This window comes from Prionailurus viverrinus, chromosome C1 (assembly GCF_022837055.1).
Source record: "Prionailurus viverrinus isolate Anna chromosome C1, UM_Priviv_1.0, whole genome shotgun sequence".
In the NCBI taxonomy this organism is placed as follows: Eukaryota; Metazoa; Chordata; class Mammalia; order Carnivora; family Felidae; genus Prionailurus; species Prionailurus viverrinus.
In genome coordinates, this window is record NC_062568.1 from 64,243,007 (window position 1) to 64,315,095 (window position 72,089).

The 72,089-nt window shown below is 37.8% G+C and overlaps 1 long non-coding RNA gene across 1 annotated transcript; it reads right to left on the reverse strand.

The window, feature by feature from the left end:
• Positions 1–19,279: 19,279 nt before the first annotated feature.
• LOC125171871 (uncharacterized) lies at positions 19,280–35,234 on the reverse strand. Its single transcript, XR_007154458.1, has 4 exons — positions 35,201–35,234; positions 24,302–24,364; positions 23,943–24,072; positions 19,280–19,306 (listed from the first exon to the last, which is right to left on the reverse strand). It is a non-coding gene; the product is annotated as an uncharacterized LOC125171871 (long non-coding RNA).
• Positions 35,235–72,089: the final 36,855 nt, after the last annotated feature.

A 72,089-nucleotide genomic window follows, 5' to 3' on the forward strand; every position in this document is an offset into this window, starting at 1 on the left:
TTGAAACACCCGGGACTGGAGAGCATTCTTTTGGGGGAAAGAGTTTTCACTGTCATTTTTTTTTTTAATTTTTCATTTGCTTAAAGGTGAGTCCAAATTAAACGAAAGAACTTGAGGTGTTGACTGTCTTACTAAAATAAAGGAACAGGCACGATTTCGCAGGCAAATCCTATTTCTGGAACCTGTGGGACATTATCCAGTTTCAGTGGAGTGCCTTCGTAGCTTTTCTAAACCTAAAGGACTTATCAGGTATGTCTCTTAAAAAAGAAAGGCGGGGTGGGGGGGCGGGGGGAAGCACAGTGATAAGAAAATCTAAAGTTATGTCAAACAAATTACGTTTTGGTTATTAGTGGCTAGTTTGTAAATATCAAAGATCCACTTATTGTAGTGCTGGGAGCTGCATTTGCATGCTGATGAAATGCAAGTGGATGGCTGTGAACTGTAGGGTTATCTCTAGTGCAGCAGTGGGGAGCTCCAGCATCAGGCAGTTGAGCATCTGACCGACTCAAGAGTCCAAGCTGCAGACCTCTTCTATTCACTTTCTTTACAACAATTAAAATATGCAAAGTGATAATTTTCCTTAAGTAGCCTTAAATGTGCGATCTATTTAAATGTGAAGAAAATTGCCTGAAGCTTCTGGTGTGAGGGACAAAAAAGAATAAATTATGCAAATAGCAGAAAAGGACTCTACCACTTGAACGCCTAATTTTCCTGTAATAAGCATACTGTTTCATTTAATTTTTTGCCTCTTATTAAAAGTGACAGTTCTTTTGCACTGTCTGATGGTTATATCTGACACAAGCTAGGGAAATGACTGCTAGACTAAATGCTAAAGCATTTTGGTAGCTTTTTTAGATGATGGTTACATTCACAAAGTAATTATGCACTGAAGAGTAGAGAAATAAGGTTTAATTACACAGTAATCGCTTCTGATGGACACGGCAGAAGTGTGAACACCGCCAGACTGCAATCCATCAATGACAAACCCCTGGCCACTTTTAATTCCTCCTCATTTGCATCATAACCTCCGCACCAAGTTGCACAAATGCTGTTAAATGTTAATAGGAGCTGTCTCTCCACTCAAAATGAATGCTTAAGCTGTTTCATTTTTTTTCTCCTCCACCTCAGACCTTCAAAACCAGCTCCTCTCTGAGAGCAGGCATTAAGCACAGAGCATGGTGCGTGGTCACTGTTGTGCTAATTGGGAGCAACACTTAAAGTTTTATCTCTCAAGCGCTAATAATGCACACTGCTGACAAACCAGTGAATAAGTAATGTACTTGGAGGAGAGTGGGGGGGGTGGGGGGGAGAAAGGCATGCCTAGAATGAAAAATGCAGTTGGGACCGTTGTTCAGTGACTAGCTATTTGATTAGGCCCTGTAGTCATATTTAATCCAGATCCTTAGGGAACATAGACAAAATTACATCTTCATCTCATCAAACATTCAGCCATATTTAAGCATTCAGCTGATCAAGCTTTTATTGTTTCTCTCGCAGCAACATGGAGACAATGTTGTCCTGCATTCTTCAGTTCCAGAAGCTGGCAGAAGAAAGGCCCTATGAGCGGTGAGCCCGCTCTTTAGCGCGCACTGGGGTGAGGGAATCCCACTAGCAAGGGAATAAAATAATTCCAGTCACTGCGCACTAACATTTGAGTTGCTAAAACCTCCAGCCTTCCATTCTAATTGTACAGTCCTTAATACTCAATCTTATTTCTCCTATTAAAAAAAAAAATGTTCTTTGCTCTACCTTGTCTTTAAACTCAGTCCATTTCCTGGGACAGGTCTACATCATTAAACCGCAGATGGTTCTGTTTCTATTAAGCAGCAGGTATCATTCTTGTCCTGACAGGAGGAGGCTCCACCTGCTGCCGGCCCACCAATACTTCCAGCTGACTGCTTTGCAGAACAGCAAAGGTAATTTGTAAGCAGTGTGCTAAGTTTAACAGTAGTCTGTAAGAAGTGACAAAATAGCCATTTTCTGCATGAAGATTGAGAATTATCAACACCTTTCGGTGCATAATAGTTAAGCCTTTATCACTTGAGGAACTGCTGATAAGGTTAAGAACACTAGACAAACAGCTCATTAGTGGAAAGGTTTGCCTTTTACATTAAAGACTGCTGGGTACTGAAGTTCCTCTAGTGAGCAATACATCCCTGGCATTTGAAAAGAATGAGCTGATCGGTGTACCTAAATGAATATGGAAAGGGAGACCTGGAATGTTCTAATGATATTAGTGAGGTTTTTCTCAAGCTTAGGGGATGATAAGCCTGTTAAGTGTGTTCAGAAGCTGTGTGATTTGGTAGGTAAGGCCCTAGATTAGAAGTCCTAAGACCTATACTCTGCTCGGTATCTTACCACTGACTAGCTGTGTGACCTTGGGTAAGTAATTTACATTTGATGAAAACGAGATTGTAGAATGACTGAAATATGGAACGTCAGGATTCATTAGGCTGCATCAAAAAATACTCTGAATCAATTGCAACCCTCTCATGAGATATATTGGTAACAAACACAGGAGAGAAAAGATTATTTAGGACACGTTCATTTTATTCTGGTAGAGTGGATTAAGAATTATAAACTGGAATTTATTTTATTCATTTTTAGACTTCCTGTGTGACCAGAGGAATGTCACTGTTATTTCTATATCCTTGCTATATACTTTTCATATAAATGAAAAAACAGTAAATGGTAACTTCCTTGGGGGCTATTTATAACATTGCACCTATAGGTTAGGTATCTCAATAATCATATAAAGTAGGTAATATTAGCTTCATTTTTTTAATCTATTCATTTTGAGAGAGACAGAGAGGGTGAGCAGGGGTGGGGCAGAGAGAGAGGGAGACTGAAAATCTCAAGCAGGCTCTGCACTGTCAGCACGGAACCCAATGTAGGGCTCAAACTCACAAAACCGTGAGATCATGACCTGAGACGAAAGCAAGAGTTGGACGTTTAACTGACTGAGCCTCCCAGGCGCCCCGATATTAGCCCTATTTTAAAGATGAAGAAACTGAAGTTCAAAGTTTAAGGAACTTGCACTAGGACTCATATGTGAGTAGCTCTACTGGGACTTGAACCCAACTCTGTGTGGTTGTAAAGTCTACATGTCTAAGCGTGTTTGGGGATTGAGTTCCATTTCTAGAAAGCATGGCGATACAAACTGAGTCTGTGTCTATTCCATCTCTCTCTGGCTGCGAGGCTTTAGTCCTATTCATCAGTCTCTCTTTATTTTGCCTACTTACCATGTTTATAAAATCCCATAAGGGAGAGCAAGGCTTAACTTCTATCACATTCGAAACTGCTCAGCCTAACAGACAACATCAGCCCAAAACTGAGGCGCTGTCCTTAAAGAGAAAAACAGCTTTCTACTTAATTTGTTGAGATTAAGCATAACATTCAAAAATCTCTGTGCCTATCGGTGAAAATCTGGATATGTCCACAGACATGTTCTTGCCCCCTCTTGATGACATATATCGTGAGCAACCCTCCTTCAAACACATGTGTGCTCATACATCACCCCAAGTGCTCTTGTGCACAATTAAGCTAAAGCATGCTGGCCTGAGGCAAACACTGTTTTGGTACCCACAACTGTATCTTTAAAAAGATTCTTTGCTCCTTCAGGGGCAATCCTTTTCCTGTGAGGGAATAAAGCCGGTCAATATTTAGGGACAAAAGGGGGACCAAGAGCTTTCAGCACGGGCTCCGCATTGCTAGATGAAGGTGCAGAAGGAACAGGTGAAGTCAAGATTTAGCGAGGAGATTCCCAGAAAGCAGTGATGAGGGAAGACAGTGTGCAAGTCTAAGGAGCAACTTTTAGGCAGGGAAAGATTCCCTTCACGTTGAAAGAAAAAGAAACACACGCAATGTGTCTTCTTTCTTGTGCTTCTTGTATTTCTTTCTTATGTATTCGTCACCTACGTTTTGATGCAAGCATCCCAGCTAGCTTCTGTACGGGCCCACCTGAAGCACTCCTGAGAGATTTCATTCGAGCTACTCCAGCCTGTCCTGTGTGAATAAGCACAGGTCCCCCACTCAGCTGGTCTCTACTCCAAGGATCGCGTTTCAAAATCTGTCGACAGGAATCAAGGAATCAAGGTATTTTCTTTTTCCCTGAATCACTGGTCAGTTCTTCTCTACTCCAGTTCTTCTCTATTAAGTGAGGACTGTGCTACCAGCCTGTGGACTCACCATTTACAGATCTTTTTTTTTTTTTTTCCACTGAGATTTTGCATGGTCATGTAATTGATGCAATTATAATTTCCCCTTTAAGGTCTGTCTCCACATCCACATTGTAAGCTCCTGTAAGCCAGTCTGTCTCGTATATCACTGTATTCCGAGTGCCCAGCACAGTACCTTGAGCCCTTCAGGACACAAAACGCGTTAATAATCTTAGGTGGGCGAGAGAGGAGCAAAGAAATAATACTAATGGATCCCTTAGTAAAATCCAATAGTAAAAAGACTGAGAGAGATGTACTGGAAAGAGGAGCTCCAATGTTTTTAGGAAGAGATCAGTGATAGAGAAAACTCTGGCTGTGGGTGACTCAGATCAGGCCCCTTGTCTCTTAACCATAGAGAATACGACTCCGAATATGTGAATATTGAGGACTGAGTAGTTGGAAGACGTAAAAAACTGGTTTCGACATTAAAAAAGATTAGCAAAGAAGATGAAAACTATAAAAATACATAAAACTTAAGTTGTTTCTTTTCTCTTTTCCATCTAAATGAGTAACCATTAATGCCTGAAAAGCAGCAACAAACCCAGTATCATGTCATTGTATGTTCGTTAATTTTGAAGTGCTCTTTTTTTGTATGCAAAACACAATTCGATATAGTCTGTTGCCCATGTTGCATAATTACCTAATCCTACCTAGGGGGAAAAGTAAAACTAGACAGAAAAACTAAAGAGGAAGTTAAGGATAAATCAGAATCCACGATTCCCAATTACAACTGAAAACTATTTGAATATAACTCAATATTATTTATTGATCTATATACTATGGGGGCGATTTCTCAAACTACATACTATTTGGTAAAAGTCTGCCAGGAGTCAATCTGTAAGTCTGTGACAGTTCTGTTCTCTACCAGCATCACAAAGAAAGGGTCCAGGGTGCTTAGAGTTCCCTGAATGAAAGGCACTGTACAAGTAGAGAGTGGTGCATGTATTATTAACCTTCCTGCGCTTGTTTCCTCATCTGTAATATGGGGTTAATGACATTTCTGTACCTCACAAGAATGTTGTGCGAATTAATGTTTGTAAAGCCCTTTAAGATCCACGGATGAAAGATGCCATAAAAGTCCAAAGGTGGTAATATTATAGTTATTGAAACTGGAAACACTAATAATGCTGGGAACTGAATATATATTTGGTTGCAAGGCACCCCGTGTATTATGAATTCACAGGCACTTACAGAACCTCACCATTTCAAAATTAATGTTTTTATACATATATATATATGATAAATCCCGAAGAGATATTACATATATGTGATAAGCCAAATGAATGTAATTTGTTCATAAGTGGCAAAAACACAGTAACGGAGTCCACGTTTCTTCCCTGTCTCTTTATAGAAGGCACTGTAGTAGATAGAATACGTTGGATCTGTACTTGAGATTATGTAATGTTAGAACGGTCTGTTTAGAAGGAGGCAGTAAATGGCATGTTACAAATGCTAACATGATTTAATGAAATCATCTGTATCTCTCAATACTGCTATATTTTTCTATACACTTTGAATCTACTTAGTTTATAAATGAAAGCAAAAAACACATAATAGCAATCTTTTTGAAAATGAAAAAGACAAATTATCATTTGTCACCTGTTTGTCTGAACTAATTCTAATGTGGGCTTTAAGAATTTTTCTAAATGTTTAAAAAGGCATTTTAGGGGCGCCTGGGTGGCTCAGTCGGTTAGGCGTCTGACTTCGGCTCAGGTCATGATCTCGCGGTCCGTGAGTTCGAGCCCCGCGTCAGGCTCTGTGCTGACAGCTCAGAGCCTGGAGCCTGTTTCAGATTCTGTGTCTCCCTCTCTCTCTGACCCTCCCCTGTTCATGCTCTGTCTCTCTCTGTCTCAAAAATAAATAAACATTAAAAAAAATTTAAAAAAAAATTAAAAAATAAAAAGGCATTTTGCTAAATCACTATAATACGAAAAAGGAGGAGAAAGTAAGTTTTCCAATACGGCAGCGGCATTTTTAAAATATTCAAATATCTCATGAAATATATACATATATATGTATATATATCCATTCACTCACTTAACACTTCACTCATTCTTAATAATTGTGTTTATTTTTGCCATACATAATATAATAATTCAAAAATACAAAGTGTAGAACACATGTGAGCGTGAATGTGAATATATGTTTACATGTAGAGAAAACAGGCTGGAAACACAACACCATTCCATTACCAAACTTCATAATAACTACCCCTAGGAAGTGGTTTGTCATTAGGGGAAGTGCAAAAGAACTTTCATGTTTTATTTTACACCATTCTATACTGATTGATTTTGTTACCAAAAGCATATATAACTTTTTAATTTTTAAAAGCCATGTACACAGAATGAAGGACTGTTTGAAAGACTAAAAAACAAAAGTGAAGATTGGTGAGATAAAACTAAAGAATTAAAGTTAGAATTTAAGTAACACACTAAATTTATTGTCAAACAGACTGAAAAAGAAGGGCAAACAGTTAAAGGGAGGATTCATTACCCTTGATCATAATTTAGGAGAATTAACAAACACATCTGTTTTTGTTTTTTCAAGACACATCTTAAAGACTTTTTAAGATTTAATTAGAAGGAATGCAATTTTGTCTTTTAATCCATTGAAGCATGATTTTCAACTAAGTAGAAAAAAGGTTAACTTCAATGATAGTGGCAAGCAGTCAAGGAAAAACAACAGAGTTCACAATTAAGTCAAGGAGTCAAACAAACGTTATATTTAGAAAGTCAAGAGCTTTGTTTTGGCTGTTTTAGAGGTTTTCTCCAATTTATGGGAGGTTCAAGGTTACCTAGCTCAACATCCAGAGCTCAAAGTCATTGCAGAGTTTATTCAATATGAGAGTTCAAAGATTTAAATGTGTATTACAATAGAAAAATGTGAAACCTGGGACTGCTGACTTTATAAGTAAATTATAGCAAACAGTCACATGGACCAGCCTATCTCTAGACAGCTAAAAAGCAGAAAAAGCTATATTTAGAAATTTAAAATCAGGGAACAATAAAACATGTTTAAGGTCTTACCAAAAATTGTAAGTTCTTATACGCATATTTATAAATAAGACACTTACTAGAAATTTGAATAACAGGTAAATAGAATTGAGAAATTATGTGACCTGAATTCCATTTCATCTGCTCTAGTAACCATTATATGATTTTTTGTTTTACCTCTACTCTTTACTTTTGGTTTCATTATATCATTTTTTTTTTAACCTACCAACTCCTTGGTTAATATCTGGCAAGACTGTGGTGCTATAGAAATGCAAGAAGCCAGTGATATTTTATTTAACTTTTTTATTTTGATTAGTTACACAGATATATTGACCTCTTGATTTCCTTGGAATCGCCTAGAATTTCTTGTAGACAGGTGAATAACATTGTATGTCACTGTCATTACTGATTTCCAGCAGAATGTATTAGACTGTAATGAAGTGATCAGTTCCTGGCAGAGTGTTTAGTAAATGATAATGGCCAACAAACACTGATGAATTAATGAATTAAGTAGATATAATGCTTATAATGAATTAATTCATTGGCTTACTTTTATGAAGCCTGTTGTAGAAAAATGTTAACTCCTCTGAGGTCTACAGGTTTCCATTCAAGTTACCTCCTTTTTCCTTTTTTTTTTTTTTCATTAACAAATTTAAGTTTTCTCATGTAGAGAAACTTTGTGATTAGTCTATCATTACTGAACTTCTCTCTCCAAGGACATGAAAAATACAGTAAATACCAAAGGACATATCTTTTTCCTTATTTTTTGGTCCTTTTTTTTTCTTAAAGTTTATTTATTTATTTTGAGAAAGAAAGAGCGCAACAGGGGGAGGGCAGAAAGAGAGGGAGAGAGGGAGAATCCCTAGCAGGGATCTGTGGGGCAGTGTGCAGAGCCCGCTGCGGGGCTCCAACGACTGAGCTGAAGTCAAGAGTCCGGAGGCTTAACCGACTGAGTCACTCAGGCGCCCTTCATTTGTCCTTTTCTATCACCTTCACTAATTCCGCTTTCTCTGTCAGTCCCTGGACTGGTTATTCCTAAGGTTCTAGCCATAATTTTCCTCTCATTCTATACTTGCTTCTGGCTTTTATGATTTCCTTCAGACTCCTCAGATGATATGTTCCATCTCAAATATTCAACTACATGAAATGTATCCTCAATCATGTTCACTTGTTCGTTCATTCGTTCATTCACTCTTTTATTCATTCACAAATTAGTTTTGACTCCAGATTTGCCCCCATTTTTTCTCAATAAAGCAGCCGCGTAATGCTGCAATTCAAATCATGTCAGTTCCCGCTCAAAACCCTCATGATATTCCATTTCACTTAGAGTCTTTAACAGTAGTCTACAAGAACCTAAGTTATCCTTCTCCCTCTTAAATCCCTGATTTCATCTAATATTACTTCTCATTCATTCTGCTCAGCCACCTTGATGTACGAACACAATGTCCAGTCCTGCAAGAACATTTACACTACAGTCTCTTTGGGGAAGTTCATCCACATGGCTTAGTCTTTACCTTCTTTAAGCTTTGGCTTAAATGATACCTTCTCAGCATGACTTCACCTGTTCATTGCATTTAAAAATAAAATTCTTCAACTTAAGTACTTCCTATCCACTTCTGTGCTTTCCTTGTCTTCTTTGCACCAGATACCCTTTAACATAAAGACTGGCCAACAGTGGCCTGTGGACCAAATCTAGTCTGCCACTTGTTTTTATAAGATTTTATTCCAACAGCCTAGCCCATTCTATTTTGTATTGTCTATGGTTTGTTTTGTGCTACGATGCTAGAGTTGAGAGTTTCCAACAAAGACCAGCTGGCTTACAAAGTTTAAATTATACACTACCTGCCTCTGTACAGAAAAAGTTTGCCAGCCTATGTTCTAATGTATCAAAGAGCAGGCAGGGACTTGTTTCTGTTTTGTTCACTGCCCCTAGAACAGTGCTCGGCACACAGCAGGCACTGGAAAAACATTTGTAAATAAATAAATGAATCTCCTAATATGTGCCAAATAATGAGCAAAAGTTTTGCTTTTCATACACTGCCCATGCAATCCTACTACATTTTCCTGTTCAATTTGTTTCTTCCGAAGTAAAATAATACAAAGTCAAAAATAATGAAAGCTAAATAGCATCTCCTCATTCCTTAAACCTCAAACATCCCTTTATTTTTTTACTTTCAACGAATGACATTGCTCCATTTTTATTTGGACAAATAGAAGCAGTGAGAAAACAACCACAACACATTCCAACAACCATCTATGCCAACCTATTTGCATGTATCCCCATGTATTTGTATCCCTCCATGTTAGGTGGATGACTAGTCTCCTATCCCTTAACAGTTAAATCTCCTTTTTTTCTATTCTCCTTAATAGCAACACTCATCATAAAATTCTTTATACTTGCTGTTGCCACTTAATCACTTCTCATTCTTAACTCACTATAAGACTTTCATCCCCACCATGTCGATGAAGGCTCACTTATCCAAGTTGTCAACAATACGTATTTTGCCAAATCCAATGAATGATCAGTTATCAGTCTTCATGTTACTTGACCTCTAAGCATCTGGCAGAATTGACCATACCTTCCTTCCTAACATACTTTCTTCTCTATCTATCTAGGACACCACATTCTTCTGGTTTTCTTCCTATTTCATGACCTATTACTACTCAGTCTCTTTTACTGTTCCTTCCTTCCTGATCTCCAAATGTTCCGAGCCTCATCCCTGTCTCTCTCTCTCTCTCTTTTTTTTTCTAATTCCTTAGACCTATCATCTATTTCTATAAAGTTTATTCTCATGCTTTTATCAATATAGACTCTAGCAGAAAAACAGAAAATAGCACACTGTATGTGGGTAATGTGAGGAGAGTCTAATTAAGGAATTATTTATTTACAAGGTGCGAACACGGCATGGAATACGTAAGGGATAAGACAGTACCATGGAATAAAGAGCAGCAGAGCTCTGTTTTGCAATGGTGTACAGGACCAACTTTAACTGGCTTATGAGAAGAGACTCCTATTAAATTTTTGGCAGTTTGCAAGTCTGTTGTCACATGCAGCCATTATTAAAAATTAAACTATATAGGGGCGCCTGGGTGGCGCAGTCGGTTAAGCGTCCGACTTCAGCCAGGTCACGATCTCGCGGTCCGTGAGTTCGAGCCCCGCGTCGGGCTCTGGGCTGACAGCTCAGAGCCTGGAGCCTGTTTCCGATTCTGTGTCTCCCTCTCTCTCTGCCCCTTCCCCGTTCATGCTCTGTCTCTCTCTGTCCCAAAAATAAATAAACGTTGAAAAAAAAAATTAAAAAAAAAATTAAACTATATAAACTTACAATTAAATAAATATTAAAAGTAAAAGTCATAAATATTAAAATCCATCATTTCTCAATTATTTTACTACAATTTTCTATTACACATGTTTCTTCAGGTTTATGTGTATTATAACTGTATGACAGAAATAATATATAATACATTACTTCACATCTCTTCTCAACTTGACATTCAATGATACCATACTGGTAGCTTAAAATGGGCCATGGATAGAGAATTTATACCACAGAAATTAGCACAGACTTGACAAAGTGATGGAGAAAATGTTAATAATACAGATTATACTTAAAACTGTTTCATGTCTATAACCATTACATTAGAAATAATAATTTAAAAACTTGGTAATATATTCTTCCAGTAGTCAAAAACTATTAACTGATTTACTTAATAAGTCATTCACACCATTTACAAATTCCAAAATATACTTTTTTGTTTCACTTTCATTGTAAGCATTAACATAAATGAAAATATCAACCAAAATTCATATTGGATCTGCACTTGCTTATCAATCATAAGAGTTTGGCAAAAATCAACAAAATTCTCTATGAAACTCAATCTCTGGAAACTCTGGCTACAAGAAATTTATTGTACTGCATATTTCATTGCTATTTGTAAATTGTGTTATATGTGTTCTTTATACTGGAAAAATTTGTAACACACTTCCACACTTATCTTTTCATCTATCTGTGTATACATATGGTTTTTAGAGACACGGCTGTTAAACATTTGCCAACATACAACTGTTCTGTAACCTTCCTGAGGCCTGAGGGAGCAAGGAGAATAAGCATTGAGAGGAAACTCAAGAAGAAAGAACTATGTAGAGGGGGCCATCTAATAGGAGCTATGATTTTTGGTAGAGGGATGCAGAATGTCTTTAGTGAAGGGTTAGAAAGAAAAGAGAGATGAAAATAAATACTTTGACCTCATTCCACTTTCTCCTTCCATCTCTCACCAAGGTTCCTCATTTGGGCTGAACTCAAGTAGAAGCCAAAGGGCAAAAGAGCATTTGCCTGCTAGAGCACAGAATGCTATGGAAAATAGTAGAGTGGATGTGGAGGGGCAGATGGAAGTTATTCAGAACAGTCCACCCCTTCTGCATCTCAACATAACATTGAGCTTAAACAGGCAGAAAACTTGTGGCCCAGAGACAGCAGTTATGTGTAGTGGGCTAGGTAATAGTCCCCAGAGACAGTAGGCCCTAATTCTCAGAAACTGTAAATGTTACCTTATTTTAAAAAAGAGTCTTTGCAGATTTGGTTAAGAATCTTATCCTAGATTATCTGGGTGGACCCCAAATGCCACCACAAATGTCCATATAAGAAAGAGGGGCAGAGGGAAAATTGAAACATTCATAGAGGAGAAAGTTATGTGAAGACAATAGCAGAGATTGGAGTGATGCAACCATAAGCCAAGGAAAGCTAGTAGTGACCAGAAGTTGGAAGAGGCAAAGAACAAAAAGATCCTATTCAAGAGCCTCTGAAGAAAATACAGACTTGCCACCACCTTGATTTTGGCCCAGTGTTATTCATTTTGGTCTTTTGGACTCCAGAACTGTGAACAAATAAATTTCTGTTGTTTGCCAACAACACCCAGTTTGTACTAATTTGTTATAGCAGTCACAGGAAACTAATACAACACACAAAGTCCCATCAGATACCATATTATCAACTGGAGCATATCAGTTTGGTCATACTCCTACCTGATATCTATATTAGCCATCGTGAGTGTTATTCATATAAAGTAGTAAAGGGTTTGGGATAGTCACATAAAATAGTTGCTACATTCTCGCTTTTGTAGATACATCTGAGACTTAGGTTGGAACATGTCATAAGGAACTTTTTATGAGATCACAGGTGTGAGTTGAGGAAAAGGTTGCAAAGCAATTCAAGTCAGTACAATAGGAATCTGAGCCACTCTGCTTCTGCAGTTTATCTCTTCTAGACTTCCATGGTATTATTTATGCCATGTCCATTTTATAATAGAATTGTTCTGTGTACTTTCAATTCTATGGTTCCATGAATTAGATAACACCAATTAAAGATGGGCAATTGGGTACCATAGTAATTTGATACTTATGGCAAGATGTTCAGTTTCTACCAGGTCCAAGAGCAAGTGAATAATTGCTAATCTCTTCATATATTAGTTTGTTAGCAGAAGAGGGCATGGCCTTACTCAAAAATTCTATTGTCTACACTGTTTCTGCTACTAGAAATTGCCAGAGGTTCCATATTGAAGGTAAACGAGCTTATTACTCAGTCCACGTAGTTTAGCCTCCTGGGGCACAGAACAAAGTAAAGAATGGAGTGGATGTGTCAGTCAGCCACAGATACTTCTTTTATTTGTTTGTTTATTTATTTATTTATTTATTTATTTATTTATTTTGAGAGAGAGAGAGAGACAGAGAGACAGAGATAGAGAAGGAGCGGGGAAGGGGCAGAGAGAGAGGGGGACAGAGGATCCAAAGCAGGCTATGTGCTGACGGCAGAGAGCCCGATGTGGCATTTGAACTCATGAACTGCAAGATCATGACCTGAAGCAAAGTCTGACACTTAAGCAACTGAGCCACCCAGGTGCCCCTACCACAGATACTTCTAATGCCATTAGGTTTGTTAGGTCATAATGCCAAGGTGTAAAGTTTTTCTTGCTATGAGGCCCATTCAAATCTTACAATTTTAAGGTTGCCCACTAAATACATGATAGTAGCATGCCTAAATGTTTCCTCCAAAAATCCAGCTGGGTTCCTTTCATTGTGACAGTGCAGCAAATCAGCTCCATTTTAAATTGGATCTTCTGACATGTCCCAGACCCCTGGACTTCTAGCAACCTCACTAAAGTGATAGTGTTTTCATGAGATCTATCTCCAACTCTGGTATACATGTTGCTTACTTTTTTTTTTTCCTTTTCTACTTCTTCTCCCCGCCCCCCCCCCCCCCCACCGAGAATGTAGGCAGTGATCACACATCACTTACACTTAAGGTGTCTTCTTCTCATTTAACAAGTCTAATGATCATAGTATTTTGTGAAATATCAAATTAGTCAAGTTCTCTCTTGACTATATTTTGACAGAGATGAGCAGGCATAGGTTAGGTTAGGCCAAGAGAGTAAAGGTATATTGATATCCCTGCCTTGTGAAAGAAACTGCTTCTGTTTCTGTTTACTAATAAAGGAAAGGGGAAAATGCATTCATTAAGTCACAGGTGTCAGGGGCTATACTGATTTCCTCCAGTGAAGATACGACATTGGGAACATCAGATCTGATTGGCATCATCACTTAATTAAGTTTCTGGTAATTTATCCTCATTCTCCAAGACCTATCTGACTTTCACATCAGCCCCCAAGCAAGTGAGAAAAATGAGGATATTATAGGATTCACCATCTATGTAATTGTTCAAGTATTTGGGGTGGCACATCCCCTTTTTGATGAAGTATTGCTTTTGGTTTATCTTGGCAAAGGAAGACACAGTTCCAGGGGCTTCAACTTTGCCCTTATTCTGCAGTAGAACTCACTTCATATCAGGAAATTCTATCATAACGTTTTCCTATTTTTACTATGCATTTTTGGCCTGTAGGGAAAAAAAAAAAGTGGATCTGAAGTCCCTCTGGATACTTTCTGAAATGGACTTGGACCATCTAATAACAGAGAATTTATTATCAGATCTTCATAAATCCCAACCCTGGCCAGTGGACCTCAGTGGTATTTCAGGACTCCAGGTATTAGAATTATTGAGAAGAGATATTTAATAACCCCTAAAGTCTGTCTCCCCCTTCTCCAGTGCAATGGTTCTCAAAGTGTGGTACCTAAACCAGCAGCATCAAAATCACTTGGGAGCTTATTAGAAATATAAATTCTGGTGTCTCTACCCCAAACTTACTAAATCAGTAGAACCTAGAAATCTATGTTTTAAAAGCCCTCCAAGTGATTCTGATGCATGCTTACGTTTAAGAACCACTGCTTCAGGAACAATCAATTAAATAGCTGCAAGTACCTCCGAAACAGATGTGGAGGAAGAGTCATGATATATATCTGTGACCCTATTGCCAGGTCATTCCTTGAAAGGTCTGACTACCTTCTCAAATAAAGGCCTCTAAGTCTGTAAAGTAGCTTAAGTCTAGAGACAAGGTAAAAAGAAGTAAATCCCCATTATTGTAATTCAGGTTAATTTTATGTCCACTAGGCCTAGGATTTTTCTCCCTAGATATACCAAGTAGCTCCTCAGTTAGATGCCCTTTTGTTTCTAAAAACTCTATGATCAATTAACTGCTGCCAAAGATCCCTGAAAGTCAAATCAGAATGTTTTCTGATTATTACTCCGTTCTGATTATTACTCCAGCTATGTGGCTTATTATGGTAATTTTATCCACTTTGTCTATAATAAATAAGCACTCCTACTTGGCCTCGAATTCTCTGGCTTCCTATTAGTCCCATTGTCATAAAATGCAATTCCATCATTCCATGTCCTACTATAAATGCTGGCATAGAGAGAACAGCCACCAATGAGCATTGCTTCAGTTTTCAAGGATACTGGTATCTCTCCTTAACAATGGATTCCTTAAGGTCTTGATAAAGGGCATGTTCTCAGGGCCTTCTTGGGTAATTCAAATAAAGACTGGCTGATCTGGTTACACATAATAAACCCATTCTAGTATTCTCATTTTCCCAAGACTTGATTCCTTCCCCTATATTGTGTCAGAGAAGTTATGTTATTCAACCTATTCAATGTCAGCCACAATTGATTGAGCCCTGGATTCAAACAGACAACCAAACAGACCTAGGTGCTCAAGACAACACATTAAATCCCAAATCCTGAGGAATAAATTCTTGTCAACCTAATCCAGCCTTATATTTTTTCTTCCTTGATCTAACACCCATATAATTCACTCCAATATATATTCTCTAGACTTCTGCCAATAGAAATCAATGATATTCTTTAAGTCTTTCATTGTTAGGCTATTTCTCCCTCAAAGACCCAGTCTTGTACTTCTCTTTCTGGCTACATTAGAGTCTAATGTTCATTATCAATCTGGAGGCTTTTGAGAGAGCTGGAGGTTGATCCTAGGAAGAATAGGCTTCAGATGGCGAAACTACTACCCTAGAGTCAGTAACTAAAAGGCTGGTTCCCTCAAATACTGGGGGGAGAGGTTGCCTCTGCTAGAAAGGCATACAGGAATTCAAAGTTCTCAGCTCTGTTTTTTGTCTGCCCAAATGTCCCAATTCCAGCATATGAGATCCTTCTTCTTCCCACCAGTTCCTTTACCTCAATATAAAAGACTTGATGGGTTTAATTGGTGGTCAAATCTTCAACTGTTATATTCGAGGCATGGACTTGATCCCCAGCTATATTTTATCAGCTTCAGGAGATGAAGGGCTCCTTCAAGCTGCTAGAGACTTGATTTTTCTGTACATGATCACAGCTGGATATTCAATTTCTCCTTTTCCTTTCATATACTCCCTTACGACTATCAAAAGAAGGCAGTTGATGTCACCATCTTTATAATTACCATTATTGCCATAGTGATAACTGCCAAAACCACCTCACTGAACAACACTTTTCCCACTTCACTGGTGTTAATTTAAACAATCATAATGCCCCTGCGTGCCACGGATTAACCATGCCCCATTCCCCACCCTAAACCCCCACCAAGACAGTTATCAATGCACTACTCAAACATGTGAAGTATAATCCCAGAATTCCATTTGAGAGTCATTTCCTGGGGCCACTTCTAGTAACAATTACTATATTAGTCTTAATAGACCATAGGGAAGGAGCCTGGGGAATACTGTATTATTTTGTGTCCCAGCAGGAAACAGATGGCGTACTAAAATTAGGATAATCAGAGGAGGATTTGATAAACGGTGTTTCATAAAGGGGTGAGCAGGGTGTGAGGAAACCATAAAGTATAATGAAATATGCTATGGTAAGTAACAGCAGGTGGTCTGTTACCACTCCTAGGACTAAAAGGGTAAGGACATCGGGGACAGCCTAGAAGCAAGAGAGAGAAAGCTGGGTAAAGAGGAACACTTGACAAGAACTATGGCATTTGGTTGAGGGCGTCAGACAGCCCATTTTAATATCTTAGAGAAGGAGCCAGGGTAGCAAATGAAACTTCCACTTCTCCCTCTTTCCTCTCCATTGCAAAGGTTTCCCATTGGAAGAAACTAATCAAAAGCCAGAGGTCAAGAGAATCCACTGTCACCTCCTGTGACTAAATCAAGGGGAACTGGAGAAGAAACAGAAGGTATCCACCACAATATCAATTATTTCCAACTCAGTATCTCCAGCCCTAATCTCTCTAATAAGGGCCAGACTTTTATACCCAACTGTCTGCTCAAGATATTCTCTTGAATACCAAATATCTCAAATTAACATATTCAGAATGGAAGTCACTGTTTTGCCCTCCTACGCTTACCTATACCTCACCCGCTCCTGTCTGCCCCATCTTAATGAATGTCACATTTTCCCATTACTCAATTCTAAAATCTAAAAATCATTTTTTTATTTCTTTCCTCACATCCATCATAAAATCTTCAGTCTAAAATATATCCCAAATCAGAATACTTTGTTACCACAACCATGACAATTCTATTCCAAATAATGATTATCATTCACCTAGACTACTGCAGTAACCTCTCAACTTGACTCCACAGTTCTGTTCTTGCCCTCCTATACTCTATTATCCAAAGAGGAATCAGAATGATCTTCTGAAAACGTAAATCAGACCGTTATTACTATCTTGCTAAAAAGTATGTCATTAAACTTAATAGTAAAAATCTAAACTCCTTATCATGGCTGAATATCCTGTATCAGCTAACTCCTATATACCTCTCTACATTCATTTCCAACCACTGGCCTTCTTATTGTTCTTAGAAAATACTAACTTTATTACCATTTTAGGGTCTTTGTATTTATTGTTCTTATTTCTTAGAATGTTTAACCTCCAGATCTTCAACTGATTCTCTTGTATCATTTAATTTTATGACCTTATGTCATCATGTCATCTCATATTATATCCTCAGAGGGTCTTCTCTAACTATCCAATCTTACATAGTACACACCTCTAACCTTCTCTATCCACTTATTTTGGTTTATTTTTTTCCCCACTATCTGTTCCTTATTGTTTCATTTGTTCTCGATCTCCCTCACTAAAATATTAAGTTCTGTAAGTGTAAGTAATGTGTGTATCTTGTTCATTTTCTATCTTCAGTGCCTAGAACAGTGTCCAGTACATAACAGTTACTCAATAAATAGAGTCAAGCACATAATAATACTATTGGGTTTAAAAAGTCCAATCTCCTAAGATAAACGCTTACTGTAAAGTTACGGAAAGGACCAAGATAAGCCTGGGTAGCTTACTGGTAAGAAGCCCCAGGGTCCAGGCCCTAACAATTACCTTATATCTGATTTTATTTATTGTGGAGTATTTATTGGGTCTTTCTGTGTGTTCTGAATACACAAATGAATAAATAAATGCATGCATAGATAGAGTGTCTGTTTAGCACGTTCACATAACTATTCTAAAACACTGTTACTCCACATAGCCACTTATAAATTCATCACCTCCCTTCCATCTGAAAGCACGCTACTTTCCCCTCTATGTATTTCTTATCTTGGTAATGATATAACAGCCACTCAGTCATTAAGGCTAGAAATTTTGTAAACCTTTAAATTCTACTCAGTTAAGTCACTAACATGGCTCAAACCTATTTTTTCCTTTTCATTTTCTGTAATAATTCCCTGGTTCATGACCTCTTATATGTATGGTTTATTAATTAACATTCACTAATCTTATCTATTGATTTTTTTTTTAACTCATCATAAAAAGTACTGTTGCAGTTTTTTTCTAAAGCCTGGGTCAGACAACTCTGTGTGTCCAACATAATCATCCAGATCTTTACTACTTGCATCCTCATATCTTAATCTACCACGCACTTCCTTATTTCCACTTGTCTATACTTCCACCATCTTGGAATTCTCTATTTTCCTTCTTTCCAATTTAATTCTTCATTCATTCTTCAAAGACAAACTCAAGTACTATTTCCTTTATAAAGCACTCTTTAATTGCCCTAGTCGGGCTTAATTGCTCTTCCTCTTTCATTTCAATGCACATTGATTATGCCTCTTTCTTCCTTGAATTATAGTTATCACTATGTCTATCTTGGTTGCAATCTTGAAATTATCTTGAAAGCCACGACTATGTCTTATTTACTCCTTAATTTTCCCAGATTCTTAGGATAACGTAAAGCCAATGTGTATAATAGGAATGAAATATGCATTTCTTTAAGTGGAATTATAAATTGGCATTTTTGCTTCATGCTATTGAGGAGGATTTTTACTGACAAATTCAGAGTATTTTTGCAACTTTTCCAGTGACTTCCAAGATGAAACAATGATTTCAAGCATCCAAAGTAGCCTCTTACTTTTTAAAATACTTTCAAAACTACACATTAAAGGTCTACAATAGCCTCTTCAATCACATTGCCACTGATCTCAATTTTTCAAAATTACTAGATTTTTTCTAGCTTTATTGAGATACAATTGATGTATAACATTGTGCAAGTTAAGATGTACCATATGTTGCTTTGATACATTTATATATTGTGAAATGATTACCACGGTAGGGTTAACACTCCCATCACCTCACACAATTACCATTTCTTCCTCTTCCCCTTCCTCTTTGTCTTCTTCCTCTTCTTCCTCCTCCTCCTCTTCCTCTTTTCTTCTTCTTCTTCTTCTTCTTCTTCTTCTTCTTCTTCCCATTCTCCTCCTCCTTCTTCTTCTTCAGTGAAAACATTTAAGATTCTTAGCAACTTTCAAGTATACAATACTATATTGTTAACTATAATCACTCACTATTCTGTCCATTAGTTCCCCAGAACTTATTCATTTTATAATTTGAAGTTTGTGCCTTTTGACCAACATTTCCCCATTTTCCCCACCCCCAAGCCCCTAGCAACCACCATTCCACTCTCTGTTTCTATGAGTTTGGCTTTGTTAAGGTTCCACATATAAATGATATCATACAGTATTTGTCTATCTCTGTTTGACTAATTTCACTTAACATAATGCCCTCAAAGTCCATCCGTGTTGTCATAAAAGACAGGATTTTCTTCTTTCTTATGGCTGAATAATAGTCCATCATCAGAGTTATTAGACTGATTCTCTGATTCTTCATGGTAACGGAGACTGGCTCTAATGCATAGGCATATAGCCATGCCAGTTTTCATGCAAATTGTCAGAAATGGTAATGATCAAACCCTAAATAATTAAGGATAATTTATGGTACATCACCTCTCTCACAGTTGAGAATATTAATAAGTTATAGTATTTCTCAAAAACAAAAATGTATGAACTTGCTTCAAAATATTAAATATTAATACAAGCAAGGAATGTATAGTTTATGTGAGTTTTATAGATATTTTGAAGTGATAGACAATTTAAGAGACTCATTTACCAGTCTAATTTAACAGTCAGAACTTAAGGTTTCTTAAGGAACAACTGCCAAATGAAAAAATAAATTTTTATTAAATGCAATATTCATTGGAGAACCTCTCTATTAACAATGAAGCATTGCTATTTATAGGACAATTTGTGCCTGTGTACCTGCATATACAGTGTTAAACCATTCAGTGTAAATTGATAAGAGTCTCAATATGGTATCTTTAGCTATATTCATCCTAAAGTGCTAACACAGACTTCTAGGTTTCCTTGATCCATAACAAAGGTTGCTGAACAAGGGTCTTAGATGCCTCCCCTTTGAGTTTTTAAATGTACCATATTGGAGAAGTCAAGTATGGATCACAGGTGACCTTACTATATAATTCTATATTTAGAAAAAGGTTAATGTCAGGAAATCTATACATGCATTTCAAATTTTGACCATCACAGTTTCTGGAGATAGTGTTCCACTTGTAAACATACATAAAAAATTGCGTTGTTTAAGGGGCACTTGGGTGGCTCAGTTGGTTAGGAATCCAACTTTTGATCCTGGCTCGGGTTATGATCTCATAGTTCATGAGTTCGGGACCCGTGTTAGTGCAAAGCCTGCTTCGGATTCTGTCTTTCCCTCTCTCTGCCCCTCTCCCACTCTTTTTCTTGTTCCCTCTCTCAAAATAAATAAATAAACTTTAAAAACAGTAAAAAAAAAAAAGTATACGCATCTTTTAAAAATCCTCTCCTAGAGTACTAGAGTACTAGAGTACTGAGTACTAGTACTAGAGTACTAGAGTACTGAGAGATTATTGTCAGTGTGGTTCAAAGTATTCTCCTCCATAGGACATATCTATATGTTGGTTGGGAAATTTCCTTCATTAAGAGCTGTTTCAAGGCAGAGCTAGTAAGGCAGAGCAAAACTATATCAGCTGATGGGTCTTCAAGTGGCACATGCAGGCAACGGATGCTATTGGTTTCTATCAGTGTAAGAATGTTTTCTAGATGTCATAAAAAATTGGCTAACAGGGACGCCTGGGTGGCTCAGTTGGTGAAGGGTCCAAATCTTGATCTCGGCTCAGGTCATGATCTCAGGGTTCATGGGATCAAGCCCCATGTCAGGCTCTGTGCTGACAGTGCAGAGCCTGTTTGGAATGCTCTCTCTCCCTCTTTGCCCCTCCCCCACTTGAATGAGTGCTCTCTTTCTCTCTCTCTCTCTTAAAATAAATAAACTTAAGAAATTAGCTAACAAATATGGATTTAATATACCTGTAATTCATGCCATCTAGACGGTTAAGATCTTATGAATATATTATAAATAATTATTCTAATTTTCATGTCAATACTTTTTAGAATTTAAAAGTGAATTTAATGGCTTGTGAATAGATACTGAGGAGACAGAACTAAAAGTAATGGCTACCAGCTGCTCAATATTATTAAATAACTCAGTCTTGATCCCATAAAACTTCTCTAAATCACTGATATAGTTGATATTTTGCAAAGGTTATGCTTTCCAGTGTAATTCTGGTTAGGTTAATAAAGCTACTCTGATTCAAGTTATAGGTATGGAAACTCCTTAGAACAGAATTAAAAACAAAAACAAAAACAAAACAAAACAAAACAAAACAGAGAGGTTATTAAGAGTCCAAGAGTCCATGTACAGGCAAAATAGGTGGGTAGGTAAAGAAAGAGGAAAAGAGAAGATAGAAATAACAGATGGAGAGCGATGAAATTTGTAGGAATGTGTTGAGTGCTACCTGTTGGTAATTTGAAAAATATTAGCAAAACAGACCCCCACCATGAGAAAGAAAGGAACCGCACAAAGCAGACACGTTGCAGGAGATTTAGAATACCAGAACAGCAGGCCAGCTCCAGCATTGCCAAGAAAGCTGGGAAGGCAAGTCTAACAAGTTCTGGAATGCCAGGAATTAGAAAAAGCAGAGAGTAAAAGGACAAATTTTATTATCAGTGTTCTAAGAGTGAAGACAGGGTTAATACAGAGTTTTTTGGTTTTTTTTTTTTTTTTCCCAGGTAAGGGGCACCAGGCTAGTAACCCTGATTTTACTACCAAATAGATCTAGCGTAGGAGTGATAGAACAGACTTCAACCCTAGAGACCCACTCTAGGAGTAGCATGATAGCTCTTTAGAGTTAAGGGAATAGTTGATGGGATGCAAATTACGATGGCTTTTTTTGTGTGATATAAAAACTATACTGGGACCACCAAATGGGATTTAAATTGAGCCAATGCTGCTTAGAGTTGTTATGCTAGGTGTTTTTTTTTTTTTTTTTAACGTGAAGTATAAGTTAGAAATGTTCCCTTTCACACAAAAGGAAAATGAGGAAAAACATATAAAAACATGTACTACAATGAAAATGTTAAATATATATAATATATATAGGATTTTCTAGCTTATATGTTATATACACAAAATTGCTCTTAACTATCAAATAGCTGTGGCCAAGTCATCTCAAATAGGTCTGTTTTTACCCATCAGGAGTTTAGTTACTAGTTGGGCATATTCAGGTACTCTGCATTTGGTTCTTGCAACTTGTTTCTCCTGTTAACAAATGCATTTCATTGTGACTGCTCTTATTCCTTTCTACATAAAATGTTTACAGTATTACGGACTAAATTGCAGCTTGCTTTCTTTTGCTCAAGTCTGTCACCATAAAATAAGACGCTTGCCAATTCCAATAAAGCATTGTCTTGTATTGTAAAGACTTTCAGGATTTGAGTGGAAGCAATAGTAACAAAAAATGGTAGTAAGAACTGAGAGAGATGATTTTACATAACAAATAGACTTCAAAAATCATGACATAAAATTCAAGTTGATAATATGTGGCAAAAAAAGAACACAAGAACAATGATAATCATTTTTCACTTGCAGTTTTGAGAAAAGATGAAGTCATTTAATATCTTATATTATCAAGTATCAAATGACTACTCAGTAAAAAGCTCATTCAAGAAGACAGCCTGAATGAGAACCGTGCTCTAATTTTATGTTTCTATCAGACCCAAAAGAGCTCCTTTCTGTAGTCAAAAAGTATTTGTGTAAGATTGGTGCATTACTGGTTGGAGAACAAAATGAGGGTTTGGCTAATGGCTAGCACATTCCTTAAATTTGTAACTGAAGCTGTAAAGTCATTTGGATACTGGATGGTCGATGGCAAGCCTATTTACAGCATAATTCACAGTAAAATAATAATTATGGCATTATTAATGGCCTGCAGTATCACTTTACATTTGTCTCTATAATGCTTTCCACAGCACCATCAGCAGACACTGAGTAAACAATTTTTTGATGATGAAAATGATCACTTACTTGATTGACTTGTAGCTTATTTCTTGTACAAAAAAAAAAAAAAGAAAAAGAAAAAGAAAAAAGAAAAGAGTCCTTCCATTAGCTGTCTCTTCTTCTAGGAACATGCATCCCCAAACATTTACATGGCTGACTCCTTTGAATCATTCGTATTTCAGCTTAAAGGATGCTTTCTTTGACCACCAATCTAAGCAGTCTCCCCATTACTATTTTATTTTCATTTTCATACCTATGTCGGTTCGCCAGGGCTGCCATACCGAAATATAACAGACTCAGTGGCTTAAGCAATAGAAATTTATTTTCTCACCGTTCTAGAGACTGCAACTCCTACATCAAGGTTCCTGCAGGACTGGTTTCCTCTGAGGTCTCTCCCCCTGGCTTGTAGGTGGTCACCCCCTCACCGCCTCTTACAGTAGTAGTTCCCCTCTGCACGCAGGGTTATGTCTGTATGTCCTAATCTCCTCTTTTCATAAGGGACCGAGTCAGGTTGCTTTAGGTCCCACCCAAAGGGTCTCATGTGGACTTAATCACCTCTTTAAAGGCTGTGTCTCTAAATACAACAGACTCGGAGGTATCGGGGCTATGGTCGTGAATTTTGGTAGGACACCATTTCACATAACAGTATCTAAAAATATATGGAATTATAATGTCTCTATATATTTACCTGTTTATTGTCTTTCCTCTCTCATTAGAAGGTAAGCTCTGTGACACACCTCAACTGTGTCCTCAGCACTCAGATCAGAGCCCGGCACATAGTAGCCACTTAGCATGTATTTGTAGAATGAACAGGACCTCTGAATGGAATGGCAAAAACATTTAATGATCAAATCCTTCACAGCTGTACTATTATAATTTCAGTAAGCTGTCATTCAAGAGTCACGAAAAAAAAATATTAAGTTTTTTTTTTTTTAATCTTAAGGATGTTCTTTTCCACACATATACAAGACTCTTAATTTATAATGAAAAGATACCGTACGTCTACCGATTAGATCTTGCACTCATAAAGCAGTGGACAGGCCCTACCTTCAAGACAGATGGTGTGGCAGAGTTCATTCTGCTCAAAAGGAATGAGAATCGCCGGGAAGGCTGAGACAGAAAAAATAAAATATTATTTTCCTCTACTAATAGTGATTACCACCTCTGTGAGCTAAGAAAACTAATTCATGACTGTGACAGAGACTACCAGTTGCTTCCTAATATCTACTTTTCCATTAGTCTTTCTTAACAGAAGCTCATGTTTTAGGTGAGTACATTGGTCACCCATCTAAATGACTACATTTCTCAGCCTCATTTGCCGCTGACTTTATAGCCATCTGATTTAGTTCTGGCCAGTAAGCGGTGAGGGAAAGTGCGCAGTGATACATCAGGAGACTCTCCTTAAAAACAAGAGAGGGTTGAGCCTTTTTTCCCTTTATTCTTTCATCTTCTTGCCTGGAAGATGGATGGGAAAGCTACATTCTAACAGCCACCTTGGACCCTGAGAACGAGGACCACATTCGAGGAGTGGTGAAGTATTGTGCTGGAGGAAAGGAGCCTGCATCCGTTATGACTTCACAGAGTGGCTATAGCAGCACGGGACTCCTTCAATCTTTAATTAATGAATGCGAGAGAGAAGTAAGACGGGTTCAACTACGATCATTTTCTGTTATTTTCACTCATATAATGATCAGCATTCCTTTCTTTAGTATTCCTTGAAAGACTGCGTAGTCTGCAACTGGGTAGGGTCTATGATCCCTGCAATTCCTGGCTTGCCTGGGGTTATTTTCTTAAAGCCACTCCTTTCATAACTGTTACACTGAAGCAGAGGCTTTCCTAAAATTCGCAGATATACCACACTGTACGAGACTGCTTACATTTAGAGTTTGCTTGTTTGTTGTTTGTTTATTGTCCTTGAGGGCACTCTCGTGCTCTCCCACGGCATCATAATTTGCTCTTCAAGTAGTACTTACCACAATGTAGTGTAATTGGCAGTTTACATTAATGCCCGCCTCACTACACGATATACTCCTTGGGGACGGGAGTCTTATTTACTATGCTAGCTCTAATACTTTGTACAGATCCCCGCCAAGTATTAAATGCTCATTTAATGACTGGACATGCTTGCTAATATTTTATCTATCTATGCATCTCTTTTGCTGACATATCTACTCCAGGAGAGATGGTTTAAAGGCAGGTGTTATTATGGTTCCAAAACGCTGGGTTGGACCTCGCTTATGATACTATGGTGCTCTTTAAACCCTTTGTGGAATGTGTAGCATGTTAGCAGTGATTCCCAAAGTATTGCCCTGTACTAGTATCAGAAGCATTATAGCTTTAGTGAGATTGCTCAAGCGGCTAAATATAATGATGATGATAAATAATGGTATATAGTCAAGGGGAGTGAATGTGACATAGTACTTATGAACACAAACTCTGAATTTTTAAACAAAATTTTTCAATGTTTATTTATCTTTGAGACTGAGAAAGAGAGAACGAGCAGGGAAGGGACAGAGGGAGAGAGAGGGAGACACAGAATCCGAAGCAGGCTCCAGGTTCAGAGCTGTCAGCACAGAGCCCGACGTGGGGCTCGAACCCATGAACTGTGAGATCATGACCTGAGCGGAAGTCAGACGCTTAACCCACTGAGCCACCCGGGTGCCCCAAGAACACAAACTTTGAAACGAGAAGCCCGAAGATCAAAAGTCCAGTTTGACTACTTACTATCTCTGTGAACTAACAATTCGATTTTAGAGGTGTTATCAGAATTAAATGATTTAATAATTAAGTCACAAATAGATGCATTATCTTTTAAAAGTGCCAAGTTCTTAACATGGCATATGGCACACGGAAAATGCTCAAGAGTTATTAGAACTCAGTGTCACATTTATTCCATCTTTCTGTCTGTTACGGACTGCTGTCTTTGTTGTTATTTTACCAATTCTTTCTCAACAGTGTATTCAATGACATACTGGTCTAAGTGGTCTAATGTGGCAACAGCTTAGACTGCCAAGTTAAGAATGATAATTAATGACTCATAGGGTTACCCTTGTAAAATAGATCCACGTAGATCTACGTTGACTTTGCAAAGTAGAGTGTTTGTTTTTGTGCCTAACTTCTGCTTGCAAAAAACAGAATTATAGAAACACTTTATATCCCAGGTCTTACATTGCGAACACACACTTACGTATTAACTATACATTTTATATTTCTTTTAAAAAGATTTTTTTCGGGGCGCCTGGTGGCTCAGTCGGTTAGGCGGCCGACTTCAGCCCAGGTCATGATCTCGCGGTCCGTGAGTTCGAGCCCCGCGTCGGGCTCTGTGCTGACCGCTCAGAGCCTGGAGCCTGTTTCAGATTCTGTGTCTCCCTCTCTCTGACCCTCCCCCATTTATGCTTTGTCTCTCTCTGTCTCAAAAATAAATAAACGCTAAAAAAAAAATTTTTTTTAAAGATTTTTTTTCTGTAAATTAGGCATTCATTTTCACTATGATAATAAAAGTCATTCTTAATAAAGTAAATTTACAATAGAGTTTTTACCTTTTTATTCCTCAAAGACCAAGAAAAATAGCTCTTAGTTAAGCGGCATGTTAAATCTCATCTCAAACACTGTATTGACTGAATATCAGTCATTTAGCACTTAATCTGTTTAGTGTAACTCTTTCAGTGAGACCAAAAACGGGGAAACTAGAAGAAAACTTCTAAATTAAACATGACATGTGTATAAATATCTTGTATCCAATTTGTAATTGCTTTAGTACATTCATCTTATCCTTCAATGATACTGTAATCCTATATTTTGGGAATCCAATCACTATGATGGGACATCCAAAATTCATTTGCATGACTTTTCACTAAAATTAGTAAATAAATATGAAACAGGATAACATTTTTTTTTCCAAATTGCCATCATAATTACATGGGAATTAAATTTGTTAAAAAATGTAGATTGAGCTTTGTTCTAATTGGTTTACATTTAAAGATTCTTTGATCTGTGATAACAGTAATATATATTAACATGTTGCATTTTAAAGTGACACTGCCTTTCATTAATCAAGTGTCTGTATGGTTGATTAATTTGTACAAGGTTTAAATTGCTATGAAAATTTATCATTCATAGCCATGATCTCCATTTACATATATGTTAATTATGGTAAATGTAATCTTTTTCTGAATCCTCTGGGCTGCATACTAAAAAGACAAAGTGATCAGAGTGACTACTTTTTCTATTACAAAGTGAACTCTTCTGTTAGTACAGTCTGTTGTAGTTGTCAGAGAAGCTAGGCGAAAAACATTACAATGTTTTCTGCTAGAGGCAAGTCCAAATTCTAAAGATGGTATTTCCTTTTCAAGTGGTTTCTTTATTCAGTAGCTATAGCATTTACACACAGAATTACTATGTTTATTCACCATAGTATTTAGTACTATCTCTGCATGCTGCTGGATTTTTCTTTTGCTGCAAAGCATTCTCTTGTATTAACTCTATTATTAATAAGCACAAGATAAGTTTTTAATACATCTGTAAAGCAGAATGACTTGAAGTTAGAAAAGTCTGTAATACAGCTAAATCAATTAATTGTTAGAAATAGAAACCTTTGCCGTTACACCATTTGAAAACTACTTGGAAAGATTCTGTACAAAAAAAGGTAATATATGAAAGTCACAGTAAGACTCTCTAAGAGAAGATTAGATTGATCTTTTGTTTTTGCAGATAAATACTTGGTACTTGAGAAAACTGAGTTGTTGATGGTTTTTATCATTTTCTAGTTAAACATTTAAATAGCCAAGATAAATGCAAGTGTTATGATCTATGGCACTAAATTTCTACTGGACATTTTTTTCTATGTGTTGATCCCAAAGTATTGAGTGAAGCTGGAAACACAAAGCATGGGTCTAGCCTTCCACAGTCTCACCAATTAGCCTTTCCCTTAGGAATGTTTTCTGTAGGTTTTCCCCAAATCCAGACCATGCTAACCAACAATTATTTTATTATTAGTTTTTAAGAAATGCTTTCCATTTTTTCCCTGATAGTGACCTTCTCTCTCTTAGCAATGATTGATTTGGATAAAATTCTAATACATCATAAGTGAAAATGATATCGCGACTAATGTTTTCAAGCGAATGTGATAGGCTTTGCTAGGCAAATGTTGGGAAATTTAATTATTTCTATTAAATGTCTATAATTTCATGCTTAAATTGTTAGTATTTACATAATATATTCACTTCAAGAGAAGCCTCATTTCTTAGTCACAACTTAATAAAATTAAAATATCCATCTTCGAAACCTTTGCAAGCATAGCACCTCTGACTACCTGACGAGGCTATTTTTAAAGACACTTATTTGGTAATTTTCTTATAGTCAGCCTAATCACGGGAGAAACAAACTAATATGGCACCTGTTCTGATAGATGGATGTTGTACCTTTTATCTCCTGATCTCAGACCTTGTAAGACATTTTTCAAAGAAGCATCACTTCCCTCACCACAGAAATGCATCCACCTCTAAGCTGGAAATAGCAAAAGCATAGGGCAGAAGATGAGGAATATATTATCCAACTAAAATTACAGAGAAATTTTAAGTAGGCAGAATATAATTGCCCAATTTGGAAATTAGCCAGGACACAGGGTTTAACATCATCTTTACTCTTTTGAAAAGTGCCATGGGATTTTTAATAACTGCTGGTGGTCAAGACCTTGGTTTTACCCTCATCCATTAGACGACACCTCCAGCAGAGCAGTGCCCCCTCATACCATGCTGGGGCATCAGTTCAGTACTGACTCAGTGAAAATTGTGCCACCTACTGAATCATCCACGGCTCATCTTAGAGTGCCCTAGCTTTTAGGTTTTCTCTGGAGAGCTGTTATGAAAGATGGGACCAGGCTCCATGATGCTTAATTTATGAGATTTCAAGGTTTTCAATGGTTAAGATCTCAGACCTGAGTCTTATTTTCAATTTTAACCAACAGAGTTTTCAGAATTTTTTCATGCTTAAGGTCTATAATGATGATCTTGAGGATCAATCTCTACAATGTACACATCTCTCCTTGGAAATAAGGGAATAAAAACATTAAAGACACACACCTACATAAACATACACTTATATACACTGAGACAGTGGATGAAAAGGCAGATTCCCTCACTTGTGACATATTAGATTATTTGAAAATGGAAAAAGGACCATCCTTTCACTCAAATGAACTCATGTAAGCCACATTCTACAAGGAGCTTATATCCCCCCCACCCCCGATTTTAAAGAATCTAGGAACAAATACCTTAAAAAGTAAATGCAAACTTAGGGGGGAGTGGACTTCAGTGGGCAAATAAAGTGACTTTTTGTAAAAGAGAACTTTCATCCTAGCTTTCCAAGTAAAACTTTCCCATCTACAAAAGAATCTCAATACAGCTTGACTGTTCCAAAAATAGCTGAAAGAGGATCAAGTTTTTTAGACAAAATTCAGGTGTGTTCAAAGGTAAATGGTAAAATGCTGATGTTTCTTGGCCCCTACGATTTATTTTATCAATTTTCTTCATCCATGTTAATGTGTGTACACTGTATATACATATATATTTGTATATATATTTTAAGGGCTCTTGCTATTTTCAGCAACTTTGGTCTTTGAAATGATTTTCAGAAATTCTCTTCTGGCTGGTAAAAGTATCAGTATCCTGGAATTGAGAAACTGTTTCTGAAAGTGTTTCTTGAGGTGTTCCTTCTGGAAATAACATGGAGTAAATCCTGTTGCTGGTGTGTGAGAAAAAGAGATAGTTGGAAATGGTTATAAAGAATAGATTGATACAATATAGCTGAGGCTGCAAAAGAGATTTCAACATATCCCTGTGTTTCCCTCACTCTTGCTGGCACCAAGGATTCTCAAGTTCTCTCTCTCTCTCTCTCTCTCTCTCTCTCTCTCTCTCTTATACATAGTCTTCTATTTTCCTTTTCTGATATCATCAGGTTCAACTTTCTCTATCACCTATTTTTCCTTTTAAGAATAATCTATAATGGGCAATTCTTGTTAAACAGAAAATCTTTCTCAGCTCAGCCTATTTCCCAGAATGCCCGTATACAGTTCTGCTGTGATTTGATCGTTCCTTCCTAGCAAATTAACAGCTCAAATATTGGACAGTCGGAAATCAGGGAAAGAAAAACTATTCTAGGCAACTTAAGTCTGATTTGGTAAATTGCTACTGCTGTGATATAGTTAGTATGCCTCCCTAAGTGCCTGGTTGCTACCAGATGGAAAAATGAATCACTACTTTTTTTTCATTATCAACGGGAAAAGCACAGTTGATAGGTATTCTTCCTATGTTAAGAATGAAAACTTGAGACAGAAACCCTCTCTGACTGGGTCATATAGCTCCTAAGTAATCAATGAAAAGGTTTAGGTAAGCTGTGGATTGTCAGGGCTTTGATAAATGTGTAATGTTGAGAAGACCATAACTTCCTACAAAGTTGAGTTAGAAATACGAATTGTCTTTTAATTTCCAATCTAATAAAACAATGCATTAGATTGTATTTTTTTCCATTTAGGTACTATCTTTCAGTACTTTTACACACATTTTTCACATATAATATAGCTATTTTGAATTCCATCATGTTTTTGTTTCCAATGTCATTTTCCTTTCCGGAAATGCCATTCTCTAAACCGCTGTTTCCTTCCCTAACCTTATTCTTGTTACTCTAATTCTCAGCTACCTACTATACTTGTTTAAGAAAATAATTTTGGCTAAACATAATCCCCACAAAAAAGAAAGAAAGAAAGAAAGAAAGAAAGAAAGAAAGAAAGAAAGGAAGAAAGAAAGAAGACGAGAGGAAAACTGTAAGCATCCCTAGAACCAATCAGTTCAGTTGTAATCTGTCAGTATTTCAGCTAACAAACACCAGGGTCTATTTCTACCAACAACTATTGTATATGTATACAATCAAGAACATATTTGCCTTTCTACTCTTTTGTAAGTAAGGCTACTACTAAATATAAAAAATTTAAAAAAAAGTATATAGATAAAAGACCATTCTGGATGTAATATTTGTTACATTTCCCCAATTATTGTTAACTGAAATTTGCATGTTTCTCTAATGTGTTTTTCTCCTGTTTAAATGTTTATTTATTTTGAGAGAGATGCACGTGCACAGGAGAGGGGCACAGAGAGAGGGAGAGAGAGATTCCCAAGCAGGCTCCACACTGCCAGCACAGAGCCTGATATGGGGCTCGAACTCACAAAAGGTGAGACCCTGACCTGAGTCTAAACAAAAAGCTGGGAGCTCAACCACTCAACCGACTGGGCTACCCAGGCACCACTTTAATGTGGTTTTCTATTAAAGCATTAATTAATTCCTTGTCAATGCACTTCAAACAAATGATTGTAACATATGGTTGATTTTGATAGTCATTACCTCAGCCTCTTTCTCTTAGAAATGAAAGGAAAATGAACACACATTACAGAGAAAAGGACAAAGGACACGTGATTACCTATACCCAAATATTTTCCTCAGTAAAACTCTTAAAATCCTAGAACCAGGTCATCAAAATTTTATACGAATTCCTAACCATGAAATTTGACAGATTAAATGTAGCTTTCAAGTTAAATGCTGGATATATACATTAGCCACTTAGGCTGTATTAAAGGCATCCTGAGTGCTTTGTTTTTGGAATGAAAACATGTAAATAATGTTACATGTAAAACTGACAAATTCCCATATATAATGGGTTGAATAGTGGTCCCCCAAGAGATATGTCTACATAAAATTCCTAGAAATTGTAAATGTTACCTTATTCAGAAAAAGGGTCTTTATAGCTGTAATTAAGTTAAGGATCTTGAGAAAAGGAGATTATCCTGATTTCGGTAGGCCCTAAACCCAATGACAAACGTCCTTAAAGAAGACTCCCAGAAGAGAGACACAAGATAGAAGAGAAAGAGGCAAAACGACAGAAACAGAGATCAGAGTGGTGTGGCTATAAACCAAGGAATGCCAAGGACTGTAGGCAGCCGCAGTAAGGTACGTGAGAGGCATGGGATGAATCTTCTCCCAGAGCCTCAGTGGATCATCACGGATGCTTTGGTTTCTGGTTTCTAGCCCCCAGAACTGTGAGAGAACAAATTTCTGTTGTTTTAGCCACTCAACTGGTGAAGGGCAACCTCAGGAAATGAATACACTGTATAATATGTATTGAGACGCACAATGTGGTAATGGGGAAAGTGGCATAGGAACAATAAGTCAACTAATAAAAGTTTCAAACAGATGAGTAATAGTATGAAGAGTTTGTTTCATGCGTTTAATACACTGTTATCAGAGTCCAGTGGATTAAATGATCTAAATCTCCCACTAGAGCTAATATCCAACTATAAAAGCTAATAATTTACCTCTACTTTCCTCAAAGTACAGGGGTGAACCATACAATAAAATTTTATAAACTTGGACCACAATCATCCCAAAGGACCTGAGATGAATAAGACATGACATGTTCCAACAACTGAAAGCAAATAACAGAAACCAAAAAAACTCACATCTTTGGAATATGGTGTGAAGGAAATGAAGTGTCTAGAAAAGAGACCCAGGAGACAGGCAAAAACCAAACTGTGCAGGTCTAAGTTGCTGAAGAGACGACAGTGGCCTACACTAAGTGAGTGCTTTATTTTGTTGATTTTTATACCCTCAAATGCGAACAACATTTCTGGGACACTCACAGTCTGCATGGGCAAATTAATTTTAAGATTATGAAATAAGATTTCATCATGTTTACTTGACGACAGTCTATTTTTGAGCACACTCAAAAATCTACGTGGTGCTGGTCCTTTACGTGTAAGTTACTTAAGAAGGTTTTACCATTACATTCTGGCAAATAGCAGTCAATGCTCAAGAAATAATGTTGAATGAACAAAATGGAATATTGGGCATTCTTTTGGTAGTCACCAGAAGGGAATCAGGGACCAGGTGGGGGTCTGAACTAACTTGGGCTATATCATATGCAACTGGAATCGTTAGTATTGGTACTGGCTTTAGTGGCATGGCCTGCGGCAGCCTGCCAACTATCTTTTTTTTTTTTTTTTTTTTTTTTTTTTTGCCGTAAGGTAGATGTTTCTTGACCTGCTCTTCTCATCAGGACTGCTATCTCAACCATGCTTAAGATATCTGCTGCCTCTATCTGTGGCTATGACACTAAAATTTCTTATAACTGACAAACTAATTATAGTCACAAATACTCCCCCAAGGCATTATCTAGGCGATACTTTGTTAGTCTAATTCTAGCAACCATATGCACATAAACAAAATACTTCTATTTTAATCTAATATTTTATTTACAATTTCACTAATTAAAACTGTCTTCCACTTCGTTAAATTAAATGTTTTACAATGATGCCATTATGTACGTAGAGAAGATCAGAATTTCGAGAGCAAGACCAAAATTTCTTTTTCCCAAGGAAAGGAGATCGGTTCCTTATAATTACAAAGTTACAAAATTCACATGAAGAATGGCTATATTTGAAATTCAGTGATATGTAGATAACAAAATAATTTTTTCACATTTGTAGAAGTTGTGGAGGGTCATTTCCGTTGCAAACTGATTCAGGTTTTCATGTTATAGTCTCATGAGTGTAAAAATTAAAAAAAAAAATAAACAGGTATGCATACCATAGGAAAGGATATATGAATGTATACACACAGGCAAATGTATGCTTAAAGAAATACTTAAAATACTGCACAGAATTTCAGTTTCTCAACATTATAGCATGAAACAAGCCCTGCCCAACCCCCAGAAAATCCTACCATTTTGGAGACAAAAATACTTATTAGAATTAAAAGTTTTCATACAAGAGTACCAGGTATTTATTTCTGTATATCTTGAGAGCTATATTCAAGCTTATGCTCAAGCTTTAAGATAACAATAGTGTAAGCTCTAGGGTGGAACAAAAGAAGGGAAAAAAATCCCAGAAGTTCCCAGAGGTGGTTAGGGAAAAAAAAACGAAAGATAAGAGAAATGAGGGAATCAAAGAAAAAAGAATGAAGATTCAAGGATGGGTAAATCTCCTCTTTACTTAGCTTTTCAAAAGGTTTGTGATAACCAGCTTTTGTGTAAATGGATTTGATGGCTGGGGGCTGAAGGTGACTGACAGCTGAATCTAGGCCCCCTCAAGAGTGTCACCCTGGGGATTGCCATTGTTGCAGACGGTTTCTTCAGACTGACCCAGAAGAATCATTATCTCAAGGGAACTCTAACAACAGCCACCCCCGAGCAGCCTAAGAGCTAGAAGTAAGCAACTTAGTCTCTCTCTTGAGCAGTAATTACAACGGTAAGGCAAACAAGGTGTGTTACTGAGTGAGTTGAGCTTAAGTCTTTCTGCAACCGTCATTTACATACATACATACATAAACAAATAAATAAATAGGAAGTATTCAACATCCAAAGATTTTTCCTAAGCAAAAAAAATTTTAACATCCCTCCCACCCCGCTGCCAGTGTTTTGTTCTTTGGAAAAATAAACAGACCTCTGGGTCATCCTCAGGAAATGCTTGACTGAAGAAGGTAGAAAAGGTAAATGTTTCAGAATCTTTCTTTTTCAGCAAATCTGGTATGTTTACTCTGGGACTACTTCAGCTAAGTCATTACTAGTCATCTCAACTCTGGGCCTATTGCTTCAATATCATAGAAAACAAACGCCTTCCGTAGCGTGCTGCCTCAAAGGCAAGTTAACGAGGTATTTCACCCACCTCGTAGCCCTCTGCCTTCAAGCCCTGTCCTGCCACTCTCCAGGACCCACGCTCACCGACTCGCCACGCTGCCTGGGAAGTAGGCAGCCATTTGCCTTCCTCTAAACTTACAAAGAGGCTCTAAAGGTACCCTCTGGGTGGTGAAGGAGTTACCTTACTCGGACCTGAAAAATAACGCTGATAAACGTTTCAAGAGGCCCTAACCACAATTAAGCCCATTTTAATGGCCTTAACTTACCAGCTCTAGCTTCTGAGTCCAGCCTCCATCTTTTCCGGTGGAGGGCGGGACTTCCTGTCTGGGGCTGGGAGTACCAATTTGGGAACGCAAAGGGAACTACCAGGCATTTTCCAAGGGGACGGGTTCTGCTGCCTGTGTAGCTGTTTGGCTCAATGCCTTTCTAAATTAGAGATAAAACAGTCACTTCACAAAATAAATCTTAGTCTGCCTTAATGAAAATTAACAAGTTTTCGTTGTCTATGACTTAACTTAGTGGAGACTGATCGTAAAACACGCAACACAGCTTTCCTTGCCCAACTCATTTGGTTCTCCTTTCCTACTCTACCTGCAAATGTGTTTGTTTCCTTACTGGTTTCTTTTTCTTGCTCATATCTTTATTTTTATGTAAAATTACTCTAGAAAGTACTTCATGCGGCCAAAAATTTAGCATAATTCCTGATACAGTAAGTGATCAATATGTATTTGCTAAATTTTGATCCCTGCTTTGAAATCAGTTGTTCTAAGGTGGGCAGATCACCGTGCTCTACTGACTGAGCCAACCAGAGGCTCCATACGTTATCCTGTGTGGGTTATTACTATATGTGATTGTTTGCAGAAATATTTCTTTTTTCTTTTAGACTTGTAATAGAAGAAATTGAGGCAAGGTAGTGAAAGATTCTTGAACTTGGGCCTAGAATCTTGATTCAGTCATGTTCAAGCCTGGCAAATTACCAAACATCTCTGGACTTTAGTGGACTCACCCATAATCATTTTTTAACAAGGTGGTTTATGAAGATTTAATGAGACAACATGTATAAAAGTCCCTGGCTCATAGGAGATATTCAGTAAACTACGCCTTGGGCAACAGAAAACATTTCTGATGGTGAAATAATTTCAAGGTAACAAAGAACCTTAAGAACCTAACTAGAAAGCAAAAATTCTCTGCTCTAATTTCAGCAGTACCAGTGATTGGGATATGACTCCAGGAACATTACTTAACTACTTTGTCTATTATCATCATTTATAAAATGGGATAATAAAGTTTACCTCCCTTACAAAGGTCCTGTGTGCTATTAAAAACAAGACAACGGGCCCAACTTGGTGTCACTCATGCTAAGCTTTACATTGCTAAACCGAGACAATTACAGTTTTGGTTCTCCTAGAAATGGATCTTAAACGACTCAATCAGGAATGGTCTAATCGGCTCTAGTTAGGTAATTGGCCTGATAGAACACTGGCATCCATTAGAGGAAAGTAACCTTGGCATAACCAACCTGGTTTTTTTTTTAAACAAATTTAACGTTTATTTATTTTTGGGACAGAGAGAGACAGAGCATGAATGGGGGAGGGGCAGAGAGAGAGGGAGACACAGAATCGGAAACAGGCTCCAGCCTCCGAGCCATCAGCCCAGAGCCTGACGCGGCGCTCGAACTCCCGGACCGCGAGATGGTGACCTGGCTGAAGTCGGACGCTTAACCGACTGCGCCACCCAGGCGCCCCTAACCAACCTGGTTTTTTTTGTTTAATATAACTTCCTTGTTCCTGCTCCACTCTGCCTATAAAATTCTTTCATTTTATACAGCTCCTCGGAGCTCCCTTCTATCTGCTAGATTGGATGCTGCCTGATTCAAATTGATTTTTGCTCAAATAAGCTCTTAAAATTTTTAATATGCCCCTGTTTATCTTGTAATAGAACATTAGATAAATAGTAGAAAACACCATTGTGATACAGAATATTGTATAAGTCAACTTTTATTATTCTATTTTGTATGATAAATGCTGTTTTAGACAATAGAATGAGTTAATATGCAAAACATTTTTGTGTTAATTAAACATAGGATTGTGTTTAATCATTTGGTTAATTTTCCCTGAACATTCTGTAATCTTTATATTAGAGTTACTATTAACTAGCACAGCTTGACAAATGCTTCTATTCCTCTATTTGTGCATGGTGCTATTTTCAGTGAAGAGAAATTATTAGAAATACACTGGTTAATAGGAATGGTATTCAGGAGCTTTTAATGTTGCTTTAGATAGATCAGACCTGCTTGTGAATGTTTCTCTGAAGTCTGAAAATAATGACCATGCTCAGTTCTTGGTCTAGCAAAAAATATCTGGGCCAGGCAACCCCAAGAAGGTTGCAGATTCCAACACAGTAGGAGACTGACCTATTCCTCAAAAAGATCATACTGCTGTCGAAGTCCTACCTCCACCAAACACATAACTAAGCTGCAGATAAAAGTTGAGGTATTGGTGGTGGAGGTTGAGGAAGGAAGGAGAATTTGTTGGAAAGGGATAGATGGTCTAGTAATAACTACCTAATGAGGAAAACAGCACAGTGATTAAATCAAATGTAATGTAGATTAGCCTTATAAATCGTTAACATTGTTTAGCTGTTTTCTTGCCTTCATGATCCTAGAAAGCTATTCACCCTGTTGCATTTATCTACGTACCCGAAAGAGGAGCGCAGTAGGCATACTCTTCGGTTAAAATAAATTATTTTAAAAACCTCAAATAATATCCCTGTGTGTGTGATGTATGAAGAAATCAAACTCTCAATACCTCTCTCTTTCAATTGACAATATGCCCGCTAAAGGGATGGTAGACTGGGTTGGGAAATAAAAGGAGGAGAGTTTAAGCAGAAAATACTGTCATCTTAGGGCATACCTTTTCTGAATGATTACTCCTCCCTTATTCTCCCTGTCATATTTATTTTCTTCTTTGCTTGCTTGTCTCTACTTGGGGGGGCAATGTTAACAGAAGACTCCCTAGTGGATCTGACCTTCACTGAGGTACTTGCCAAAGTGAGGTTTTAGAAGAGAATTCTTGAGGAAAACTCACAGTGAGTAAAGGGGCTCTTCTGTCTCAATGCCTAGGGAAGAAGAGAGCTAAATATATAATTATAAAAATTAGGCTTAAGTTTAGGAACAGTTTGAAATGCCAACTAGAGCCAGAATAGTATAGATATAAATGGACATGGAATCGAAGACAGGCTTACCTTCATCACTTACAGGTACGTGACTCTCTCTGAGCCTCTCAATTTCTTTATACGTATAGTGGGATAATGTCTCTTTTTATACTTCACAGGATTGTTATTGAAACCAAATAGGATTATAAGTGTAGAAGAACACACACAGACACACACAGACTCTCTCTCTCTCTCTGCACATATATATCTATATCTATAGGTACATATATAGATACATATATATATCTATACATATTAGATACATATATAGATATATATAGATATATATAGATATATAGATCTATATATATCTCTCTGCACATATATATCTATATCTATAGATATATAGATATGTATGTATATATGTATATCTATAGATATAGAATATAGTATATATATAGTGTATATATATACATATATATACATATACATATATATAGTGTGTGTATACATAGATATATATGTATATATGTATATATACATATTATGTATATATGTATATATACATATATGTATATGTATATCTATGTATACATAGATATATATAGATATATATACACACGTATATATACGTATATATATACGTGTATATACATAGATATATACATATATATATAATCTAACATGGGGCTTTCATAATGTTTCAAGAGAAGTCCAGGAAGATCTGGAGGAGTCAGTCCATAGGCAGATCTGTGTTTCCTGCTTCCCAGACACCAGCCCTACTTTCATCTACTTCATATGCTATTGACACATACAATTTTATTTTATGGATTTTAAAGGTTAGGCCGCTAAGGACAGAGTTTGAAATGTGCAGATAACAAGTGTTCATGTTCTTGGATCAAGATAATGGCAACTGCATTGTGTTTACCGCTACCCAGAAAGCATTGAAAGCATCGAAAGAAGGGGCAAGGATGTTGCTGTGAGATGAGCCAGGTAACTATATTGTAATACTTTTCCGATGTTTTAGTCTCAAGACTTGTTTATACCCTTAAAAATTATTCACGACCTCAAGAGTTTCCTTAGAAAAATTCCCAAAACACAAGAGTCCACAAGCACACGTATTCCATTAGCCGCCAGTGTGATGATGTCATCACATGCCATGTCGCCTCTGGAAAGTCCACTGAACACTCATGAGACAATCAGTGTGGACAAAAAAAAAAAAAAGGCTTAGTATTATTAAGAAAGTAAGTCCTACCCCCATGATGCCCCCAAAAGAGTCTTAGGACCCCCAGGGAACCTGAGACCACACTTTGAGAACCACTGACCTGTTATTTTGAAGGAAACACAAAGGTACTGAATTATACATTAAGTCAGGTGTGTAGTTTTTCCATATCTGCTTCAAGCTCGAAGGACATGGGAATCATGAATGAGATTTACTTAAAGGAGAGTTCATAAAATATTTTCAATACTATCTTCACTCTTTCAACCTGCGTTTTAAGATCTTGAAAAAAGTCATGTTGGGCTGCTTTCACTGAAAGCATGGTAGCCACTCTTCTCTCTCATGAAGCAAAAATCAACCACAGACTTCAGTTAAAATGGAATTGGGGGGCGCCTGGGTGGCGCAGTCGGTTAAGCGTCCGACTTCAGCCAGGTCACGACCTCGCGGTCCGGGAGTTCGAGCCCCGCGTCAGGCTCTGGGCTGATGGCTCGGAGCCTGGAGCCTGTTTCCGATTCTGTGTCTCCCTCTCTCTCTGCCCCTCCCCCGTTCATGCTCTGTCTCTCTCTGTCCCAAAAATAAATAAACGTTAAAAAAAAAATTAAAAAAATGGAATTGGGACCTCTCATTTAGCCATTGATAAAATATTTTAATTTGATTCCTTTTGGGGTGGGGCTATGTGTATTCTGAAAAACTAGTCTCTGCCAGTGAATGAAATGAAATTTCAGAAAGCTAGAGGTGGAAGGCATCATCACCCGGATGTACACACCTTCCTTTAATGGAGTGGCTCCATTTTAAGTTGTCTTGAGCCTGGCATCGTAGTATTAGACTTCTGTAAACAACTCATTGTAGCGCTTACTTAACATTTCAACAATACGTTTTCATTGGGCACAATTGGTTCCTTTTGTCTTAAAATTTTTTTTAAGCTATCTGCCCCTTTATAAGCAAAGACAAAAGCTTGTCAGTCCCCAAATGCACTTTCTGTGCTTCACTTTGAGGACTTGTGTAGCCTGAATAGTTTTTAGTCCCTCCCAACAGCTGCTCTGTGTTTTTACATCTCTCAAGAGGGGTTAATTCTTTACAGCTGTATCCTGCCTTCCAAGAATCTCACATGTGCAAATTATTAATCTTTTTCTATTGCTACAGTAACTCCCCAGGCCATAAACACCCCCTACCTAAAACTGGCCCTTTTCCAAGATAAACTTTGGTATTCTTTCCCTGAAAAGATAATTTGGTCTCCTTAGGCTTACATTGTCACTTAGAACAATTGTTAAGATATAGAAACTTACAAACAATTATTTAGAAATAGTAATTTAATCTTCAAGTTTAAACCTCTATCCATTGTTGCATAATTTGAGTCTGAATTTTATATTTCACTTACTTAAAAAATCAGGCTGCTTATACTTTTCACAAATATACATTTCGGTATTTTTAAATTTTGGCATTATGCTAGTTAATATCAAATAGGATTTTTTAAAATAAAAAGCGTGGAGCCTTTCCTTTAGGTTAAGCAAATTACATTTTCAAATGTATTCTGTATATATTCATACTTGTGATGTATATCATATGTATGCATGCAGTTTATATCAATGTTTATTTGTAAAGGAGAAAAGAAGCTTCAAATATTACGGTAAGACAATTTATATGAATATGCAAATATGTTGGATAGTTGTAGCCCAGCTTTTCAATTTTAATATAAAATATACTACTTTATTGTAGATTTTTATATCCTTCAGGACTCCTCATGAGATGGCCACACCTTGGTCATTTCTCTCTGCCTCCATGATCTACGCTTTGATTTCTTCCCCATTTCTTAGCTACTGGTTGAATACTCTTCAGACACCTCCAGCCTTCAAAATAAATGATTTATTTTAAAAGTTAGATAAGTCATAATAAAGCATTAAGAAATTCTAGGAATTGCATTTCTCAGTGATTACATGCCTCTAGTGGTGTTCTGTGGCACAAGGCAGGGGGACCAGTGATTTTTACCACCTGACAAGTGCAATAATCCCCCAGAACTGCAAGGCCTGAAGCATCTTATTGCTGTTATGAAACAGAATTTATAAATAAAAATAAGGAAAACAGCCAGAGCCATGCACTTGCTGGGCTTCACTGACATTGATATGACAGCCAATCAGAAATTTCCATTTATGCCACGATGGCCAAACCAATAATTTTAGCAATAAAGCCTCTTCCGAGAAGTATTAAAATGGTTTGCCTCTAATATGTATTTAAGCACAAAGGAAGTTTAAAGGTAGGTTCGTTATAATTCAGACACACAATCATTTTAATATATACAGAAAACCTCCCTGTAGACCAATTAAAAGGAGCTTCCAAACAATACTGACTCTTAATTCACATAATATTAGAACTCAAGCAAGTTACATTTCAACATTTTTAGATAAGCTGTATAAGAGTCGGGAAAAAAAGGGATTAGGACAATAGTGAGATTTGAATTGCAGTTTGTATTATTTCAACTGCATTTTAACGGCCTTTATGACTAAAGGAGGGAATAAGAATGCAGAAGGAACAAACTTGTGTAGATTATTTTTTCATTACATGCATTATTCCAGTTTAAAAATGTCAGTCGCTTGTCATGTTAACCAAGAATGCATTCACTATTGTACATATCTAAAGCTGGAGTTAAACTGAGAATTTTGCAAAGGACAGATACAAAGAAGTGATTTTTCCTTCTCTCTGTATATAAAAATAGAACTTTCAGAAATGTCATGGCTGACACATTTAGCTGCTGGACATTGAAAATCCTCTTTCTGACTCACAACCTGTGACTGGAACTCTGTCAGAGTAATCAAGAGATGTTATACTATAGAGCACGACAGTAGGGGAGGCTTGGCTACTTGGCCTTGTTTTTAAAGTGAAAGATTTGAATTTGGATCATAACATAAATAAGTGTTTCTTACATCTCTCATCTTCCAAATACACAAAAAAGAATTAATTGTGTAAGGTATTTGTGCAGCTGATTATCTAAGTTAACCATTTAGCCTCTCTAATTTAGTATTTTACGAGTGTGTGGACTACTGAAGTAGGAATATGCTAAGAGATAAACATGACTGAATAAACACCTACAGCATGCTGGATTATTTTTCTAAATCGTATTGCAATAAATGATGATCATCGAGGAATACAGCGAACCTTCAAAAAATACAACCACAATTCAGAAATTGAAAGGCAATTCTTGTATACTATTTATCTCCTTTTGATCTCATATGTAATTAGAGACCCTCTTTTCTCAAGAGAGATCAAGAGAATTGTGACATACGTTACAATATAGTTTCCCCCAGTACTCTATAAAAATTAAAGAAGGCTGGGTTTCCAGCTTTTTATTATGTCTGTGAGTGTTTTCGCTTCTGCCTACTTTAAGAAAGACTTTTATTATGATTGTCGATTTTGTGAAAACAGAATATGGCTGAATAAACATTAATGTAAACGTCCAGATTAGAAAAGTTCTCAGTAAGTGTTCAAAATTCTTCCTGGGGTTTAATTTTTTTTTTAATTTTTTTTTAATGTTTATTTATTTTTGAAACAGAGAGAGACAGAGCATGAACAGGGGAGGAGCAGAGAGAGAGGGAGACACAGAATCTGAAACAGGCTCCAGGCTCTGAGCTGTCAGCACAGAGCCCGACGCGGGGCTCGAACTCACGGACCGTGAGATCATGACCTGAGCCGAAGTCGGACGCTTAACCGACCGAGCCACCCAGGCGCCCCCTGGGATTTTAAAATTACCATATGGCGTGTCTTGGCTTTCCCTCACTTTTTGGAAATGGCAACATTTAACTGTTCAAGATGGATGAATGACTATAATATATTTTGGCCCACTGGAGTAACTGATTATGATACTACTATGATTTAGGGGAAGATATTCTAATTTTTGATTGGTAATTGATTTGGGGTCCCAATGTTATATATTTATACTTATTTGAAAGGGTATCTTTAACAAAACTATAGAACCTCATCATATTTCTGCAAATGAGACAGAAGTAGGTTCATTCTCTCCCATGTCTGTTTCTCTCAAGCCTGGTTGACTAAAGGCCAAGCTAGGAAGTAGACATTTGTCTGGTGGCATGGAAAGAACTGTGGCTTTTGAGTTCGGTTCCAATTCTGCTTCTGACAGTTACCAGCTGTGTGACGTTGGATAAGTTACTTAATCTTTATGAACCTAAGTTTTCTCATCCTTCTAATGGGGAAGCTCAAACTGTGACGTTTAACAAATCAGGCAATAGCATGAGGCTTAGCAGTGGCAGGCCTTGAAGAACACACTTGAGGAAACCACTTACTCTTTCCTTTCTTGAAGGCATTCAGAATTTATTTTTTGCCCTTCCTCGCCCAAATTTGAAGTGCCTTATTTTCCCTGTGTCCACATTTCCTTGGGATCTTATGCTTTGCTTCTTACTTCAAGTTCACCCAAATGAGCCATACCCCATGCTCCAATTGTCCTCGAATGTATCTGTCTGCTAGAGCATGACGACTCTCTTACCCATTCTCTCCGGTTTTAATCTTTTTTAAGTAGAAGCTTACCATTCTAGGAACGAACAGGATAGTGTATTCTTATATATTATATAGAATGTATTCTGATAAACTTAAAGAATCACAGAATCTTCAAACTTGAAGCGATCTACTAAATTAGAGATAACAAAATCAACTCCCTTCAGGGCTAGGCAGACACAGTAAATGAGTGAAACGGGCTGGGTGAGAGTATATATGCATGCTCAATACAGAAGAATAGAATGGGAGCCAACTAGAAGTAGCTTGCATCTGTAGAGGGCAGTCACTACCCAGCTCAAGCTGAGTGTTGTGGACATTTTGGCACAGTTTTGAGCCAGTTTTTCGATTTTTTCAAGACAAAAAAGCAAGTCCAGATTTTTATGTGACTTATTTTAATTAACAATTTTGTCGATATTGTCGTTTAAAAATGCTGGTCTAAACCAAACATATCGAATGGCCGGATCCAGACAAGTGGTCGTTTTAGGACCTTTGTTAAATCATCTGACTCTAATAACCTAATGTGTAGATGAAGACACTGAAACCCAGAGAGTCAAGTTACTTTCCCAAGGTTAGTTAGTGGCAAAACAAGGAAAAGAACCCAGGTTTCCAGACCCATGTTTTAAGAATGCCACATTTACCCACTTTGCCTCTTCGTTCTTTCTGACACACAGATGATGTTTTGAAGTATATTAGTTTCTTAGGGTCACAGGCACAGTACATAACAATATTCTTTCCTTACACCACAGAATCATCTAGTCCCTAAATCTCCCAAGTGACGTGCGTGTCTAAAGTATTTTGATCAAGAGACTATTACTTTAATATTTGAACAGATTGTATAGCATCTCCAAATATATGAGTTTACCTCCCCACCAACCTTTACCACTCTCTGGAGTTATTTATACTTTGGAATTATTTGCCTTGAGTCTATTATTATGTTTCTAATGGAAGTTTAATATTTTAGGAAAACTTAGGACAATTTGATATTTTGCAGTATTCAAATACATAATTTAACTTTTTAGAATTAACTTGAAATGCTTCAGATTAGCACATGTATATGTATAATTCACTTGATCAAGTTTAGACTTTTAGGAATCAAAGATTAATAAGTATGGACATATTCCTTTGGGGGAACATCCGCGTGTCATTCCTGTGTTATAAAAATGACAGAGAACTCCTTTGTTGATTTGTGTATAGAGGTTTCTGTATTCAGGGGCTCCCTAGGCTCTAAAAGCTGATTAGCAATTTGTGAACACAGTGAGGTAATTTTGGCATTTTTACCTTAGAGTAAATTATAACTCAAGTTTAAAATTCTAGTGGGCAAACTTATTTTATTATTATACCTAGCTGGGTAACGGTTGCTAAATTTGAATCCTCTTGAGGCTGCTCATTTGGATATTTGAATTTTAATGTGGCACACATACATTCTCCACACTAAATTCAAACCCACCCTGATCACGTACTAATTGAACAGAACTGTCCATTCCAATTGTGGGTAATGGAGATTAGGGTGCTTACAAATACAGTCCATTGATTAGGTTACATGGTATAATTTCAGGGCTGTGAAAAATTCCTACCTCTGGTTTTGCTCTTCCCTTGGGGTGCCCAGTCTTCTCTGTGACCCCAACTTGCTTCAAGATTTTTAAATTTGCTGCTAACTAAGGTGGATGCATTTCCTGACCTTGCTATGGGAATAGAACATAAGTCCCTCAAGTGCTGTAGGAACTAATTAATATGCATATTATTCCAGGAAAGAATCATTATTTCATGGATATCTTTGTGAGAGTATTTGCCATAATGGTTAATTACTAAGGCCATGCCCACTGCTAATACAGAAAGAGATTCTTTATTTAGATATGATATTTTTGTTTTATAACTCAATGTACTTCATATAAATTTGTGACTGTGTAAGGGTGAATATTGGGAGTTTTTATACCACTCTTAAGTTCCTTTCTAGGATTGATAAGCGATATGTCAAAAACAGGATCAGAAATTATCAAACTTCCCAAAGACTTTTGGGAATTTAGAAATTTACATGGGGTTAAGGTGATAATCGCAGAAAACAATTGTAGTCATTTTACTTAATTTAATGACACAAATACCTGTTGGGGGATTTTGAAGAGTGAAACACCACACTGTAACAGGTACAAGAAATAGCATGATTAAGAAAGCATGGTCTCTCTTTGAAATTTCCTCCCTCTATTGGCCTTATTCACCCTCATTGGGAGCTTTATTGCGGATGGCATAGGCCAACCAGGAACTGACAAGCATGAGAGAACCCAGCATACTCAGAAAAGGCTACAGATAGTGAGGAGGTGGTTTTCCAGGCAAAGCAGCCAGTGTCAGGATGCAGCTGTGGATGAACGCAAGGTTAGACCTTCAGTTCAAGAATGGGACTAGGCCTTAGACATTAATTGATCTGTGGCAGGTTTCTGCGGCAAGGAAACTGGAGTAGAACAACAAGAAAAAAAGACTGAATTACTAGACTTGCTATAGAAAATGGAAATCTAGCCAGAGACAAGTCAAACGCCCAGTGTCTTGATTTGAAAACTGTCTGAACTTGGTCCCCAACCCACCTACTGGGTGGAAGCCATATTGGCTCAAGGTATTTGAATCCTCAGTCTAGTCACTGGGTGATTACTAATGAAAACATGCAGGCAATCCATTGGACACCAGGCTAAAAATTAAAATTATAATACAAAAATACGAAATAAAGACATGAGCAGCTGCACGCTATGGGGAAAACAGATTCTGTAGATTAATTCTTGACGAACTGAAACAAACAAACAAACAAACAAAATAACAAAAAGAAAAGAAAAACATCCAGAAGTATAGTCCTTGGGGAAAAAAATGTTTCATAATCCAGAATTGCTACAATATATAATCTAAAATATCTACTTTTAACAATATAAACCAACCAACCAACCATTCAGAGAAACAGGAAGGCATGGTCCACATTTAGGAAAAACAAAACAAAACAACAAAAAACAGTAAATAGACTGTCTCCAAGGGGGGCTTAGAACTTTAATTAATCAGATAAAGATTTCAAAGCAACTATTGTGAATATTTCAAATGGTTAAAGAAAACCTTGCTTAAAAATTTGAAGGAAAGTATTATGGTAACTCATGACACAGGAAATCTTAATAAAGAAATAGAAATTATTAAAAAGGAAAAAATGGGAGTTCTAGAGTTGAAAAGTACAGTAATAAAAAAGGACAAAAATCCACTAGATGAACTCAATAGCAGATATAAGATAAACAGGTATAAGATGGCAGAAGAAAGGATCAGTGAACTTGAAAACAGAGCAACAGAAGATAGACTGATCAATAGAAATAATCCAAAGAAGAAAATACAGGAAAATAATTGAAGAAAAGTGAATAGTATCTGAGATACCTGTGGGACAGTATCCCACGTGCCAACATATGTATGATGAAAGTCTAATAAAGAGAGGAAAGAAAGGGGTAGAAAACATATTTGAACAATAATGACCAAATCCATCTCAAATTTGATGTTAAACAATAGATTCAAGAATCTAAGTGAATTTCAATCAGGAAAAAGACAAGAGATTTATGCCCCAGACCCATCATAGTCAAACATTGAAACCCATTACCAAAGAGAAAGTTTTGAAAGTATATACAAGAACAAAAGTAAGATTAGTGGCTCATTTCTTATCAGAAACACTGGAGGTGAAAGGTAAGTATAGTGACAGAGAGTGAGAGAGAGAGAGAGAGAGCGCTAGAGTTTTCTGCCAGTAGAACTATCTTAGAAGAAAACTAAAGGAAATTCTTCAGGCAAAAGGAAATCATACTGGACAGTAACTTGAATCTGTAAGAAGACATAAGGAGTGTTGGAAAATATGGGAAAATGCAAAAAAAAAAAAAAAACAACTGTATAAGTATGTGTTTTCTCTCTTCTTGTTTTAATTTCTCTAAAAGATATGATTGTATAAAGTAATAGTTATAACACCCTATTGTTGGGTTTGTAATACATTTGATATATATATGAGAATAATAGCAAAAGAGAGGTGGGAGGGAACGAAACTTTCCTGGTACAAGTTGCTGTATTTTAAACACATTTTTTTTCAATGTTTTTTATTTATTTTTGGGACAGAGAGAGACAGAGCATGAACGGGGGAGGGGCAGAGAGAGAGGGAGACACAGAATCGGAAACAGGCTCCAGGCTCAGAGCCATCAGCCCAGAGCCTGACGCGGGTCTCGAACTCACGGACCGCGAGATGGTGACCTGGCTGAAGTCGGACGCTTAACCGACTGCGCCACCCAGGCGCCCCAAGTTGCTGTATTTTAATGGAAGCCCGTGTTAAAATAGATTTTGATAGTTTAGCTGCAAGTTGTAATTCCTAGCAGAACCACTAAGAAAATATCTTTAAAACTGTTTAAAATATCAACAGAGGAATTATAACACTAAAATATATTTAACACAAAAGGCAGAACTGTATGAAAAGAAGAATTAAAAGACATGACATTAATAAAAAACAAATAGCAAAGTGATAAATATAAATCCAATCACATCACTAATTACATTAAAGGGGAACAGATTAAACATTGCGGTCAAAGTAAGAGATTGTCAAACTGAATTATAATGCAAGGATCAACTATATGCTCTCTATATAAGACACTCATTTTAAATATAAAGATACAAGTATGTTGAAAGTAAAAAGATGGAAAAAGATATATTATGTGAACCATAATCATAACAGGGATGGAGTAGCTATATTAATATCGAGCAAAATCAAATTTAAGAAAATAAATATAAGAAACAAAAAGAAACATTTTATAATAATAAAAGGGTCAATATCAGAAGGGTCAATAACAATCATAAGTGTAAACACATCTTGCAAGAGAGATTAAATACATTAAGCAGAATCTGACAGAATTGGAAGAGAGAAAAAATAATTGAAAAATTATGATTGGAAAAAAAATTATGCTTGGAGATTTTAACTTGCTGTTAAGTTCTCCAACTGGCTTCAAAAAAATGATAGAACTGGGCAGAAAATCAGCAAGAATATGAAAGACTTGAATACTTCTATCCATCTAACTATCCTGACTGAAAAATTTTAAATGCCTCATCCAACAGAGCAGAAAACACATTCTTTTTCAAATGCACGCATAATTTCTTCTAAGCCATATACTAGATCATAAAACAAATCTCAATATAGTTAAAAGATTGATTTTATGCGAAGTATGTTTTCTGACCACAATGAAATTAAGTAAGAAATCAGTAACAAAAAGAATTTTGGAAAAATTCCAAATATTTGGAAATTAAGCAACACATTTCTCAATAGTTCATGGACAGAAGAAGAAATAGAAGGAAATTTAGAAAATATTCCTAATAAAAATGGAAACATAGCATATCACAATATATGGAGCACAGCTAAAGCAGCTCTTAGAGGAAAATATATAGTTTCAAATTTCTGTTCAGTTGACCCTTGCACAACACAGGTTTGAACTGTGTAAGTCCACTAATATGTAGATTTTTTTTGATATTTGTAACAATTTGAAAAACTTGGAGGGGAACTGCATCACCTGGAAATAACAAAAGATTAAGAAAAAAGTATGTCATGGATGCATAAAATATATGTAGATCCTAGCGTGTTTTTTTTATCACTTACTACCATAAAATATACAAAACCTATTATAAAAATTAAAAATTTATCAAAACTTATGCACATAAACACTGACTGTACTTGATGGCATTTATAACCAAAATAAATGTAAACAAATATAAAGATGCAGTATTGCATTATAAATGTATATAATTAGCTCTAGTCCAGGCTGTACTACTATAACAATTTCATAGCCACCTCCTGTTGCAATTGGTGTGATGTTCAAGTGTTGTATTCACTTAAAATGCCCATGTGATACTGATCAGCTCCACGTGAGCAGTTTGTCCCTCCAGTAAACTGCATATGTCAGTAAAGAGTGATCTCTTGTGGTTCCCACTATTAGTAGTTAAGTTTTGGGGGGAATCAAAAGTTATAAGTGGGTTTTCAACTGCATGGTGCAGTAACCCAGCATTGTTCAAGGGTCAACTGTATTGTTAAGAAGAAACGTCTCACATCAATAACCTAAGCTCCACCTTAGAAATCGAGATAGGAGAGTAAACTGAGTCCAAGGAAAGCATTAGAAAGAAAACAATAAAGACAAGAATGGACATCAGTGAGAAAAATAAAAAACAGAAAATTAAGAAAAAAGATCAGTGAAATCAAAAGTTAGTTATTTGAAAAGTTTAACCAAATTGATACATCTCTAGGTAGACTGACTAAGAAAAAAAGGTAGGGGGCCCAAATTAGCTAAATCAGGAAAGAAAAAGGGGATATAGCTACGAATCCTAGAGACATTAAAATGATTACAAGAGAATATTATGAACAACTTCATTTCATTTTTAGAAATTGGCAAGCTGATTCGAAACTTTATGTGGAAATTCAAAGGACCTAAGAAAGCCAAAACCATTTTGAGAAAGAAAAACAAAATTGGAAGCCTTATATTATCTAATTTCAAACCTTATTATAGAGCTACCATAGTCAAGGTAGTGTGGTATTGCTATAACATCAATGAAACAATAGAAGAGAATTGGACGTCTTTTATATTTATGGTCAATTGATTGTCAACAAAGTGGGCAATGCAATTTAATGGGAAAACTAAAGTGTTTTTAAGAAATGGTGGAGAGAAAATTGAATATCCATATTTAAAATAAATGAACTTAGACCATTACCTCACACTATATGTCGAAATGAACTCAAAATGGATCATAGACATAAATATAATACATAAAACTATAAAACTCTGACACAAACCCAAGGATAAAACCTTGATGAGCTTTAAGTAAAGATTTCCTAGATAAGTTACCAAATACCAGATTTATAATAGAAAGAAATGATGAATTAAACTTCATCAAAATTTAAAACTTTGGCTAGGAACTTTAGATGGGGAAAAACTACTTCCAAATCATATATCTGATAAAGGTCTTATATCCTAGATTTGCCAAAAAAATTCTTATAACTCTACAAGAAGACAATACAATTAAAACATAGGTGTGGTAACCAGCCTCCAGATAGCCTCCAATGACTTGTTGTTTTTTGATGTTCCTTTGTGTGGTGCCCTCCCACATCATATCACAGGTGCACCGTGTGACCAATAGGCTGCAGCAGGAGTGATATGTCACATCTAAGGCTAAGTCATAAAAACCATTGAGGCTTGTGCCTTGCTCTCACCATTGCACCAATCATTCTCAAGCTGTTCTGTCATGAGGAGTTTCAGTTAGCAGCTTTGTGAATGAGACACCTCGGAAGTGGATCCTTCAGCCCCAGTCAAGCCTTTGGGTGATTGACATCTTAACTGCGGTCTCATGAGAGACATAGAGCCACAAACACTAAGCTAAGCGCCTACTACATTTTTGACCTTCAGAAAATATGTGAGATAATGGTTTTGTCGGTGGTGTTTTAAAGTCACTAAGTTTGGAACAATTTTTTTTTGTCTTTTTTCATCTTTCTTTTCTTTTCTTTTCTTTTCTTTTCTTTTTTTTTTTCACTGAGGTAATTGATAACTAACACAATGGACAAAAGATTTGAATGGAAAGTTTACCAGAGAAAATCTACGAATGGCTAATTACTACATGAAAAAATACTCAACCTCATTAGTCATTAGAGAGATGAAAATTAAATACACAATGTGACACACTACAAACACACTAGAATAATTATAATAAAAATATGGACAATACCAAGTATTGGTGAATGTGTGGCAAAATGGAAACCCTCACACACTGCTGGTGGGAATGTAAAATGAAAAAAAAATTAGTAAAAAATTAAACATAAACTTACAATACAATCCAGCAATTTTATTCTTAGATATCTACCTAAAAGAAATGAGAACATATATCCACACAATACTTATGTATGATTATTCATAGCAACATTATTCATAATGCCTCCCAAACTCGAGATAATCCATACATCCATTGATTGATGAATGAATAAACAAAATGTAGAATATCCATAAACAAAATACGGTGTACCCATACAACGAAGCATTTTTCAGTAATAAAAAGGAACAAACAACTGATGCATGCTATAACATGGATGAGCCTCAAAAACATTATGCTAAGTGAAAGAAGCCAGACACAAAAGGTCACATAGTACACTTATTTAATTTATATAATATTTTCAGAAGAATTAAATTTGTAGAGACAAAAAAGCAAAGCACTGGTTGCCTGGGGGTGAGAGTGAGGATTGATAGGAGGGAACTTTGGGGGTAAGGAAAATTTTCTACCACTTGATTGTTGTGATGGTTGCACACCTCTATACATCTATTTATGAGGAAATTCGAAAGACCTAGAATAGTCGAAACAATTTTGAAAAACAGAAGAAAGAAAAAGTTGGAAGCTTTATCGTATCCAATTTTGAGTTTATTGTAAAACTAACAGAATCAAAAGTGTGGTAGGTTGCCTGCCTGGCTCAGCTGAAAGAGCACACAACTCTTGATCTTGGGGTCATGCGTTCAAGCCCCATGTCGGGCATAGAGTTTACTTTAAAAAAAAAAGATGGCGTCGTATTGGTATAAAATATATACACTTACAGTGATTTATATACCTGTAATAGGTGAATTTTACGGTATGTGAATTATACCTCGATAAAGCTGTTAACAAAAAATGTGAAAGAGGTACAGAGTACTATGATAGAAGGAGAACCTAATTCCAAATGAAGGCACCTGGGGAAAAAAATGAATGTGCAGAAACTGAGGTAGAACTCAAAGGTGAATTTGTGGTGGGGTTTAAAGGGAAAAGTAGTTCTGGTCTGCAGAAAGATTAAAGATGCAAGGCTGTGGAATAAGCTGTGTTTTGACAGGATTAGGAGCCTAGTGTCTATTGTAGTGAATGTGTCACATTAAGAGTAGATGTGGAATGACATTTATTCTATAGGCCATGGGAAAACTAACTTCATAATCTCCAATCCTGGCCTCTCCTTTACACTTCAGACTGAAAAATCTATTTGCAAGACATCACCACCTGGATGTCCCCACACATCTTAAATTAAACGTGCTCTAATTTTTTGCTAATTCCTTCTCATGTTCTCTTTCTGTTGATGACTATACCATCCACCCATTTGCTCAAGATAGAATCTTAACTATTATTAAATGTTTATTTTGAGAGAGAGCATGAGTGGGAGGAAGGGACAGAGGATCCAAGAAAGGTTCTGCACTGACAACACTGTGCCTGACACAGGGCTTGAACTCAGGAACCGTGAGATCATGACATGGGCCAAAGTCAGCCACTCAACTGATTGGGTGACTGAGCCACCCAGATGCCGCCAAAACTTAACTATTCTTAATGCTTCAGTGCTTGCTTCTCCATATAAGATCCATCAACAAATTTTATTACTTCATTTTGCTTCCTACATTTTTCTCTGGTCTTTATTTCTTTACTGCTATACCTCCACTATCTTGGCTCAGACTTTAATCTTCTCCTTGGACTATTGAAATTATCTTCAAGGTAGTTCCCTTGTTTCTAGTCTTGCCCTATTTAAGCATACAACATAATTTTCAGTGATTAATTTGCAATTCAGATCTGATCATGTCATTCCTTGATTAAAACCCTTCAGGGGCTTCAGCTTCTCATCACCTAATGGAAAAAGTTTAAGGTATTCCACCAGACTTTTCATTTCTGACCCATGCCTTTTAAACTTTATCCTGTGACCTCTTCAGATGGTCTTACCAGTCCTTGCTGTTTTCTAACCTATCTCACCTTTATGCTTTCCCAGTCCTCCTATATCCACCCAACTATCCTCACTTATAAGGCCCAACTCAGTACCTCCAAGAAGCTCTTTGAATTCTATCTCCTTTGTGCCAGGTTAGATGGTCTTATTGCCAAGTTGGGCACTTTTTTTTTCTCATAGTTTGTCCCATATTGCATGACATTGAACAATTTATGTCTTTCTCTCCAAGTTGTGAGTACCCTGAAAATAGGGCTTGCATATTTCTCACATCTGTAATCTAACAGTCTCTCACTGTATCTGTCACACAGGAGAAGCACAAAACATATTTACTGAGTGAAAGTAGGGAATTCTGGTGACGTAGAGAATGGATTGGAGAGGGAAAAAGCTTGAGGAAATGGCGTCATTTTTAAAATGGTTCAGGTGAGAGTTAATGAGACTATATATAAATTTTTTAATTTTAGCATTCAAAGAAGACGTGTTTTATGAAACTTTAAGAGTAGATTAATTTTAAGTGCTCTTGAACGTCACAAGAAAAGACTCAGCAGTACAAGATACAAAGTAAGCTTCATAGTGTGCCACAGCAAATGGTAGATGTGAATCTGAAGCGTGTCACCGTGCTTTGTTCCGAGCTAAAGATGCCAAGCCATCTCTCTCTCAGGTGCCAAATATTACTAATTACTGGTGGGCTACCAAGAGTGCTGTGTTTAGAAGGACTTTAAAACCAGATCCCAGTTCCATAGAGGAAATTACCACAATCAATTATTAATGTCTGTCATGGTTACAGAAAGGTAGGGTGACTCCGTGAAATTAAAGGATTTCCCAAACCTGTAATTGGCCCTATTCTGCACTAAATGAATGACTTGAATACATAAGTGACAGGCTTATCTAAATTGTAGATAACACAAAACTAGGAAGACCACAAATATGCCGGGCAGCAGTCATGTCAAAATGAATTTATAGTTGGCAACATTGCTCTACCGAAATTAAATGCAGCTGGATTAAACATACAATCCTATACTTGGATCAGAAAAATCTTCCTGGATGTTAGCAGATAAAAATACTTAAGAATGTGATTTCACAGCAAACACAGTAAGAGTAAAAAGCATGTTGAGGTAAGAAACACAATGTCCTAAGGGAGGTAACAGTTCCTGTTTACTCTGTGATGACCTAACTTCACGGGGCATTTGTCCTTAAATTTTGGCATTCACTTTAAAAGGAACTTTGAGGGGCACTTGGCTGGCTCAGTCAGTAGAGTATGTGACTCTTGATCTTGAGGTTGTGAGTTTAAGCCCCATGTTGACTGTAGAGCTTACTGAAAAAATAATAATAATAAAATAAATAAAAGGAATTTTGAGAGAAAACATGAAATTATATTGTCGAAGTTAAATGAAGTTGAGTGAAAAATGGAACATTATGTGGAAGATAATGTTATCTTCCTACATCTAAATTCTAGAGCAACATTGGACACATGGACAGGCAAAAGAAAAGGAGGCTGGGAGTTAATCCCAAGGATTAGAGGAGTCTAAAAATAAAATTGGCTGCACTGAAATAGCATCAATGGAGGTGCTTTCTATAAACCAGAGAGAAATTTGCCAGGAATACATTATATTACTGGTTTCTGTCCAGAACTAATACCAAGGTTTACATGTCCCACTGGCTGATTGAATTTTTCACGAGTACAACTATATTGCAGAGAATTGGGGGGACGAGGTGCTGGAGATCTGATCCTGATTTTGCTACTAACAAACAGTAACGAGGGTGATCCTTCTAAACATAAATTAGATCATATCATATCTCTGCTCAAACTTTTCAACTAGTTCTCATTTTTCCCATAGGAAAATTCAAAACTTTTCAATACCTTCCAGGTACTCACACTGACTTCTGGACTATTCCTCAAGTATCCCAGACACATCCTGACTGCAGGGTTTTTGTTCTACCTGAGTGTTGCTTAAACCTTTTAGTGTTTTATAATATTTCCAAATGCATGGCTGAAACTTGGCATTTTAGATGCATGGTTTCTCTTGAAGTGTTGGATGAGTTGATAACAATGACACCATCAGCCAAAGCTGCACAATTTAGCGCTTCTTCCTTTTGAACAGGACATGTGTTTTCCAGCTCACCACAGGTCCCAACAAGGCAGAAACACTCATTTATTACTAGCTCTATCCCAAAAGAACAAAAGGCTGGTGCATTAGCAGCCCTCCTCAAATTTTAGTGTGTGTAGAATCATCTGTAGAACTTGTTAGAATCAAAATTACTGGGCCAACCTCGGATATTCCGGTGTAAGGAAGTTAGGGTTGGGGCCCCCAAATTCACATCTCTAACAAGCTCCCAGGTACTGAAGCTGTGGTCTGAGAACTAAACTTCATGTGGCACTATAGTGAAACATTTTCATTTATAGTAGTTTTTTTTTTCTTCCCCGACATATTTTGTTTTAAAATTAATAACCACAAAACAGTGTTTTTAAAACATTACTGCTGAATCCTAATTATTACTGTATTTTATTGTGTACAAATGGTGGCAATTAAGCTGTTTAGTCTCCTTATGTCTTCAGGTCTTGGATTTTTGGCTCTTTACTCCCCCGGGGTGCTTAAGCTGTCTTTTGATTTTACCTTGAGTTACAGTATTTTGAATTGGTCATCCAGAATAAACTAAATAGGTATTAGCATTTCAAGAGCAACTTACATCTATGTTATTTTGAAAATGCCATCTGGTACCAAATATTAATAACTTCATAATAACGGAGAAACCAACACTCATGACTGGGAGGGGATAATCATCATCAAATAGTATTTTCTGGCACACATGAGGCCCGTCTTTTTTTTTTTTTCTATGCTTTGTCATGTTTATTTATTTATTTTTTATTTGTTTTTTATCTTTTTAATTTTTTTTAAACATATGAAATTTATTGTCAGATTGGTTTCCATACAACACCCAGTGCTCATCCCAAAAGGTGCCCTCCTCAATACCCATCACCCACCCTCCCATCCCTCCCACCCCCCAACAACCCTCAGTTTGTTCTCAGTTTTTAACAGTCTCTTATGCTTTGGCTGTGTCCCACTCTAACCTCTTTTTTTTTTCCTTCCCCTCCCCCATGGGTTTCTGTTAAGTTTCTCAGGATCCACATAAGAGTGAAACCATATGGTATCTGTCTTTCTCTGTATGGCTTATTTCACTTAGCATTACACTCTCCAGTTCCATCCACGTTGCTACAAAGGGCCATATTTCATTCTTTCTCATTGCCACGTAGTACTCCATTGTGTATATAAACCACAATTTCTTTATCCATTCATCAGTTGATGGACATTGAGGCTCTTTCCATAATTTGGCTATTGTTGAGAGTGCTTCTATAAACATTGGGGTACAAGTGCCCCTATGCATCAGCACTCCTGTATCCCTTGGGTAAATTCCTAGCAGTGCTATTGCTGGGTCATAGGGTAGATCTATTTTTAATTTTTTGAGGAACCTCCACAATGTTTTCCAGAGTGGCTGCACCAGTTTGCATTCTCACCAACAGTGCAAGAGGGTTCCCATTTCTCCACATCCTCTCCAGCATCTATCATCTCCTGATTTGTTCATTTTGGCCACTCTGACTGGTGCGAGGTGATATCTGAGTGTGGTTTTGATTTGTATTTCCTTGATGAGGAGCGACGTTGAGCATCTTTTCATGTGCCTGTTGGCCATCCGGATGTCTTCTTTAGAGAAGTGTCTATTCATGTTTTCTGCCCATTTCTTCACTGGGTTATTTGTTTTTCGGGTGTGGAGTTTGGTGAGCTCTTTATAGATTCTGGATACTAGCCCTTTGTCCGATATGTCATTTGCAAATATCTTTTCCCATTCCGTTGGTTGCCTTTTAGTTTTGTTGGTTGTTTCCTTTGCTGTGCAGAAGCTTTTTATCTTTATAAGGTCCCAGTAGTTCATTTTTGCTTTTAATTCCCTTGCCTTTGGGGATATGTCAAGTAAGAAATTGCTACGACTGAGGTCAGAGAGGTCTTTTCCTGCTTTCTCCTCTAGGGTTTTGATGGTTTCCTGTCTCACACTCAGGTCCTTTATCCATTTTGAGTTTATTTTTGTGAATGGTGTAAGAAAGTGGTCTAGTTTCAATCTTCTGCATGTTGCTGTCCAGTTCTCCCAGCACCATTTGTTAAAGAGACTGTCTTTTTTCCATTGGATGTTCTTTCCTGCTTTGTCAAAGATGAGTTGGCCATACGTTTGTGGGTCTAGTTCTGGGGTTTCTATTCTATTCCATTGGCCTATGTGTCTGTTTTTGTGCCAATACCATGCTGTCTTGATGATTACAGCTTTGTAGTAGAGGCTAAAATCTGGGATTGTGATGCCTCCTGTTTTGGTCTTCTTCTTCAAAATTACTTTGGCTATTCGGGGCCTTTTGTGGTTCCATATGAATTTTAGGATTGCTTGTTCTAGTTTTGAGAAGAATGCTGGTGCAATTTTGATTGGGATTGCATTGAATGTGTAGATAGCTTTGGGTAGTATTGACATTTTGACAATATTTATTCTTCCAATCCATGAGCAGGGAATGTTTTTCCATTTCTTTATATCTTCTTCAATTTCCTTCATAAGCTTTCTATAGTTTTCAGCATACAGATCTTTTACATCTTTGTTTAGATATATTCCTAGGTATTTTATGCTTCTTGGTGCAATTGTGAATGGGATCAGTTTCTTTATTTGTCTTTCTGTCGCTTCATTGTTAGTGTATAAGAATGCAACTGATTTCTGTACATTGATTTTGTATCCTGCAACTTTGCTGAATTCATGTATCAGTTCTAGCAGACTTTTGGTGGAGTCTATCCGATTTTCCATGTATAATAGCATGTCATCTGCAAAAAGTGAAAACTTGACTTCATTTTTGCCAATTTTGATGCCTTTGATTTCCTTTTGTTGTCTGATTGCTGATGCTAGAACTTCCAACACTATGTTAAACAACAGCAGTGAGAGTGGGCATCCCTGTCGTGTTCCTGATCTCAGGGAAAAAGCTCTCAGTTTTTCCCCATTGAGGATGATGTTAGCTGTGGGCTTTTCATAAATGGCTTTTATGATCGTTAAGTATGTTCCTTCTATCCCGACTTTCTCGAGGGTTTTTATTAAGAAATGTTGCTGAATTTGTCAAATGCCTTTTCTGCATCGATTGACAGCATCATATGGTTCTTATCTTTTCTTTTATTAATGTGATGTATCACATTGATTGATTTGCGAATGTTGAACCAGCCCTGCATCCCAGGAATGAATCCCACTTGATCATGGTGAATAATTCTTTGTATATGCTGTTGAATTCGATTTGCTAGTATCTTATTGAGAATTTTTGCATCCATATTCATCAGGGATATTGGCCTGTAGTTCTCTTTTTTTACTGGGTCTCTGTCTGGTTTAGGAATCAAAGTAATACTGGCTTCATAGAATGAGTCTGGAAGTTTTCCTTCCCTTTCTATTTCTTGGAATAGCTTGAGAAGGATAGGTATTATTTCTGCTTTAAACGTCTGGTAGAACTCCCCTGGGAAGCCATCTGGTCCTGGACTCTTATTTGCTAGGAGATTTTTGATAACCGATTCAATTTCTTTGCTGGTTATGGGTCTGTTCAAGCTTTCTATTTCCTCCTGATTGAGTTTTGGAAGAGTGTGGGTGTTTAGGAATTTGTCCATTTTTTCCAGGTTGTCCAGTTTGTTGGCATATAATTTTTCATAGTATTCCCTGATAATTGTTTGTATCTCTGAGGGATTGGTTGTAATAATTCCATTTTCACTCATGATTTTACCTATTTGGGCCATCTCACTTTTCTTTTTGAGAAGCCTGGCTAGAGGTTTATCAATTTTGTTTATTTTTTCAAAAAACCAACTCTTGGTTTCGTTGATCTGCTCTACAGTTTTTTTAGATTCTATATTGTTTATTTCTGCTCTGATCTTTATTATTTCTCTTCTTCTGCTGGGTTTAGGCTGTCTTTGCTGTTCTGCTTCTATTTCCTTTAGGTGTGCTGTTAGATTTTGTATTTGGGATTTTTCTTGTTTCTTGAGGTAGGCCTGGATTGCAATGTATTTTCCTCTCAGGACTGCCTTCGCTGCATCCCAAAGCATTTGGATTGTTGTATTTTCATTTTCATTTGTTTCCATATATTTTTAAATTTCTTCTCTAATTGCCTGGTTGACCCACTCATTCTTTAGTAGGGTGTTCTTTGACCTCCATGCTTTTGGAGGTTTTCCAGACTTTTTCCTGTGGTTGATTTCAAGCTTCATAGCATTGTGGTCTGAAAGTATGCATGGTATGATCTCAATTATTGTATACTTCTGAAGGGCTGTTTTGTGACCCAGTGTGTGATCTATCTTGGAGAATGTTTATGTGCACTCGAGAAGAAAGTATATGCTGTTGCTTTGGGATGCAGAGTTCTAAATATACCTGTCAAGTCCATCTGATCCAATGTATCATTCAGGGCCCTTGTTTCTTTTTTTTTATTTAAAATTTTTTTTCAACGTTTATTTATTTTTGGGACAGAGAGAGACAGAGCATGAACGGGGGAGGGGCAGAGAGAGAGGGAGACACAGAATCGGAAACAGGCTCCAGGCTCCGAGCCATCAGCCCAGAGCCTGACGCGGGGCTCGAACTCACGGACCGCGAGATCGTGACCTGGCTGAAGTCGGACGCTTAACCGACTGCGCCACCCAGGCACCCCTCAGGGCCCTTGTTTCTTTATTGACCGTGTGTCTAGATGATCTATCCATTTCTGTAAGTGGAGTGTTAAAGTCCCATGCAATTACCACATTCTTATCAATAAGGTTGCTTATGTTTGTGAGTAATTGTTTTATATATTTGGGGGTTCTGTATTCGGTGCATAGACATTTATAATTGTTAGCTCTTCCTGTTGGATAGACCCTGTAACTCTTATATAATGTCCTTCTTCATCTCTTGTTACAGCCTTTAATTTAAAGTCTAGTTTGTCTGATATGAGTATGGCTACTCCAGCTTTCTTTTGACTTCCAGTAGCATGATAGATAGTTCTCCATCCCCTCACTCTCAATCTGAAGGTGTCCTCAGGTCTAAAATGAGCCTCTTGTAGACAGCAAATAGACGGGTCTTGTTTTTTTAATCCATTCTGATACCCTATGTCTTTTGGTTGGAGCATTTAGTCCATTTACATTCAGTGTTATTATAGAAAGATATGGGTTTAGAGTCAATGTGATGTCTGTATGTTTTATGCTTGTAGCAATGTCTCTGGTACTTTGTCTCACAGGATCCCCCTTAGGATCTCTTGTAGGGCTGGTTTAGTGGTGACGAATTCCTTCAGTTTTTGTTTGTTTGGGAACACCTTTATCTCTCTTTCTATTCTAAATGACAGACTTGCTGGATAAAGGATTCTCGGCTGCATATTTTTCCTGTTCATCACATTGAAGATCTCCTGTCATTCCTTTCTGGCCTGCCAAGTTTCAGAAGAGAGATCGCTCAAGAGTCTTATAGGTCTCCCTTTATATGTTAGAGCACGTTTATCCCTCACTGCTTTCAGAATTTTTTCTTTATCCTTGTATTTTGCCAGTTTCACTATGATATGTGGTGCAGAAGATTGATTCAAGTTATGTCTGAAGGGAGTTCTCTGTGCCTCTTGGATTTCAATGCCTTTTTCCTTCCCCAGATCAGGGAAGTTCTCAGCTATTATTTCTTCAAGTACACCTTCAGCACATTTCCCTCTCTCTTCCTCCTCTGGAATACTAATTATGTGTATATTATTTCTCTTTAGTGCATCACTTAGTTCTCTAATTTTCCCCTCATACTCCTGGATTTTTTAATCTCTCTTTTTCTCAGCTTCTTCTTTTTCCATAATTTTATCTTCTAGTTCACCTATTCTCTCCTCTGCCTCTTCAGTCTGAGCCGTGGTCATTTCCATTTTATTTTGCAGCTCGTTTATCGCATTTTTTTTAGCTCCTCCTGACTGTTTCATAGTCCCTTGATCTCTGTAGCAATAGATTCTCTGCTGTCCTCTATACTGTTTTCAAGCCCAGTGATTAATTTTATGACTATTATTCTAAATTCACTTTCTGTTATATTGTTTAAATCCTTTTTGATCAGTTCGTTAGCTGTTGTTATTTCCTGGAGATTTTTTTGAGGGGAATTCTTCCGTTTCGTCATTTTGGATAGTCCCTGGAGTGGTGCGGGACTGCGGGGCACTTCCCCTGTGCTGTCTTGAATAACTCGCGTTGGTGGGTGGGGCCGCCTTCAGACCTGATGTCTGCCTCCAGCCCACCGCTGGGGCCACAGTCAGATTGGTGTGTGCCTTCTCTTTCCGTCTCTTAGGGGCGGGATTCACTGTGGGGTGGAGTGGCCCATCTGGGCTACTTGCACCCTGCTAGGCTTCTGGTGCTGGGGATCTGGTGTATTAGCTGGGGTGGATCGGCAAGGTGCACAGGGGTGGGAGGGGCAGGCTCAGCTCGCTTCTCCTTTGGAGATCTGCTTCGGGAGGGGCCCTGCAGCACCAGGAGGGAGTCAGACCCATCGGAAGGATGGATCTGCAGAAGGGCAGCATTGGGTGTTTGTGTGGTGCAAGTTCCCTGGCAGGAACTGGTTCCCTTTGGGATTTTGGCTGGGGGATGGGCGAGGGAGATGGTGCTGGTGAGCGCCTTTGTTCCCTGCCAAACTTAGCTCTGTCATCCCGGGGCTCAGCAACTCTCCCTCCCGTTGTTCTAGCCCTCCCGCTCTGCGAGCAGAGCTGTTAACTTATAACCTTCTAGATGTTAAGTCCTGCTTGCTGTCCGAACACACTGCGTCCAGCCCCTCTGCTTTTGCCAGCCAGACTCGGGGGGCTCTGCTTGGCCGGCGGGCTGCCCCCCCGCCCCGGCTCCCTCCCGCTAGTCCGTGGAGCATGCACCGCCTCGCCGCCCTTCCTACCCTCTTCCGTGGGCCTCTCATCTGCACTTGGCTCCAGAGACTCCGTCCTGCTAGTCTTCTGGTGGTTTTCTGGGTTATTTAGGCAGGTATAGGTGGAATCTAAGTGATCAGCAGGACCCGGTGAGCCCAGCGTCCTCCTACGCCACCATCTTCAGTCTATTTACTTATTTTTTAAATATGAAATTTATTGTCAAATTGGTTTCCATACAACACCCAGTGCTCATCCCAACAGTTGCTCTCCTCAATGCCCATCAGCCACTTTCCCCTCCCTCCCACCCCCACCAACCCTCAGTTTTTTCTCAGTTTTTAAGAGTCTCTTATGGTTTGCCTCCCTCCCTCATGAGGCCCATCTTTTAGACAAAGTGGGGAATAGCGGTAAGTCTCACTATGAGGATGAAGCAGAGCCGATGACACAACTGAGGTATGGAGGGCGTTGGATGTCTTGGCCAAGATCACACAGGTTGGGCACCTGCTTGCTTTTCCAAGGATCCTGATCCATTCCACTGAAACCATAAATCATTTAATTAACAAAATATTGCTGAAGGTGAATTAGAGGTTAAATTGCCTCTAATTTTGTACCAATGGAATAGTTTCTTTTATTATAGGTCTTGTACCACTTGCAGTGGAAAGCCAGTGTGGTTATTGCTCTCCTCTGGGAACCTTCCAGGCAGCCATGGAACATCCAGCAGAGATGCTGGGGAGGTGAGTGTCCTCAGGAGCCATGTAATGCAATGGCAGTAGCTGATTCTAGGAGTGACAAAGACTAAAGGACCACATCATATTCTAAGGGATTATTTAGGGCAATCTCACCCAAAAGTTTCAGAAGTCAAAGAAATCACATGCTATTCGGGAACAGTGGTTAGTGATGTAGGCAGCAATCCTAGGAACTCATTAGAGATCAGTAATGGGACTGGATATGGCTCAAAATTAAGACTACTTCTGAAAGGACTTATTTCCCATCACATGTGGCAGATGCATAACTCTGTCAAATTCAATGGGGAAAACTCAACAAATCTCAGGCACTGATACTAGTTAGGAACTATTATGAACAGAGAGCGGTCCCTGAGTCTTAACTCCACTTGCTCTCGTTGTGAGAGAGAATTCTGACCTTTGATTACAAAGGATCTTGAAGCACGTATTCTTGACTTAAAGTCAAGCCAGGTAGCAGTCTGTGCAGGGTTTGGCACAATGGGCAAAGGAGACAGAGAGACCTAGGCTCAAATTCCCGTCTTCCCAATTACTGGCTTTGGCAGGTAATTTAGTCAGTTTTCTCATCTGTCAAATAGGGATGCCTAATTTGTTTTGGAAAGATTAAAGACAAAGCATACTATCTGGCACCTAGAAGTCTACCAATGACTATTGTAATGGTGGCTATTGGTTTTAAAATGAGATGTGGACACACTAGCTTGAGATCTGTAAATGAGAATGTCAGGTCTTACAGGGATTGTTTAGATTAATAACTAACATCATGATAGATGAGGTTTTCTTTTTTTTAACTTTAAAAACTAAAAATTTTTAAAATCTTGAGCTGATTCTATGATATCTATCGACTGCCACTCAGCTGTAGGATTGCAAACATCTGTTTGGTAACCTGAACCAGAGGCTCAAAGAAGTGAACACAGCCCTTGAGTAAGTGAAGAGAAGACCAGCAGGTCACAAACGGTAAAGTTAATCACGTGTTCCTTGGCCCAGTGGCGTCACTTCTCTGATCTGTAACTTCCTCATCTTTAAAATGGTGGCAACTGGAGTTATGTCTTCTTCACAAAATTTCTAAAGCACCTGGCACAGTAAAATAAAGTTAAAAAGCTTCTCCCTCGCCCTTTCCTCTCCCATTTCAAAAATGAATCAATGGATGACAGCACTTAATGATAAAATACTAGGGAGATCTTCAGTCTCTCATGCAGGCCCCACACTATGAACTGTAGCAGGTCTTTCGTTAGCCTTTGGTCCAAGGAAGAACTAGAGACATTGGCTCAGAGCCTGGCTTGCTTGGCTGAGCCTTTTCTGCTCTCTTCGTGCAGTTCAGAACCAAATAAATAATTAAACTCTTAAGTTGAGTAACTGATTTTTAGCAAGTGAGTTTCTCCTATGAACTGCGACAACATTTAGTTGAAATGGGTAGTGCGTGAACAACTATTTTACAGAGCCTACAGTTTTCTGCAAATCCCATACATATTCCTTTTTTGAGTGAACGCTCTATTCCAGTAGGCAGAGGGTTACCTTAATAGCCTAAGTAGTGTGACTTCCAGATTGATCCCAGGGGCCTCTCATACTCAAAGCACCTAAGCTCTGGAGGATTCCTCGGGCAGTAGCCATACCCCTAGATACACATGGACATTGGCTGCTAGGTAGGCTGTTATGTAAAGATAAGAGGGGATGACTGTCGCTGCATGGTCTGATTTTTATTTGTAGCTTTTGAAGACTGTTATAATGAACTCTGCTTGCAAGTATCATTGTAACTGCAGCGTGTGAAATTTCCTTAAGAAAAGTCATTCCTTTTGCTTTTAAGTCATTGTTTTACTAGAAATCCCCTGCTGGAGTTTAGATTCTCCCCAGTCTCTAACACATTAATTTGCCATCAGTCATAGATATCTTAGAAGAGGGAAAAGTCTAGTTGTCATGCTAGGAGAGAGGAAGCACAAAGGAGGCTGAGAGGTTCTAAATGCAGATTTCCGTATTTTAATTGGTTTGGTCTCCAGACAGCTTTGATGCAGCTTGGCAATAGCATCCTGACTGAACCAGTGTGCTGATAAAGGGGTGGACTGGCTTAGCTTGTATCAGAAGACCTCAACCCCTGTAGGAACGTACAAATTGTCCAATAATGTAGAGATGTGGTCACTGTCCTTCTTATAGCCCTGGAAAAGGGACATATAGAAGACTCATGGAAAAAGGTATCTATTTTATTTGTGGGGGTGGAGCAGGGGGGAGGTCAGATGATCAGAGGTGAGGAAAATAATAAGTAGTTATTCTGGCTTCATATGGATGAATATAAATTCGATTAGTCAAATAGTCTTACGATATGTTTTATGAAATGTGGATATGAGATCATTTTAGATGCCAGGTAACTCTTATGGAAACGGAAAACATCATCTAAGCCAAAATAGTGATTTATAATATGGACTATGAACACTAAGACTTCATTTCAACTTCAGTTTTTACCATGTCCCAGTTTATCTTTCAAGAAAAAAATAATATCTTTTACCAATATATCATGATAAAATAACCTTAAAGGTGGTCTGCTTGCTCTTGGAAAAGTTCTTTAAAAATTAGACCCCATTTTCCAGGGTTTTCTGGATGCTTCCTCATTCTACAATTTTATCTTTCATTATTTCCCAAAGGGTATACTCTATGTTAGTAAGTCATTCTTCTACTAACATACCCTATGTTAGTAGGTGAGTTCGAATCACTGGCCTGATTCCAACATATTTATTCCTGATCCCAGGAATTTTTCATGCTCTCTCCATGTCTAAGAGGTATTTTCCCTTAGTTTTGACATCTAATCCTGCTCGTCATTCAGGGCACAACTCAACTTCTACTTCCTCCATAAATTTTTCCCTATTCCTCTAAAACTGTATTTGATATCTTGAGCAGGGGTTGGAAAACTTTCTACTAGGATAAGATAGTAAATATTTTAGACTTGTGGGCACACAGACTCCCTTACAACTCTGCTGTTGCAGCCATACATAATACATTGAAGAATGATCATGGCTTGGTTCCAATAAAACTTTAGTCATGAACACTAACATTTAATATGGGAGGAGTGCTGGCTTCATGGACATATGACCTGTGCAAGTCGCTCAGAATTCTGCACTTAGAAGGATTTCATGCTTACTTTAGTACTTGGCTACTACCATACTGAAATTCTTAATAATTTTTTAACAAAAAATTTTTTGGCCCACATTTTTATTTTTCAGTGGGGCCTTACATAGCCTATCCTGGGTGGGAGTACATATTCTAATGTCAAGATTTACTGTAAAGCATTAGGAATTTAGACAGTGTGGCTTTAGTGCAGGGTTGTATAAATTGTTGGATTTCACAATTCTAAGAACAGAATAGAATTAAGAAATGGTGCATACTTAAATGGACCTTTGATTTATGACAAAGTTGGCATTCACTGCAGGACATTGGAGAAAGACTGTAAGATAAGGCTGGAAAAATTGGGTGTCTATTCTGAAAAAAAAAATGAAATTGGATTTCTAACTCATACTCAGAACTTAGTGTGGATTATAGACTTAAATGTAAATAGTACAACACAAAAGGCTTTAGGAGAGCATACGGGAACACCTTCACCCCAGAGTAGGTAAGATTTGTTCCACAAGACACACAAAAAACGGTAACCACAATGAAAAAGATTTATAAATTTGACCACATTATTATGGTTGAAATGAAGAATCGAGCCCCACAGTCAACTCCTCAGAGTCTCTGTTTGACTCCACAGAGTCAAATACCAGGATCATAATACTGGGAATGTAGGATTAAAGGAAAAGGTTGTAGAGGGAATCAGAGAAGTAATGGCAGAGAGGAGTGAGGGCATAGAGACTATGTAGGCAATTTGGGGCCATTTCTCTTCTAAAGACAAATGATTATAGCCCATCGATTATATCCACATGTTACCTAAACTCCTTTTAGTGGAAAGTATAACCTGTGGGGATTGTTCCAGCTATCTATTCCAGTGGAACAAACCACTCTGAAACTTATCGGCTTAAAAGAATAGCAATCATTTACTGTGTCCAAGAATCTGAAATTTGGGCGGGGCTCAGTAGGGATAGGTGGGACAGCTCAAACGAGGAGAGAGATTTGCTTCTAAGATGGTTTGTTTATATGGCTGGCAAGTTGATTCTGGCTGTTGCTTCCTCTGCATACCTACCTCTCCATGAGAGATCTTGGGCTTCCTCACAGCATGGTGGCTGGGTTCCAAGACCAAGTATCCCAAGAGAATTGGGAAGTGTAAGCTGCCAGTGTCATTTACACTGTGCTTTATGGGTTAAAGAGCTACATATCTAAGGGGAGAGAATGTAGACCACATTTATCAATACGTAGCATGTTTAAGAGTCTGGGGACCAATCTTCCACATGGACAGAAGCAAATATAAAACCTAAGAGATGGAGTCGTGAATTTGATAGCCTGGATGATAACACAAGATTTAATAAAGAGATATCTGAGGCAGTTACTGGAACTGCTGTGATCTGGGTTTGCCTTGGTACACAAAGGAGGTGGATCCATGCACAGTTTCTTGGTGCAGGAGACATGCATTTGTTTAATGCTCATGATTCTTTACATGATCTGTTTTCATAAATAGTAATTGGAGAAAGTCCTGACCGTTTGGAAGCGACCAAGAAAAAAATGTTCGGGTTTTAGGTTTTTGGTTCAACTAATTGAACATAACCTAATTTGGGGGAAAGTAAATATAAAACCCTTAGTTTTAAAAGGGACATTCTTTTGCATATGCTTAGTATGCACAGCTGCAAAACTGTCCCATAACAATAAGGCTGATCACACTCAAAATGACCAGGGGTTGCGAAATAAGGAAATAAATAAGCTTCTATTTAAAAATGCTTTTAAATGTTTCCAAGTTAGGAAATTGCTCAAGTTTGCCTAGACTACACATGGAGAAAAACTCATACAATTAAGCTTTGACAGTCATATTTCTGATATTGGAGTGGCTTATAAAAATTGTAGGATGTCTTCAGGAATAGAACTGATGGTGAATGATTCTGAAGTCTGTTTGATCTGTAGTTCGCATTACCAGGAGAAAGGAAAGAAAAGGAAGGGGTTTACCTTTCCGAGTGTGGGGCACTGGATGGAGTGCTTTTTATCTGTCATCTCATTTATCCCACAAACCACTGTCCGTGGCAGGTATTAGCAACCCTATTTTTACAGTTGAAGAAACTGAGGCTCAGAGACACCAAATAACTTGCCCAAAGTGCCACAAAGTAGTTTTCCCAGGTAGGATTTGAACCCACAGCTGTCTGATTACAAAGCCCTTGCTCTTTCCAATATATTAAACTGCCTCTGAAATCAGAGGTCTGTCCCCAGCAAGAACTTGAGAACTTGGTGGTGTTCAGTTTGATATTAAAGGAAGAATTGTGAAGTATTAAAAATGCTGCCCATTGAAGCTAATGTATAATTTTACCTCTTGTGTCTTTTAGGGTCATAAACACTTCATATTTCTACATGAAAGTATATAAAAAGGAGTTGACATATGGACATTTTCACACTACCTTCGAGAGAAGCACAAAATCAGGCTGCAAACGGGCAGGCTTAACCTGCAATGGGCTTGATCATCAGGCGTGTTGGAATCTCCACCGCAAAAATAGGCCAGCAAGAAAGAATAGGAAGCTAGGAGAGGAAGCCACCAAACTCGTGGCCTGGGTGAAGCGATTCGAGTTTAGTGCTGGCCTTCGAGAGAGGAAACTGACAGTCCACTATAGTTTCCAAAGGAACCTGGTGAACCTGAAATGGTGCGGGCTGGTGTCATCCATTATCCAGCCGGAAAGTGAGGCGGTGGCCACATTCCACCAAATTGGGGGCAGCGTTATGTTTTGGTATTATGTTTTGGTATTGTCAGTCATATTGGGAGAGGGGACCAAGCCACTGGAGAGGGTCAAGGGCCAAAATCCAGCTTTCCCTACTCTGACAAAAGATAGGAAGGAAACCAAAGACTCAAGTACATGGACTGAAGTGTAGGGCTGAACTTTAATTCTGGAAGGAAATTGGAGCACTAAACAGGAAACTTAAGGCTGAAGCCTAAGCATACAGACTGGAGGAGACGGCAGCAGCAGGAAAAGGCTGTATATAATACGACCGATACACCACTGTCCAGTGCTCAATGAAGGCTCATCAGATACTATAAAACTAATTCCAGACTCCAGTGGCTGGTGAGTCTGAGCTCACAGAATATTCTGCTTCCCTGGCTTTGGATTAATTTAAGAGTATAAAAGACATAAGATCTTAAGTGCAGACGGGTCTGAAAAGATAGTGAAAAGATAGCAGCTGAATGGGCAGAGCAGTAAGTATGAACTTCTATTCAATCATTCCTTCAGTTTTTGTTCACTCGTTAAACTATCTATTCCAGGTCTTTATGCATATAGGCGTAGTGAATTTTGTTATTATATAACATTTCAAAACATAGGCTAGTAAATACTGCTTATGTAAAACCATGCACGATTACTTAATTTGGTCTAATACTTATGTCTGATCAATCAGCAAGCACGAAATCAGTACGTGCCTATCACGCACTAATCTCTTTACCTTATCAAGAAATGCTATCATTTTTGATAGCTTTCTTTTTTTAAATTTTTTAAAAAAATTTTTGTTAACATTTATTCATTTTTGAAAGACGGAGAGAGACAGAGCGCAAACGGGGGAGGACTAAAGAGAGAAGGAGACACAGAATCCGAAGCAGGCTCCAGGCTCTGAAGTGTCAGCACAGAGACAGACGCGGGGCTCGAACTTGTGGACCGGGAGATCATGGCCTGAGCTGAAGTCAGCCGCTTAACCGACTGAGCCACCCAGGGGCCCCGGTTTTTTGATAGTTTTCTTTATCAATAATTACTTATTTCTCTATTCTCTCCCTTGAAACTCCCTTTTTTTCCTTCCTCAGCACGAAAAGATGTTCAAGTGTCTATGAAACAAAAGAATCCTCCTTCGATCCTTATCAAGCCTTAAAATAATACTCTGTGTGCTGGACACAGTTCTAAATGTTCTGTATTTAGTAACTCATAACAATCTTATCAAGTAGATAATAATATTTCTCTATTTGATGGATAAGGACATTGAGGCTCAGAAAAGTCAAATGAATTGTTCCCGATCATATACAAGCAGTCCAACTCCTCGTGTGTCTTTTTGCCACTATGTTGTGTTCCCCTCTGGGATCCTCTTTACCTCTCTGCCTACTTTTCTTCTCAGTCACTTTTCTTGATCAACTGTCCTATCAGATTTTATCACCTGCGTTCCGTTCAATTCACACACCTCTCCAGATTTTGTCTGGCCCCTGCTGCCTCCTAGGTCCTTGGCTGCTTGCTCAGTGGACAATTTCCATATACCCAGCTGTCTTCTCAGCTACTGCTTATTGTGGATTGTTCCAGGACAAGGGCTGGGCCCTGGCCTGGGTGGATCACACTTTTCCAGGAAAGAGACACAGCTGTTGCTGCGCCAGGGTCTGAGCTGACCAGATCCACAAAGGCTCTGGCTCCTTCCACCACTTGGGACTCGGAGGCAGAGCTGTGTGGCAGTGACAGCCCTGGAAGGCTGTGCCGCAGAGCCTGGGAGTCAGGGGGCTTAACAGCCCTGACGGTAAACTTTTACAATGGGAGAGAAGAGATACAGGGTGGGGCAGGAGGAGAGCCAGCAGATAAATTTCTGTATTTTAGATTATTCCTCACTGTGGGTGGTTCCATATGGTCTATCCAGGCAACAAGCAGCTGGCTGGATTTTCTCAAAAATTTGAGATTCCATTTCTCAATGAAGCATTGGCTTCAGCGTCTGTTTTCTATGGATATTGAAGATACTAAGCGTTCTTCCACTGCCGTGGGCTATATCTCCACTTCTCTACTCAAACTGTTTTCACGGAGATTACCAGTTGATCTCATTGCTAAATTGAATGAACATTTTTCAGTTCTTATTTTGTTTGAACTCTCCACTGCATTTAACATTTTTGACCATTTCTCCCCAGTACATCGTGATAATTTATTCCCCTGGTTCTCTTTTCACTTGGTCAATGCTGCCATTTGTGCCATTCACCTGCTGTTTCCTTAACCGGACGTTAAATGTTGGAGTTGCTCAAGATTCTCCCTTTGTCTCTCTCTCTTTTTTTAAAAAATCCCTCTTTAGTTATTTCATCTGCTCTTGTGGTTTCAACTACCTGTGGTTTAATAGAGTCCAAACGCATTTGTTTAGTACAGAACCTTCCTCCTGAACTTCAGATCCTGGATTTCTATTCCCCATCTGAATAGTCTATAAACACATGCCGCTTGTCATGTGCAAAACTAAACTTACACCCTCAAGTCTATATCACTGTTGAAGATCTTTCATTTATACTTCAAGATCCACTTTTCACCCTTAAGTACCCAGCTTTGGGCTCAGGAAGGTGGATCTGTATGGACTATCACAGCTCTGGAGAGCAACCTCTTGCTCTCCAGCTTCTGATTGAGTTCAGCCATTTGGCAAGCACAAGTGGGGCAGGAGAAGGTAGAAAGAGACTAACTCTGGTTCCTTATGGCCCCAGCATCCTCCTTAGGAGGTGGCTGTGTCCCTGGGTACAGGGTCAGTCAGTCCTCTCTACACGGCTCTTTTGGACACTTTTTATCAATATGCCATAGAGTCTATCATATTACATTGTAATTATTGTCTTCTCTGTCTCCCCCACAAAACTTCCTGCAAGCAGAGACCTTATCTTATTCATTTCTCTACCCTTAATAACTGTCTTAGCTCCTTATAAATAATAGTATGTCCTCAATAAGTGCTTAGGGTTTAAAAATGTTTTCAAATCTATGCCAAATAGAAAACAGAGAGAGAATAATAAGATTTTGCCCCACTCTCAAAGAATTGGAAGTTCATTTGAGGAGCTAAGACTGCCATGTGGAAACAATTATTAGGAATTAATAAAATGTCAATTTCTTCGACACTTCAAGAAATGGGCTTCTCAGGACTCAGAGCTTTCTATGCTATTAAG